This window comes from Pararge aegeria, chromosome 8 (genome assembly GCF_905163445.1).
Source record: "Pararge aegeria chromosome 8, ilParAegt1.1, whole genome shotgun sequence".
NCBI classification, from domain to species: domain Eukaryota; kingdom Metazoa; phylum Arthropoda; class Insecta; order Lepidoptera; family Nymphalidae; genus Pararge; species Pararge aegeria.
Window position 1 is genome coordinate 14873556 of NC_053187.1, and position 60948 is coordinate 14934503.

A 60948-nucleotide genomic window follows, 5' to 3' on the forward strand; every position below is an offset into this window, starting at 1 on the left:
ACGCGACATCGTACCAGAAAACTAAATAGTTTAGCGGCACGTCTGTATTGGCAGGGTGGTAACTCAGATCAGACCAAACCGAAAAAAAAAAACTAAAATTATAAATTCCCAAACTGCCCCTGCTGGGAATCGAACCTGGTACCTTCAACTTAAAACCACAGCGCTTACCACTGCTCTAGTAGTTGAAACGAAACGTAAGTGAAATATCACTTAACTATTGCTTATGAAACATTACTGACTAAATATGCTACGCTTTGTATTCCGTACGGTCGCTTGGACATGTTCAAAGTAGGAAAAGTGAATTAACGGAAAAAGAAACCCCATGTTTTTCCACAAAACGATACATCTGTATCAGAACCAGCTACTAATAATATATTGTGCTATTCGTATGTACCTACTGATAAATTATCTTCATTTGATAAAAGGAAACTTTAGTTGCCTTTTATCAAACTAAGTTGTTGTAACAGTAACGCTAGGTTTTAATGAAACGGTATTTCCTAAAGTTTGTATTCTTAAACATGAATTAAGTGCGAAGGAAACCCATTACATTATTGCATAACCAAAAATAATGTACTTGTATCACTTCAAGCTACCTATTATAATTGCTAAAGTATTGATGTTTTTTAATCACACCAGAATGGCTGAACAGATCTGGGTGGAGGTTACAACAGAGGTAGATTATCGTCTAGAAAAGCACATAGGCTACTTTCCTTCCCAAAAAAATGATCGGTGCCCGTATGATTTGTTTTCGTTTTGCACAGAGCGAGAGATTGCATCGATGTATTTTGTTTCATAGTAATTTCCACGAACGAAGTCGCGGGCAAACACTACTAATTTAATAATTTTGCTATCCAAGTGAACATGTTGTACATCTTGTTTTGTTGTACTTTTCTGTTTTTATGTTGTGCAATACGTTTTGTGGTTTGCAATAAAAGTATATTCATGCATTCATTTATTCATGTTAATAATTAAATTACGTTCACTTGCTGAACTGAAGCCATGGAAACGATTATAATTTGTAATTGTTTTTCTTTGTACTTATACTTTTGGTTTTGCTAGTTCGTTGCCGTGTGCACGAACTGATTGATATGAGTAATTTTAGGCGTAATATTACAGTCCTGACAGGTTGTCAACCGGTTAAAAAAAAAGAACTTATAAAAATAAGAATATTACTCCAAATTCAGAACACATAGCAGTTAAATTTCATTTGTAATTATTTTTTCAAAGAGAGATTGTGACATGTATACGTCTAGCTTATTTAATACTCATCATCATCAATACAAAGAGTTTTATAGAGCACAGACACACCACGCAGCTCCAATGCTGGTGGGATTTATCAAATATTATTTCCGAACTAACCACAGTTATATTATTTCCGGTTAGTTCGGAAATAATATTTGATAATGCCCACCAGATGCGTAGGTATTAAAATTTGGGTTATTTGCAAATTATGATACCAATGCATCCCAATTCAATAAGTTATCTCTCATAGAAATATACGATGAGCAACGATAACTTTAGAATTGTACTTATCTAATGGTAAAAGCAATAACCGTAATATTCCCGCAATCCACATCGGAGTTGCATAGTGTGTCTTAGCTTTCAATTCCTCTCTGCTACCAAGAGAAGGCCTTTGTCCAGCACGGCTAGCATGGGCAGGAGACAAGTATATCCCCGGGTTAAGGATGAAAATTTATCTTCTCCCACAGCTTTATCAAATCTCAGAGCACTTCCGCACAAGTGGAAATAATATCCAACTAATATATATATAATAATAAACGCGGTAAACTTCCCCTATTCCATATTCCCGGAGATTTTGTGTTAGGGAATCGGGGGATATAATTTTTATCTCCTTCCCGTGCTAGCCCTGCAGCAGTGGGAATACAGAAACTAAGGATGATGATGATACAGTTGGAGGAGTTTCATACAATGGCTTTGACAATTTTTACCTAAAAGTTCGACGCATCAATATTTTTCGTTCACGATTCACTCATTTTGTATAAGTTCTGTACAAAATTTATGGCAAATATCCAATCTAATAAAAAAATAAAAATGATTGATGATCTAAAATGAAAACTAATTTGAATAGATATTTTGTAGACACCGAAAAATCTCAGCGCATTACGGCAAACAAAACAAAATAGCTGTTGCCATTACTGACTAAAAGAAATTCTAACTCGGGGGTTAACGAACTCATTAGGTCCGTCTTTGTAAAACTTTGTATAAAAGATAGAACTACTGGAGTCTGTTACGCCGTCGTGTGGATAAAGTTTTTAAAAGAAATGCTAAGCTTCAGAGTTCAGAAAGTAACTAGGTAGGTACCTACCTATTTTGAGAACATTGCATTAATACACTTTAAACCCACGAGATGCATTTGGTCATCTTTATTAACATTACATATGAACACGTTACAGGTCCTCTAATGAGCACGGATCTTTTCCAGATAAGTACGGTTTAGGACGTAGGACACCACGCTGGTCAAATAAGTAAATAATTAAATATAATACGATCTGACGGCAGATTGGCGCAGTGGGCAGCGACTCTGCTTTCTGAGTCCAAGGCCACGGGTTCGATTCCCACAACTGGAAAATGTTTGTGTAATGGACATGAATGTTTTTCAGTGTCTGGGTTTTTATGTCTATTATAAGTATTTAAGGAAATTAATTATAAAAATATTCATGAGTCATCTTAATACCAAGCACAAGCTTACTTACTTTGGGACTGGATGGCGATGTGTGTATTGTCGTATCTTTTTTATTTATTTATTTAATACGACAATACACACATTGCCATCTAGCCCAAAAGTAAGGAGTTTGAACTCAGAAAGCAGGGTCGCTGCCCACTGCGCCAATCGGCCGTCAAAATCATCTATCTTTATTGACATTAGATATAAACCCATTATCGGTCCACTAATGGGCACGGGTCTTCTCTAGAATAAGAAGGGTTTAGGCCGTAGGATACCACTATTATTGGCTAGCCAAATGCGGATTGGTAGACTTATGGTGAACTCTCAGGCATGCAGGCTTCCTCATAATATTTTCCGTCACTCATACAGCAAGTGACATTTTCATTGCTTCAATTAAAAACTGCTAAAGTTAGAGGTGCATGCCGGGGTTCGAACTCGATCTCGAAATGGAAGTCAAAGCCTAACCATTGGGCTATAACAGCTTTTTTCACCGCATTTTATCCCCTTTTTTTTACTTATTGACAAATTTAAACTAAATCGAAAAGGTTAATAATAGGCAAACCGCATTTATAATGTTAGTAGGGATTCTGATTCAAATAAAGTAACGACACAAATAAAACATTGTTTAAATAAAAATATCTTCAAAGCAAACGTAGAGTATCATGCAATTTCATTTTATAGGAAGGTATGTGTATAGCGTCTACAGCTATTTGCGCTGCAAGGCAAATCCGTTGAAACCTGGGATTTGTTTGCAGTAATATATGTTTCGAGTCACGCAGTAAGTTACTGTGGATCCCGACGAGGCTTCCAGGTAAGCCCGAGGCAACTCGCCTTCCACACTCCTCTGACTGCATAATCTCTCAGACCGTTAAAAACGTATTTTTGTCATATGAGGAGCAAAAATCTTACATCCACAATCCGCATGCAAACGAAGTTTTTTAATATCATGATTACTAAGTAATATTATACAATTACTAGCTGTTGCTGGCGACTTCGTTCGCGTTTGTTTCTCTTTTTAGAGCGTTCCGTAGAAACAGTTTATTTTTGAGAAACGTATGGCATTTAATTTACATTTCACACTACTGATTGTTTTAAAATCTGGTGTTGTTATAACAGGATTTTTTTTTTATTAAAAAAAAAATATTTTGCTAAGGTGTATTTTACTATAAATAACCTTGATGATAAAACTATTTATTTGAATAAAAATTAATTAAAGATAAGAATTATTTAACGACGGCCGAGTGGCGCAGTGGACAGCGACCCTGCTTTCTGAGTCTAAGACCGTGGGTTCGATTCCCACAACTGGAAAATGTTTGTGTGATGAACATGAATGTTTTTCAGAGTCTGGGTGTTTATCTGTATATTATAAGTATTTATGTGTATTATATTTATAAAAAAGTATTCATCAGCTATCTCAGTACCCATAACGCAAGCTACGCTTACTTTGGGGCTGGATGGTGATGTGTGTATTGTCGTAGTATATTTATAATTATTATTATTAAATTCTGCAATGTAACCCGCACAGCTTTGGTGATCTAAAGTTTTTTGGCGATCAAGTAAAACTTTAGAATACAAAAGCTGCTAATGCGACTTAACTATGAAAGATTATATATTCCCTCAATGGACTGACTTTTTTCAGTGTTTCGTGTTTGCGATTGCGACTGCTTCATCCATGCCAAAACCTATATACATAATAAAATAATTCTATATACATAATTAAAAAAAATTAAAAATATTCGGCGAAGAAATAAAAATCAGTCGAGTACACTCGGAGCCTATTGTATAAGATCTTTTGCCTGCGACTTCATCCAAGTATAATATAAGTATAAATACATTTTTATTATCTAGCATTTCGTTTCAATAAAAACGGCATACATAACATATATTTTATTTTAAAGATTTTTTTATTGTCTAACTTTGAAAGTCATTGAACTTGGTTAGATTTCCCGAATAAGTGTGTGTTTTGAGTAGTAGTACCTAGTAGAGATTTTTGGGACAGAGCTCGTCCGGGAAAGCATGTTTATTTCAGACCCCAAGCAGCATTTCTGTGTTCCGGTCTGAAGAGCGTGGTGGAAGAGGGTGGATGAGACTCAAGACTTACGCCTCAGATTGATGGACAAAGGGCTTGCACTTTATAGGGCGTGGTCCTTGCGGGCTCTGCTCTCAATTTAAATTATTTAACAAAAATGTAAACGGTGACACTTTGTGTAACCAACGGCAAACTGTATTAGTACATGCATCGCTCTCCTAGATACTAGGTAACTAGACCGATCTAAAATATATCAAGCATACGTCCACGTGGAATATCTGTTTGCCCCGGGCACTAAAACAATTTCTCGGATATGTGATATATTTACAAAGACAAAACCTCATATGCACCAAGTTTCAATTGAATCCGTCCAGACATTTCATCGTGGTTGAATAAACAGCATCAGTAAAATATGCGTTTATTTCAATTATTTGCTCCAACCATATTCCACCCCGACTTCGACCCGTTTGGAATATATGTTTGCCCCGCGGACTGAAACAATTTCCCTGGTATCTGATACATTAACAAGGACATAACCTCTATGCACCAAATTGCAATTGAATCCGTCCAGACGTTTTATTTTGGCTAAATATCCAGCAATAGTAAAATTTTTGTTCATTTAAAATTTTTGCTCCAACCACCAATTTGGTCTGGTGGGAGGCTGTGGCCGTGGCAAGTTACCACCCTACCGACAAAGACGTGCCGCTAAGCTATTTATTGTATTATCATTAAACCGCGGAACTCCTACTAATAAGATCACAGCGTACAGAACGAGACCAGGATTTACATATAATATTGATACAAAGTGAGTTTGGCGTATGCGTTTAAAACATTACTATGAAAGTAGCAATACAGTAATCCGTATTTCCTGATATTATTTAGCCGCCCTAAATTATGATTTACAGCCAACCAGCAGACCACAGTTCCATAAATCTCCAGTTTACACGTAAACAATACAAGCAGGCCCCAGCGGCAGTCAATCAACGAAATAAAAAAATACCGTCACAGCCTCGCGCATATTTCTGTTTTTAACTCGAACAAACACCGGCTGTTAAAACACTGTGACGTTTTACAAAACAATTTTCACAACGCCTTTTTTTGTGCGGAGTCCTTAGTTCAATTTAAATATTAAATACCAATATACACTTTTCGTCGTCTCTCGCGTTATCCAGACACGCATGGCCATGACACCACGGCCTCGGTGGCGTCCGCACTAACCACCGTCTGAAACCCTGTGTCCTAAGCCGAGGTTCGGCCTCACATGTGGCGCTCTTAAAGCCAAAGATTGTTACTTCTTTTAGCCTCAAGAATCAAACTCATTCCAAGCCGAGCCTCATTCCAATGCCGGCCAATCCCAACGCACAACGCTGTTACTAACTCTGTTAACGTTGCTACCCATAAGGTAAATCTATAGACCTATATTCATTCATAAAGAATTTTTGGATATGAATTTGAAACAGTGAGATTTCTACAAAGTTAACGAAAATACACAGCATGCAGCACCGATATACTTTGGTGAGTGTGCTCAGGAACTCCATTAACTTTTTTTTTAGAAATAACAAACAGTTTGACCCTTATAACTATTACAAATACACGATTTCAGGATTCTAATAAGTGTTAGTAGAAATATATATTAGGTGTCAGAATAATTAGTTACTATTAAAGATCGTCAGGTTAATAAATCTATTTTAATATTAAATAATTGCTTAGCCAATTGTTTTGTCATAAAATTATGTTAAAAATTACTGTGGTATGTCATGAAAATAAATTGAAATAAGGCGATTATTTAATATTATATAACATAATCGTAGTATTAGTATACATTTATTATTTCCTATTATCTACTTTTAAAATATACACCCTCACCATACACCCTGTTCCTCCGGCACCATTCTTCCACAGAACAGCGAGACACCGTGAACGGTGTGACATGAGACATCCTTATGTGGTTGAGATAAGGACACGAAGCGCTTTTCATCTATGTTTCTGATACGTACCGCTAAAATTTTAAACGCTCTTCCGGCTTCGGATTCATTTAACTTTAATGCCTTCAAGGTAAGAGTCAATAGACATTTTCTAGCCAAGCGCGCCCTAACTTAGACTGCATCATTGCTTTACATCAGGCATGATAGTTGTCAAGCGCAAGTCTATCTAGTATAAAAAAAAAATCAAATATTTCTTTATTCAAATAGGCATAAAGATAGCAATTTTTTATGCTTGCAATTACGTACAATCATTTCTACTTAATTGGGAGATGATGAGGGTGACTACATTCGTAAACTTAAAACCAAAGCTACAAGGGTTCCAAACGAGTGGTCTAAGAAGTAGCACAAAACAAATTAAAACGGTTGTAATGCTGAAACATTACGTCTATGAAAATAGCTGTATGGCGGCTTTAGGCCAATGTAGAAAATTTTGCTACAAAATCCGTCTAATTAGATTTTCACCTAAATGAACAATTTTACGATATTGTAATTTGAGCATTTCCAAAATTACAGTTGAAACGTAGATGAAACCCCAAATTAGCGGTTATTGGTTTAATCGGTTTCAGTCATGTTACTTATATTGGGAAGCGACATAAAATAATAGCTAATTGCTAGGTCAGAGGTGTTATTATTAAACTAAATACAACTTGATGATGGAACCCCTAATCGGTTTCTACGCGGCACGGTTCCGCGACGCTAACACAGTTTAAAATAATATCATAAGAACGGTTATTAACCGGGTCACGAAGGATAGGTACAAAATTTAATAGGTAAGAAAAAAAATGTGTGGCGACTAGTTTATTTAGTATAATATTGATAAGGTAGCCATTTACGTGTAACGTCTTGATGGACCTATCTCTTAACTGCTGCACCTACGAATGAATGAATGAATGAATTGATACACTTTTATTGTACCAAATAAACATATAGAAAAATTGTTGATAAAAATTTAACGAAAAGTTTACAATATGGCGGTCATATAAAACATAACTATGCTTCATTTGAGCTCAGGAAATAAAGTAGTTAAAAAATATGTAAATTATAAAAATACTCGTGTTTTATATTATGTTTTTGGACCTCTATCACATGTTTTTACTAACTGAATTAATGAACGAATTTACTATTATTGGTACACCACAAAAAGTATATATAACGGAGTTAAAATAATAGAGAGGTAGGTATATAAAACTAAGTGAATATATTAGGTACTTGAAAAAAAATGAATAACACTTTAAAACTGAGAAAAAAAAATCCTTTGGGACACTAGATTCATTCTGTGGAACATTTGGGGGTTTTGATTGGAAAAAATCACTCCCGACCGATTTACTAAACGTTACTTGTGATGCTTTCAGCATATTATTTACGAAAATGGCGCGATGTTGCACTGCATTTAAGCTCACATAAAAATTGTTACCGAAATTGGAATATTTTGAGATGTTTTCAAAGATGAAAGCACTAATATATTTAAGGAAATAACGAGATATTGTTTTACCGACATTTCAGTTTGTAATACTAATTAGTAGCTCTGTTCTGGAAATACCGCGATGGAGCGTGAAGTTATATCGTCTTTACTTGAGTTTAGAAAGTGGGACTTTTCTGTACCTTATATTCGATGGGTTACAGTTTTTACACTATTTATATTAAATTGGGGTTACAAGTGGTTAGTTCGCACTATCAAAAGGACCCTCAAATTAGATTTGAAAGAAAAAAGTTTTTCTTTTGTTTTTGAAAAAATAGCTATTGCTCGCGTTTATTACTGTTTACAAATCCCGTGTTTATGGTTGTTTTTCTCGTATAGAAAATAGCCTATGTTACTCTGTTCTTCCAACTAACTCTAAGCCAAATGAATTAATAGTGAAAAAAAACTAAAAAAACTCGCTTTGTATAAAAATTAAACTAATTTCTACTAAGTTTAGTTAAACTAACTTTAGTTAAACTACTTTATTTATTATAGCAAAACTAATCGGTTAACCATTCATCATCAAATTTGTTAATATCAGAGAAATCAGCTAAATATAATGGTAGGAAATTAAAATTAACATCATTCCTGCATTAACGACTATAGATTAAAAATAAGTATATTAATTAACAAAAATCTTATTTTGCAAATGGAAAATTGAATGATTTTATCAAATTAGTGTATCGTCATCGGTTCTCAATATATCTACAAAGTTTGAACGAAATCAGACTGTTTGAAGAGGGCCAAATCAAGTCCAAAGGAGTCCGTTACAAACATACATACAATGTGAAGCTAATATCAAGCGTGTAAAATCAATTTAATTAGTTGCTTAGATAGGGCGTGAAGGAAGTACAAACCTACAAAGTTACATACAAATCACTTTCGCATTTATAATATTAGTATGGATTACAAGTATAGATAAATGTATTCTAAACAAAATAGAATAGTTACACGTGTTATTTATTTGCAAGTCTTTGTCAAGAACAAAACTGCGTCTATTCGGATGCGTGTCTAAAGCTCCACAATACCTGGGAGCGCTGTTGTGAATCTAATGGCTTTTTTAGACAAAGCTGAGCTTCTTAAGAAGGCTTACTGCTATACTGTTTCTTACAATGGAACCTAAAGAGTTTTGTATTGTCTAGCCGAAGTAGGTACGTATTTTTATTCTGACAATGGCCGAGTAAAAAAGCGCGACGTGAATTTTTTGCAGGTTACTTACTCTACATTTTAAATTCTTTTTATTCATTTATTGCCCCAATACATTCATACGAAATGAAAGTATTGGGAAATGGGATAGCGTAATCTGCAACTGAAATATCCGCTTTTTATGCTTACCTATATTCCATGCGGACAGCCGTCTAGAAAAAAATATCGAAAGTTTTAGAGATTAATTTATATTTATATTTAAATAAATGAATATGAATATATATGTGGGAATGACACGACCGGTATATAGGCGCCGGACCCACAGCTTAAAATAAAAGCAGACCAAAAGCAAAAAAAAAATATTTAACAGGAAATACACAATACCTTATAATTATTGCCTTGACTGGGATTCGAACAGAGCTGAGCATGCTCACAACTAGACCAACGATGCAGTTGTCTCTCTCTCTCTCTCTCTATCTCTTTCTCTTATGCTACAATGTAAAGAATGTAGAATCCAATATACGCGCCACAATACAATTACAAGTTGTATTGTTTTGCGATCAGTAATAACAAATAACGATTCGCTTTGTATTTCATTACAAATGCGTATTCGAACTGACAATAGGAACAAACAATGTTGGAGCTTTGTTCCAGATTCGAGACTATAAAGGCTGGCAACAACTGGCAGTGCAACTCGGAGTCACGTAAAAAGCTGTTTTGCAATGTCGTAAGGAGTAAATCGTATACATGTCCTGTATACGATTATACATTGATTTTCAAAATTAGTAAATACACAACTAAAATTTAATTCAAAATTCATTCAAATTCAAATTAATTTATTTGCTTAAAACATGACAAAATATAATACATATTTAATCGCAGTCTTCGACATGCCAATCTTAATTTACTATACACCACCACTCAATTGAAAATATTTATATCAAGTAGGTAGGTAGTATAAGCACTTTTAAAACGTCAAGTCTGTCTGTGTGTAGTGACTCTACCACAGGTCCGGAAGGCAGATTCTACCGAGAAGAAGCCGTTAAGAAACTCAGCAGTTGCTCTTTTCAAACATCAACTATTTAGATTTTACATTAAAAAATTGAGCCTTGTGAGACACCCACAGAATGTAAGTATTCAATTTATTGTCTACTATCATTATCAACCCATTGCACGCCCACCACAAGACCCGGGTCTCAGGATTTTTTTTAATTCCACTGAAAGAAAGAAAGAAAGAAACATTTATTTTTTAGTTTTTTAGGTTTTGCAGGTTAGCCCTTGTCTGCAATCTCATCGTGGTAAGTTATTGGCAGTCGTAGTCGTTAGTTGTAAGATTTGGTAACGGGCTAACCTGTTAGTAGAAAAAATCACTCCCGACCGATTTACTTAACGTTACTTGTGATCCTTCCAGCATATAATTTACGAAAATGGCGCGATGTTGCACTGCATTTAAGCTCACATAATAATTGCTATCGACATTGGAATTTTTTGAGATGTTTTCAAAGATGAAAGCAACAAAAAGTATATATAACGGAGTTAAAATAATAGAGAGGTAGGTATATAAAACTAAGTGAATATATTAGGTACTTGAAAAAAAATGAATAACACTTTAAAACTGAGAAAAAAAAATCCTTTGGGACACTAGATTCATTCTGTGGAACATTTGGGGGTTTTTAATGGAAAAAATCACTCCCGACCGATTTACTTAACGTTACTTGTGATGCTTTCAGCATATTATTTACGAAAATGGCGCGATGTTGCACTGCATTTAAGCTCACATAAAAATTGTTACCGAAATTGGAATATTTTGAGATGTTTTCAAAGATGAAAGCACTAATATATTTAAGGAAATAACGAGATATTGTATTACCAACATTTCAGTTTGTTATACTAATTAGTAGCTCTGTTCTGGAAATACCGGGATGGACCGTGAAGTTATATCGTCTATCGTGCTGTTAGGGCTATGACGGTTATGTTAAACCGATACTTCTACCCGGTTTCTACGCGGTAATGTGAAGGAACGCTAAGTCTCTTGGCGGCACGTGTTTGTCGGTAACCAGCCACGGCTAGAGAAAATTGAGATTTCCCAAATTCCCCTCTGCCAGGATCCACTCGCTCCCCGCTGCGCCAAGTTGGTCGTTAAATATGTAGGTCAAATAGGGATAGGCTGTAGTCCACCACATTGGTGGTACATTCATAGAATTTGCTCTCCTTTGAGAACATTATGGAGAACTCTCAGGCGTGCAGGTTTCCTCTCATGTTTTCGTTCATCGTTAAAGCAAGTGCATATTATTTAAAAAAAGCAAAATATGGTGAAGCCAGACGTAACTCTTGGATGGTAAGCACTGACAGACCACCGCTTAATAGACTAATAAGGGGGGTGTGTCTTACATATATCAAGAGACTGGCAGATTTTGTGGTTAGCTTTGTGGTTTGAGCTCTTAGAAATTTAATATAGTTCAGTTTTTTTTTTTTTTATTTGAACACACAAGGTCTCCGGGAAATCCAGCACCGCAGATCGCTGTGGTTTCGTGCTGAGGCGGGAATTTATTTTTCCAAATGCAAATCTGCCTTTGTATGTACATTTGGTTAAAGATAAAAAGGTATCTTCGTTCAGACTGGTCAAAATTATGCATACCTGTGGTCGATATAAGTTGGAGTAGAAATTCAAAATGACAGTAACCCATATATAAAAGGAAGGTCATATAAAATGGCGGGAAAAAAAGAGGTACAGACAGAAGTGTCAATGGGGGATTGAAGAAGTTATCTCTTTCAAGCAGTGGGATAACAATTCAGGTAGATTTATGTTTGAGTTTCTAATGTGCCATGTTGTAATTAGAGATACCTTCTTTTGAAACAAAGATTGTTAAATTGTGAAACTATGTTGGAAAAGAGCAACTGCTTCCTATATTTAAAAGTCGTCTAATGGACTACTACCTCTCTTTGGGTGATGCAATTTGAAGTAGATTCTTTGTATTCTTTTGTTTAAATTGTTTGTTAAAATCTACTTATATATATTATGTTTGTTATATATTTATATATATTATGAATATTTTATATTTATATATTACGTATATTTATTTAAATTATATATGTATTTGTATCTTTACTTTTTGGTATTTATGTATCAACACTCTTGGCACTATCCCGTTCTCTGTAAGTCCTATCTACAAAGGTTGCCTGTAAGAGATTGCTTGCAGCAATAAGGCCGCCTTTCCATGTCCACATTGTGTACTGTATACTCCTTACTGTTTCTTTTCCTGTCTGTTATAGTGCAATAAAGTGTTTCTTCTTCTTCTTCTTCTTAAACGCTGTAAGATATGAGTATGGGGTTTCTTTTATATGCAAACAGTAAAGGATGCTTGTTGGTCAGTCTAGGGCCCATTTGGTGTCGTGTATACTTCTGGATAAGATTTATGGTATGCAAATATAGACCATACATTGTCTACGTCACAAATGCACAGTGCGTAAATCCGATTCCGATATCCTAGTTAATTAACCTTCAAAGTCAAAGTCAAATACTTCTTAATTGAAATAGATTCATAGAGGGGAATATTTATGCATTCATTACGAACAAAATTTTTACATAGTAGTGAGATGATGGGAATACTTGTATTCATAAATTTAAAACTAAAGCTACGAGGGTTTCAAACGCGCCTTGGTCTAAGAAGAAGCCCACAACAAACTTAGCCGTGTATTATTATAAGCATATTTGAGTAGGCAAAACTATAATATCTGGTGTCTGAATAGAAACCAGGACCTCGTAATCTGTAATCAAACCCGCTACGCACGACGAGGCAGTTAGGCAACCTTACAATCTCTAATTAGCAAGTTCTCCCCAAAAAAGGTTCACATAAGATGCTCTTAAAAGCCTTGTTCCTCTTAACTTAAAGTTCACATACATAAAAGTTTACGAAACATTCGCGAGTTGCTAAAGTTCCATTATTTTGAAGGAGATAGTCAATATTTACGGCTTGTTAAAAGAGGGTACATGTAATGGCATGCTTCTTATAAGGTGACCAAGTATTCTAGAATACGAGACTGAAAATGTGATTCTGAGGCGGTACACAATTTCAACGCAGATTTTTACAGAAGTTTACAATGTAAAGTTTGTGTTTTTTTGTTTTTTTTTTTTTTTAAATAATAAATAAATATACTACACATCACACATATACTACACATCGCCACCTAGCCCCAAAGTAAGCATAGCTTGTGTTATGGGTACTAAGATGACTGATGAAATATTTTTATGAATTATATATACATAAATACTTAGAAAATACATATAAACACCCAGACACTGAAAAACACTTATTGCTCATCACACAAACATTTTCCAGTTGTGGGAATCGAACCCACGGCCTTGGACTCAGAAAACAGGGTCGCTGCCCACTGCGCCAGTCGGCCGTCAAAAAAAGTAACTCAGTCTTTGTAAGAACCATGCATCTAATTACATTAATCAACCAAGTCACTGTACGTTATAGTTGTAGCACAGTTGCGTTTATACAGGGTATGCATAAAGCGGGCAGATAATATAAAATGAAAAAATTCTCCATTGCATTTATAAAATACTTGAGGGTAGGGTTTTTATAACTCGTACGGGAGTTTCTTTTTCCATTTTATATCATCTGCCCCCTTTATGCATATCCTATAAGCACGCCACTGCGTGTAGCGCTAGTAAATCATATAAAAGTACAGTCCTTTACTAATTTGTTTATTTTAATCTTAAGGAATCTTTTTCGGAAAATCCATTGGTTAATCATATTAAAATCTTGCTGTGAAAGCTATAAACTTACAAATTTCTGAATCAGACACTGGACATGCCCTGAGGATCCTTATAGTTTTTTGTGACAGTGCCTATCTCTGCCGCTAATCAGCATTGCTGTGTTCTGCTCTGAACTGCGTGGTTGCCGTAGTATTTACCAGGACATGAGACTTAACATAGCACGTGTTCTTTGCATGCTTTGCAAAGTGTTGGTCTGTTTACAGTAGATGGTTTTCCATTAATAGACGGGGGGCAAGTTTTGGTCCGTTAACTATAAAAAAACCCTTGTGCAAATACATCGTCTTACATGTGTCCCGCATTCCACAGTATCCTTGCTTGGTCACCCTTACTTAAGGCACTCTCTGTAGTCGAACACAGGTGGACGGTGTTCACGCTTGAATATTTGATGTATCTTAACGCCCCCCACTTATAATGCGACTCCGGTAAAACAAAGGGTCTTTGTTTGCATTATATTACATTAAACGAACCTACTTGTATGATACTCCCTTTTTAATAATGGTTCCTGAGAAAATATTACGCGAGCTTTTCGTGTGCATGTGTTTTTTTTCATAATCATTATCATCATCATAATAAATAAATAAATAAAAATAAAAAAGCCTTTTATTTCTTCATACATTTACATATTTTCATATTTATCCTTAATTTTAAGTATATAAAGTGAAAAAAATAATAATAATAATAGTTATAATAATTAAATTAAAAAAACTCCGTTATGAAGAACCCTTTTTCAAGGTCAAGGCCTCCTCCAGAGACAGCCAGAGCTGCCTGTTTTTTGCTTTCAGCATCCAGTTTGGTCCAGCCACGTTTTTGATGTCGTCCTCCCACCGATAGTGCGGTCTACCTCTAGCACGGTTACCTGTTGGGCCTGGCCATTTCTTATTGTCGGTAAGTCTATCATCATCATATCAATCGATATATATGCCCGGCCCATTGCCACTTCAGCTTCGCGACTCGTTGAGCTATGTCGGTAACTCTGGTTGTTCTACGAATCTCCACATTTCTGATTGGATCGCGTAGAAATACTCCGAGCATAGCTCTCTACATCGCCCGCTGAGTGACTCTGAGCCTTCTTATGAGGTCCATAGTTAACGACCATGTTTCAGAACCATAGGTCATCACTGTCAAGGTCAAAACAGACTACGCTTATTAATGTTTATGTAAAGCGGTGATAGCAGTTTTTTTATAGTTATAATTGACGGACTAAGCCGATGGCCCACCTGATGGTAAGTGGAAAACCATCGCCTATAAACAGATCATTAGTTCACAGGGCATGCAAGGAGCACGTCCTGCAACATGCCGCCCTGTGTCCATCAATTTGGAGCGGCAGAAATAAGCATAGCGATAGTAGGTACATTTCTTCATACATATATTTTACCCTTATTGTGAGGTTACGGTGATACAAACATTCGTTAACTTAAAACTAAAGCTACAACGGTTCCAAACATGCCCAGGTCTAAGAAAAGTCATTATTATTATGAAAATTAAGCTTAATTTGCTATACTCCGCGAAAAGCAGGAGAATCTGTATGGTGTATGGTGGTGTGTTTGTTGTTGTCTGCAATTAACAATTATTCATTGTAAAGTCAACAGCTCCTAAGGATGCTCCGGTTTCGGAGTGAAACGTGCGTAGAGGGTACTTTGCCGAAGATCTGTTTGGTGTGGAGTATGGGGATTGAACAAATTATAAATTACACCATGTATATTCTCCTTTTTTTCGCGGAGCAAATTAAGCTTAATTCTCATAACATATAATGGATTTCCGCAAAGTAACGCCTGCTTCTATACAATATCTAAGAAAAGTCCACAATCAACTTAGCCGGTTTTTTTTGTTATCACCATCTCACAGTTACATTAATATTTAGCTATGAAGTTATGTGGCTGATGTTGATCACTTTAATTCCTAAATTTGTATCATTACAAAACAGTAGTTAGGCCTGCAATTTCGTTATGGAATTTGGCATCCAAAATAACTTCGCCTATCAGACTCTTGATTTTAGAACTAAATCTCGTAAAAGTTAGCCAGTCAGAAAATTGGATTTGTTATTTAATAAAACCTTTCGTACTGTACTGTCATTGACCTGCAAACTTTAAGGTATTCACAGATTAGGAGATTGGCCATCAGCCTAATAGAGAACTAGGGTCACCAACAGGAGTGGATTTACGATTTTATTATAGTATAAATAAAATAAATAAATATTACTACTCCGACAATACACACATCGCCATCTAGCCCCAAAGTAAGCCTAGCTTGTGATATGGGTACTAAGATGCCTGATGAATATTTTTATGAATTATATACATAAATATTTTCATTCCACTTACACTTAAACCTTGACTGCAATCTTTGTCGGCCGTCTGGCGCAGTTTGCAGCGACCCTGCTTTCTGAGCCCAAGGCCGTGGGTTCGATTCCCAGTACTGGAAAATGTTTGTGTGATTAGCATGAATGTTATTCAGTGTCTGGGTGTTTATATGTTTATATTCTAATTATTTATATATATTATTTATATATATTATTCATAAAACATATTCATCAGTCATCTAAGTTATTGTCGTAGTATATTTATTTATTTATTTATTATTTATTAATGGTGGTAAGTGTGATGCAGTCTAAGATAATAGCTGGCTAACCTGTATAAGAGTCTTCCGCTTGGGGTGCCTTTCCGACTAGCGAAGTTTGGCAGTCAGTTTTTTTATGCTCCTGTAAATTTTTGCGAGGCAAAATAGTTCAGTCACTCACGATTCCAGTCCACACTCGGATGTTACATAAGCAAGACTTTTTTGCAACCAACGTCTCTTTTTCCAGCAATTTTGCTCACTATGATAAGTTCATATCCCCCGTGTCTACCCAAATAAATAATAATAATAAATAATAATAGTTTTCTAAAGTTAATGGTGAGCAAAAATCGCGTTTTTAGTTACCGCGTCTCTCTCAACATTGGAGACTATATTCTTCTTCGTCGTGACCTCATGGCTGAGGACCGTGACCATCTATACCAGCTTTACTTATTAAGTTTCGCCAGGCGGTACGATCTTGAGCCTTTTTAATCAGCCTTGGATATAATAGCGGGTGCATTAACAAATGCTGTCTCATTAAACCTTGCCACGTGGCCAAAAATTCAGCGCTGTTTTAGAACACATAGGCTAGAGAGACGGGCTTGGATATTCAGCTCGTCCTGGATAGACACGTTTGTGAGATGCTCATGCGTCTCAATAATGCTTTTTCGCTTGGCGACACGTTTTTGTCTGTCAGGTGGTAGTTAACCACGACAGAAGCCTCCCAACAGATACCAGGAAAAACGAAAATAGCAAACCTATTTCTTGGGTAAGCGGAGATGACAACCCTAAATCAGTCAGACGCAACTTCTAATTAATTCTAAAATCCAAACATTACTTAGTTCTAAATTATCATTGTCAATTCCATAGTTTACGGACCTATGCCTGTTTTCACTAAACATAGGAAATGCTTAGATCGGATGCCTAATGATTTGGGCGATGCGTAGAGAAAAAACGTTTCACAAACTCTTAGATAATAACTAACGACGACAGCGCCATCTTAAGTTACGAACCCGAATCTGCGGTGCGTAATATATACGGAACTCGATACCTGACTGACTAACATCATTTTTTAATAACCTTAAACCACTGACATAATATTTATCCTTAAACCCATACAAAAAATATGATAATACAAACACATAAGCACCTAACAGATGAATAAAATTTGGTTTTTTTAATATAGCTTTATATCCATACGAAGTCCATACGAAAAATTAAAAATATGATAATACAAACACAAAATACCACACCTTGTGGCAAGAATCATAGACAAGTTAGGTTATATAAGTTGCCTAGTGAAAATCGATTGGAGAAAGGTAAAGCTGTCCAGGAAATTTCTTTGATTAGGCGTAACTTACTTAGTTGCCTTTTTAGTGGAAACGGGCATTGATGTCGGAAAATTCAATATAATAATAGGTATAATGGCTTAGCGTTACAGAAATAAGTTTCCGAACATAAAAGGCATCCTGATAAAGCCGTTAAATCCGATTTGGGCAAAATATCAGCACGAGAGCGTTAAGTTATGAAAGGGGTTTACTATGAATGTATAAAGTTCGACAGGGTCGCGATGGGGATTACTAATGAGAGGTCGAGGAGCTTCGAAGGTAGCTCGAGGGACGCTAGTTATAAATCCTACAACAATCCTGACTAAAAGAAATGAGTTTAAGGAGTGAGTTTTGTGATGCCAAAGTATTTAGAGGTTATAAAATACACATTTCATAAATAATTAACCCTTGTTTTAAGTAGCCGACGAAAAAACAACGGGGTGTTATAGGTATCACGTGTCCTTGAGTGTGTGCCTGTGTGTGTGTGTGTGTGTGTGTGTATACATGTGCGTGCATGTGTCGTGTGCGCGTACGCGTGCATGTGTGTTTGTTTGTTTGTGTTTGTCTATGGAATAGTTATTAGTCGGGAGTATTCTTTCATGTGTTTTAAACGAAATAGCTTGACAAGTAAACTAATGAAAGCATGCATAACAAACGAAATAGAAGGTCTTAAAGAATAGAAGGGAAAGTTAGTCCTCGACTGCAATCTTACTTGCTGTTCTTACCTGTTGGGGATATGGTAGTCATATTAAACCCATATAAAATCGGTTTCTACGCGTCATCGTACCGGAACGCTAAATCGCTTACCGGCACATCTTTCTCGGTAGGGTAATTAAGAAATAATAAATTCCCAAATCGGTACCGAACCGTGACCTCACACCTAAATTCACAGCGCTTACCACTGCGCCACTGTCATTTCTTACATAACTGATCGACGCAATCGGAACTTAAAAAAAAGTTCAAAAGGGAAACCAAAACAACAAAGGCATAACACGAATAAAAACACGAACGCAAAATAAAATGCTACGAATTGAAATAAAAAAATAATAGAAGACCCAAATTAAGCTTGCCAAAGCGAGCATCGGCGAAAGAATAGGATAAACAGAGTACGCTTTTATATAAACACTGAACATCACACACATCAAACCAAAGTATCCGTCCAATTTCAAGCCCGACACGCGTAGGCTTTATTGAAAAGCGTAAAATTTAATAAACACCCGACAATGTATGCAAGATTTGGGAAAGTGATTACGGGGTTTCACAAACACGTGTGATTTTCGAGCTGGAATCCACCCATTTATATACGAGGCAGAAAATGACACTGGGTAGTGTCATTTTCTGCCTCGTAGATCTAGTGGTAAGTATGTTTGAAAGCAGATCACGAGGTTTTTCGAGGGTTCCATCCTTGGGCGGGCCAATGAATAATTAAATAAAAGAACCACAATACACACATCGCCATATAGCCCCAAAGTAAGCGTAGCTTGTGTTATGGGTACTAAGATGACTGATGAAATTTTTTATGAATAATATAAATAAAAACTTATAACATACATATAAATACCGAGTCGTTGAAAAACATTCATGTTCACCGCACAAAGATTTTCCAGTTGTGGGAATCGAAACCAAGGCCTTGGACTCAGGAAGCAGGGTCGCTGCCAACTGCGCCAATCAGCTGTCAAATAGTTTGGGCTTTTCTGTCAAGAAATTCTTAGTACCACACCGCATAGCCCGTACGTGCTGTCCGACGCACAGGGGCTAACACCGCCTATTTCCTACTTTAGGGTTGGTACTGGCAATCCTTTTAACAGAAAAAACACAATACCTTACAATTTTTGGCTCGAAGCGGGATTCGAACCTAGGACCTCGTCATCAGTATATTTAAACATGTTAACCACTACGCCAACGAGGCAGTCATTACCAAGTTTATTAGCTAATAAATTACAGTTACATAGATATCATAACTATAATAGTGCGTGAAAGCTTATATTAGTATATCTACTTACCTAATAGACTAATGGGTTAGCAAATTCTGAACTTTGTGTAATTTAATGTATTAAATTCCATTGAGAATAGGCACAGCAAACACAGATGAGTACAAATAAATCGTTATTTTTAGTAGGCCTGCTTTATCGACTCTTTTTAATGTCAAATTAGCTGACCCGTGCAACTTCGTCTGCACCAAATCGGTTATTACCGGAAAACACGAATAAAATGACATTTTCTAAAAATCCCTGTATACTAAATTTCATAAGAATCGATGGAGCCGATTCCGAGATTCCAATTATATATATACAATAATTGCTCGTTTAAAGATATAAGATAAGATATGTCTGTTAACACAAACCATCAAGGAACTTAACATCCGATTATTTATTCATTAATTAATTGAAACAAGTTATAACATATTATATAGATTCTTGGCACCTCTTACATAAAAGACTAGCTTCTTCTTTCTCCCGACTTCGTCTGCGTGAATTTCAGAATTGGGTCTAAAGATTAGCTCACAGTTAACAATTTTTAATCTTACCACGGGAGCTATTTGAGAGATCCGTATATCCTTTTCAATAGCACAGGTGACATGCATACCAAATTTCAATGCCGTCTGTCCGCGGCTTAGTTCGTAAACACTTTTCAATGGTCCCTCGTAAACTACATAAGCGGATTTATTCGGGATAAAAGGTAGCCTATGTTCTTTTTCATGTCAAAGGCTACATGCGTGCCAAATTTCATCCAAATCCGTTCAGCCGTTTTTCCGGGATTGAGTAACAAAAATCCAAACTTTCACATTTATAATACTAAGTAGGATTAGTAGGATTAGTTGCTTAAAAATACTATAATAAAAATAAAACGAAACACAGTCATCATGCTCGCAATGTAGGTATGCGAGAAAATGTATCGTACTATATAAAAGTTAAAGACTTTCAATATCTTCACTGTGCAGAACTGGGCAATGGTTTTAAACTTAGTCTTACAAGCTAAATGCAATTACCATACAAAAGGTTTTTTAGATTTTCAGCTGTTTATATGGATTGTTCCTAATTTTCTTGTTATGGGTACTAAAATATCTAAAATATATATTTTAGTCATGAATGTAAAAACTGCGCAAATCGAATTTTACTGCAACATTCTAATACTATGTATCTAAAAACTACCTACGAAGTTTATAACATTATACTAGTGGACCCGGCAACATCGTTCTGCTGGATTAAAAAGCGCCACCTACCGGGTCCAATTGTCAAACAACAGACTATCCAGGAACCCATCTAAATGTACACACAAAATTATATCTAAATCGGTCCAGCCATTAAGGAGGAGCCTGAGGAAATAGGTGGCAAACACACGTACAGAAGAAATATATGCATATTATATATATATAATGTATATATAAATAATATTGAGGAGATACTTACAAAATCTTACCAATCCATCAAGAATTTCATCTTGTCTCACAATAATCCAACGTCATGGGCAACATAATAAGCAAGAAAAGAATTATTCACCGCAATATTATGGGGCAAGGAGGTATGATAGAGTGGCATAATATAAAGTGCGCCACTCTGATATATTACTCCAGTGAGATATGACCTTTACAATATTATTACGTATGATAAAGGTTCTTACCTTCCTAAACATTAAAAAACCAGTTTACCCATTAAATTACTGCATGATTTGACAATTTTAAGCACCTTGCACTAAGTTATTATATAAAAGCCTATAACTTAGAGCATCACAAAAATTAAAAAAAAAATAGCAAGGCTTACTTATGCATAGCAATTTTGAAAATAAATTGTTTGCATCCAGGATACATTTTATCCAGGACAAATAAAGCGTTCCTATAGGAATTTAAAATACCCAATATAAAATTCAGGCAGGCAAAAGAAAATACTTTATAACCAAATTTAAATGTATGTAGATATCCAAATTATAGTAATTCGTGGACAAATCAACACCTCTTCCGATTTCATGTTAACATTTAAAGAACCTACTTATCTCTTTTGGCAGAAAACTTTATGCAAATATTATGCGTTGAATATTTTACGATATTTGCTTGCTCACAATACAAAGTTGGCACGCTTAACCGATATTATGAAAGCCCGTTCATTTTTAAGTGGCTTTTACTAGGATATTTAAAATGCATAAAATAGATTAAACTTTTTCTTATTTCTTGGACTAAGTATTCCAGTTTCATAGTTTGTTTTTATTTACTTATTTAACTTAGCTTATCTAACAGACAGTTGCTGGACAGAAGTATTTTCTTCTATACCTGGGCTTGTTTCCGGACGGTTCTACGAGCTGTGTTCCCCACCCATTGCCACTTTAGCTTCGCAATTCGATTATCTAAAATAATAAAAGGATTTTGAAAAAATCTAATAACAAACCTTAACCTGCACGCCTCATAAGCGAAGCGTTGAGGTGGGTATTAGCGTCAGTTTACGCACACCGAGTGATTATCCAAATTAAAATGTCCATCACTCAAATAACAGTTTCATTTGCGAAAAAACTCACGCGTCATTTTAAAATGGGCAAACAGCTCTTTTTCAACCGCAACAGCGAGTAGGTACTAAGATATTACTTATCCCGCATGAGTAATAAAAATAAATATATCATACAAAAACTGACTCCTATTACCTAAACGTTGGTCCTAGTGTGGTGTCCTGTGCCCTACGCCTTGGCACCTTTGGTAGTTGTGGTTTAAGATCTTTATTTCTCAAAAGAATTAAAAAAAATCGCATAGTTGAGAAAACATTAAACTCAAAAATAAAACATGTTGTGAGCGTACACTATAGAAGGTACATATAAATCTATAAAGCATATCTTAATGCAGCTAAAAGAAAATGTTTCACAAATATTACCGAGCAAAAACATACGACTAAAACAAAGATCATCGTTTACTGAAAACGACTTATACTGACATTATTTATCAAGTAGAATTTTAATTTTTTCTTAAAAATAAACGTTCTATATTAGCACTATAACTTATTACTGTCCTTCTAACTAACATAGGCATCTCATGGCAAAACGGGATATAGATATGACTCGCCACGCTGCTCCAATTCGGGTTTGCGGACACTTTTTTTATTCCACTACAAGTTAGCCCTTGACTGAAATCTCCTGGTAGTAAGTGATGATACAGTCTAAGATGGAAGCAGGCCAACCTGTTAGGGAGTTTGGTAGTCATAACCCTCGGTTTATACGCGACATCGCACCGGGACACTAAATCGCGGCACGTTTTTGACGGTAGGGTGGTAACTAGCCACGGCCAAAGCCTCCCACCCTCAGACCAGACCAGAGAAAATTCTGAAATTATAAAATCCCAAATTGCCTCTGCACGGAACCCGGGACCTCCTACTTAAATTCATAGCGCTCACCGTTGCGCCAGGGAGGTCAAGAAACTTTAAAGATAACTATCACAATATAATACTAATAATCCAGCCTGTCCGTAAATTTTTAGTAATAGTGCATTTTTAGCAATAATAAAACCTTTTTGTGACAGACCTCGTCCGGGGAATTAATATCGGGAATTAATATTGAAATAAACATTATTTCAATGATGTGTTCCGGTCTGAAGTGAGCCACATGATCCTTAACACATATGTCTCAAATGGATGGACACAAGACGCGTGTTTCTTTAAAAAGTTTTTTTTTTTTTATAATAAATAAATATACTACGACCATACACAAATCGCCACCTAGCCCCAAAGTAAGCTAACTTGTGTTATGGGTACTAGGGTAGCTGATGATTTTTTTTTTTATGAATATAATGCACATAAATACTTATAATATAAACACCCGACACACCACTGACACACCAGACACTGAAAGGCATTCATGTTCATCACACAAACATTTGCCAGTTGTGGGAATCACACTATGTTTTTCCAGCTGTGGGTCGCTGCCCACTGCGCCACTCGGCCGTCGTGTGTTGAAAGACGTGTTCCTTGCATGCTCTATGAATTATTGCTCTGTTTATAGACGATGGTTCTCGATTTAACATCATCAAAATCGAATGGAAATTGAAGCAAAGGTTGCGGAACAAAGCAGTAATCTCGCTTTTGTATCCATTTTAGCTATTGAATATCTATCAAACATCAAATGTACTATAACGTTTCATATAACTAACCTTTAACCAAAGTGGTTTTAAAATCGCGAACTCTCCATTAACTCTCCATTACGGTTATAAAATCTTAATCTACTTTACGCATCGACCGTTCATTGCATAATGTCGATTTTAATCTACGTTGGGAGCTGGGACGTTATAGGCTTACCTACATCTAAGAACAGGGATTGGGTAGTGCAAGTTTCCTAACTTCCGGCTGTACTGAGAATTTATTGACATAAAAATCCTAGCACCAAACATTTAATATATTTCGACGGCCAACTGGCGCAGTGGGCAGCGACCCTGCTTTCTGAGTACAAGGCCGTGGGTTCCATTCCCACAACTGGAAAATGTTTGTGTGATGATCATAAGTGTTTTTCATTGTCTGGGTGTTTATTAAGTATTTATGTAAATATAATTCATAAAAATATTCATCAGTCATCTTAGTACCCATAACACAAGCTACGCTTACTTTGGGGCTAGGTGGCGATGTGTGTATTGTCGTAGTTTATTTATTATTAAACAATGATGACCGTAGCCCAACGAAGCAGTTGGGCTGTTGAGGCTGTCCAACTGGTTCTTTATTTGCGTCAAAGCGCAAAAGTCTCAAACCTTTAGGGCAACATTTAGCCCTTTCACCGTTCAGTTGCTAAAGCTCTTCCCATGCCTGTATTATTTACGTTTATTTGATATTTACGTAAAAAGTTTTCCACCAAATTTACGTAAGAGGGCGGTATATAATGCTAGTAGCCATATAAATAACACACAGCCTTTGAATTCTCGCAAATATAAAGAGGGTATAGCTCTTTATGGTTCGTAAACTCAGTTGATCCGGCAAATTGACCTTTGCTCTTTCACGAAATAAGCGGTTCCGCGTGAAATAAGCGGTAAATTACATGTTTTGTAAATGTTTCCCGTGAACCGGCTAGTTATTGGGTGATTTTTAGATTCACTATGTTCAACAACAATCTACTCGTATTTATATAAAAACTATGCCCAGTATCACTAAACCGCGCAAACTCTTAAATCGGATGCCTAATAATTTGTGTGATGTGTAGAGAAAATAAACGTTTCCCCAACCAACTCTTAGATGATGACTAACGGCGTTAGGTGCCATCTAAATTTACGACGCCGGCGGTGCGTAATGTTTAAGGAACTTGTAACTTGACAGTAAAAATGAATTAGTTTTTTTTTAATAAAGCATTATATCAATACGGAAAATTAAAAATACGATAATACAACCGCAAAACACCACACCTTGTGGCGAGAATCATAGACAAATTAAGTTATATGAGTTGCCTACTGTAACACGATTCGGTCGGTCAAAGGTAAGTATGAATGTTACTTACGTTATTGAAAACGGGTATTAATTACGATAATCTCTTTATAAAAATAAATGATGTCTCTTAAAAAGTTCAAAGTTTGTATTAAACGTAAGCTTCCTAAAGTCCTATTATAGTATAAAGGACTACTACTCACTGTGTAATTCTTATGTACGCATCAAAAGTGCCACCTATGGGCCTACTTGAATAAAGATATTTTTGACTTTGACTTTGACTTTGATATACATTTTGCAAATCTATTCATAAAACTTAAGTAGTGTGCTAAAGTGAATATATTTTTCAGAAGAGTTTTCACTACTGTAAGTTATCTCGACAGTTTTTCTGCCCGTTCCGGACACAATGACGATTTACAGAGATTTTGCAAATACGCTGAATATATTATAGTGCATAAGTATGTACGCAAATACAGATGCACTTTATATTCCCTCACTCTCATAGGCCTATGGAACGGCAACTCTAACACGATTAGAAAGAGATCAGGTGTAGAACCGTCCGCTTAACGTGCTCTCCGAGGCACGGGGTTTTAAAACCAATTTCCTAATTCCGTAGAATCCAATACCTAAAACTCTTGGGCCGATGATGGGGATCCGGGATGCGAACCCAGACAGTACCGTGCACGGGGTTTCTTACCAGGGTATGCATACAGCAGGAAAATTGCAAAGATCCTCCTCCTACAAGAGTTAAAATGTATTTTAGGGTAAGCAGTGCTTTTGTGCAAGTATGAAATGCACGCAACTGAACCCAGGACCTTAATGCGTAGTTAAACATGCTAAACACTAGACCAATCAGAAGGATACAATTTCCGTTTCAAATATGTGCATTACAAATAATTTACTTATTAAACAATTCTCGCGTTTGAATCCGTTTTAGCTACTAGATATATATTTCAAACTTCAAATGTACTATAACGTTTCATATAACTAACATTTTACCACTACAGCACCAAAGTTGGTTGTGGTGGTTTTAAAATCGCGAACTCCTCTTTTTTAAATATCGGTTAAAACCTTAATCTACTTTACGCATCGACCGCTCATTACATAATGTCGATTTTAATCTACGTTGGGAGCTGGGACGTGATTGGCTTACCTACACTTTATTTATTCCAAAGGGTTTACTGTAAAATCCAGGTTTATTACGTAAGTCGCAGATTTATATTAATTGGCAGGGTTAATTTAAATCTGCGATTAATGCAACAAAACATTTAATTACAATTTATGTGTGTCTCCGTGATATAGATTTAGAATCAAAATAATGTAAAGATAACTTTGTCATTATTTTCTAACGAGAAAACGCCAATTTCCTATGTCGAGGCTGTTACTTGTTAAAAAACCCCAAAGCTCAAAAGTTTTAGTCCCACCTAGAGATCACACCTGGAAAAACATATCCGTGACCTACGAAGAAAATAAACGATTTATAGAGCTGATAATTCATAATTTTAAAGACTGTGTCATGTCCATTGATCTTGCATTTGATTCTTAGGTCAGCCAAAGAATTGTCAGGTATGTATTTCGTTAAAGCCCGAGTAAGTAAAAGCTGGAGCTAGTTAGGACATCGATGGTTTGTAACTCCATGTCTCACGAGAGCACGTTAAGCCATATATAAGCCCACCAGCCCAAATTAGAGCAGCGTGGGGGGGGTTGGTCCTATGGTAGAAGAGGCTTGTGCCCAGCCAACCTAAACAGAATGATAGTGATGATGAATGATCATCAGCAGTCCATTACAGAACTTTACTCATTAATAAAGAAACAAGTGTGGAAAATAGAATCTTACCACACTTGTTTCAACTGCGAGCCAAGCTGAAATACAGCCTATATTAATTGCTCATTTAATATATGGTGAAAAGGGTCGATTGAAACGCGAGTGCATTGATCATTACGATCCCATTTATCACACTTGTATCATAATGTACTGACTACGAACTACTCGCAATTGTTGTTAATGACCGTACCTCACGCCGTAGAAATAAATTCCTCCCTCATCATCTGGATGCCTGGTATTCTTCTGCTATTCGAAATACTATATAATTTCTACCGCGCACTTGCAAATTGTATTATATATAATTGGAACAATCTTCCATCCGATGTGTTTTCTCAAAAAAACAATCTAGGGTTATTCAACAAATTCCTTAAAAGCCGGCAACTCATCGGTGGCTCCTCTGGTGTTGCAGATGTTTATGGGCGGCGGTGACCCACTTGCCCGCTATGAATAGAAAGGTGAAAGATGAAAACAAAAAGAATTATAGGCCATCGGATTAGCAAAACTCTAAAATTCCTTAACATTAGGAGCCCTACATTTTTCTTAATATAAAACATTAAACAGAACGAATTGCTGAGGTCAATGTAAGAAAAGCTCTAAATTTCAGTCACATCCTGCGCCGTAAAATTCTTTTGTACGCTGACAGTTTATTACGGGAACAAAGGATGTCGCTCTGCGAACAAATCCTTTCAGACTTAATGACTTTTGTAGGCGCTGTTTCTTTAATTACTTAGATATATACCTGAGTATTCTCCACGTGTTCTCCATGACATTGGGATTGTAACTATGCACAGAATATATTCATTATTAATTATTCTGTTCAATCCATCTGTTCTAAAATATTTCTTTGTTTTAATTACGTACGTATATTCCCGAGCGTTTATTTTCTATGACACAGATCGTAATTACGAATAAGCACGAAATGTATTTGTGGTTGTTTCCTTAATTACATAGATATTCTACATTTCTCTACTAAAATTATATAGAGGAAAGATAAGTTTGTTTGTTTATTTATAATAGATAGACTTTGAAACTACTAAAGTGGTTTCAATAGTGCTTTTACTATTAGGAAGTTATTATAGCCGAAGTTATTATATATTATAGTAATATATCAGTAATATATGTGTATTTACACTTTTTCGAAAACAAATACATATGACGTCATACATGTGTCTTAAAAAAACGACGAAGAATCGACTCGGCAAATCGTACGAATATAACAATGTGGTCAAATTCCAAGAATCCTTACAATGATTGATGTCTTTATCCGGATAATATGAGGTATTGTATACAAATAATGAAGGATCTTAGTAGAAGAAAGTTACGAAAAGGTTAATACAAAAATAATAAGGTAAGGACATGCTTGAAGATACAGTAAGCAAAATAATACCAGTTCACATTTTCCCGGCGAGTCAGTCGTGACATTTGCTACGGCAATACGACCACTATAGCAACCCTGTCAGTAATCATGACATCGACCACGACAGTGACCGTGTCAGTGACTGCAACAGTGACCGCCTGTGGGTAATAGAACACAAGAGGGTTTAAAAATATCATCCGCGTCTGCTGTGGCTGTCGCTATTTCACTGTGATGAAATACTGACAATTAATGTGCCACTACTGATTGGTTACGACCTTTCATTTCTGCAAAAAAATTACAAAATTACTGGCTTATTGACAGTAATAACTGACAATACAGTATGAAGCGGTGATAGCGCATTGGATAGGACTTCAACTTCACACTCGGGGGCCAAGTTCGAATCCCAGCACGCACTGGAATAATGTGTATTGGGCAAACCTTTTGCAATTATTTGGGCATTACTCAAGTAATTAATTACTTTTGTATTTATACACACGGACGAAACGATATTACTAATCTAATACTAATCCAGTAAAGGCAATTTTTTGAAGCTAAATAATGTTTTATGTATGTAAAAAAGTTTTTTTTTATATGTATATCAATGTTTTGCTATGGGAGCTTGGAAATTTTAAAGAGAGCATAACCTAACTATGTACTTCTCTTATCATATGATAGGCCTTTATTTGCACATCCTTGAATAGGTCTCTTTCTGGGAGCTCCCGGCGCGCTATTTTTCATGGGTCGCTATACTTATCTTCTCGTAGGTATAAGGTACTATAAGTTATCTTAGGGCCATAAACCTATTACCAGCTTACTACAGGGCACGGGTTTCCTCTCAGAATCAAAAGGTTTTAGGCCATTAGACTGTTACTTTCGGTGACAGTCTAATGCGTAAGGCATCGGCCTCTATTAATTTTATTTGTTTAAACTCTTAATTTGTACAACACTTAACAGTGAGGTTAGGTTAAAGGACGAATAGAAGAAACACAAAGACTGAAGTAGAAAACAAAAGGCGACCTTATCGCTTAGAAGCGATGTTCGATCCTTAACTTTTCAGAGCTATGTGCTTTTGAACTTAATTGCTTTAACGGTGAAGGAAAACATCGTGAGGAAACCTGTGAGTTCTCCATAATATCCTCAAGAGCGTGTGAAGCCTACAAATCCGCACTTGGCCATAGTGGTGGACTACGGCCTAAAGCTTATTTATTCTGGAGGAGATCCGTGAACTGTAATGGGCTGGTAATGGCTTCAGAGGCCTTAGATAACTAATAGTACCTCATACCGAGTACTTATACCCAATACGTAGTACGAGTAGGTATGCCTATATCGACACGTGAAATAGAAAAATATCGCACCGAAAGCTCCTAGAGAACAAAAACCTATTTTAGGATGTGCAAATAAAGACCGTATGATACGATACGATGACATAGTTAGAAAACTTCATAGCCCCGTTTCGGACGCATGAAAAAATTTATATTTCTTAATGCTTTTCTCATTTTTAATTATCTCGAAGGAGCGATTATTTATTTCTTATAGGCCCCTTAAAATATCTTTTATCGAGATAAGTGTTTCCATGTTTAACAGTATATATTCTTGTTTTAATATATCTACTGCCTAGATATGATTTCTTAATTATATCTTTATATGGTGAATTTCTTAATGACAAGTTTGCCTGAAACGAGCCGCTCCGCTTTCATCTCACACAAGATAGAACAAAGATTGTTTAATTGTAAAACGATGTTGGAAAAGAGCAACTGCTGAGTTTCTTGCCGGCTTCTTTCCGGTAGAATCTGCCTTCCGAACCGGTGGTAGAGTCACTACAAACAGACATAGTTGACGTTTCAAAATTGCTTATACTTGAAATAAATGAATTACGAATTTAGAATTTTATAGATATTTATATATCCATACTATATATGCATAAATCTGAGGTTCATGTATAATACTAAATTCATACAAAAAGTCATTAGGGCTTGAACCCCCATATGTCAGAGCCAGGCTAAGCTCCTGCAAAAAGCCTTTCATAAATGCACGGGAAAGATTCTTTCATATATCAAAATTACTATTGCCCTTTTCAGAGCTAACACAATGGCCACGTATGGCTGGATTTTCAGTATCAGCAAAATGATTAATATAGCTATCTTTATGTTAAATGTAAAATGTAATAGATAAGGGTTAAAAGCTGAGGTGATTGTGAGAAGGGGTAAAAGTCGAGTGTTGTAGACAATGCTAAGCAGTGTTCGGATATTATGTAGGTATTATTAGTCCGATCCGATTACCATAGCGGCGTTAGTTAGATGGTTAGAGGTTTTGCCTCACTTTCAGAGGGACCGAGATCGATACCCGGCACGAGTCTACCTATTCTGATTTAGGTGCATTTTTTTTTTTATTTATGCAATGAGATGATGATGAAAATTTTATTTATTTTTTCTTTATTACTGCAAAGTTTCATAATATTAGCATCTATAAGACTGAATAAAATACTGGTCTTCTGAAGAATTCACTTATTGCACGGCATTCACGCTTTTATGGTAAAATCCCAGAGTAAAAATCATAGGTAGAGAGTAGAGCAGCGTATTGCCAGACCATTGTATGCGCTACGGGCTTAGACTTTTAGTTTACCACTTGCACACACACCCAGGAAGAATTTTTCACAAGTTATCTTTGTACTTTAAGTTATTTTTGTTTATAATAAAAAATAATTTACTTAAGCGGTGATAGCGCATTGGGTCGGAGCTCGACTTTACTTTCGGTGGTCCGAGTTCAAACCCCAGCCTCTAACTTTCGAATGCATGTATATACTGCCCTAACCGTTACAGACAGTTCTCAGTTGGTTATTTGTTTTAAAAGGCACATGAACACCATTCCTTTCATTTTCCTAGTTTTAGCGGAGTATAGCAAATTTATAATAATGTCTTAATTCGTTTTTGTTACATAGACGCAAGCCAGATGAAAATGCAAGCGAGTGTCTGATAAAAGACCGCTTTAGCAGCCCCTGCATCTGAGAAGCGAGTAAAATGGGCCAGTGAAAAAGAAGGAGATATATCTCCACTTTTTCTCTACTTTTAGCTTTAATCGCCGACACGTAGCACCGACATTATGTCAGCGAGGGCGACATGTCGTGCCCTCAATAAATCAGAAGCGTTTTGTTCAGGCCCGTTACACAGTTTACAGCTCCCGCCCTCGTTAAACGGCATCGCTCTAAAGGGCAGACCCATCACAATGTTGGAAGCTTCTGTCTTGCTTTAGTTGTAAAAGCTTTAAGAGTTATGTCGCCTTAGTACTTATGAATAAATTTTAGAAATATCTTGTTTTTTAAGTCTATATTAGTATCTAAGAATAACAAAATAATAGCGTTACTATACAATGGAACATTTTTTTATTTGTTTTTTTTATTCGGACTGCCAACAAAACGACCTGTATTTTAGTTATGGATAAAACTAGCCTTAGGTTACTAATGACACATAATTTCACTTATAAGTAGTCACAGCATGCACTGGTTACAATGTACGATAACTTAATGCACTTACAAGAATTTAAATGAAAGAAAGATTTTTCTAATTTATAGACTAACGCTTGACCGCAATCACACTCGATTATAAGTGATGATGAGGCCGAGACGGAGGCCGAAAGGGCATAAAATGGAAGGGATCCTTAGTATAATATCATTATTTATAATTATGTTGCTTAGGTAGACTTCGATTGCTTAGATGCCTTTTCACTTTTAAAGATACCCTTTCGCGATTAGCCTTTCTACGAGTTAGTATTACGCACGTATTAGAAACGAGCAAAGAACATTGTAATGGTACACGGCTGGTAGTACTTATAATTCACTGGTTCACTACTACACAGTCACAAGTGCAAGCGCACCTCCAATCCGTACCTTGTCTGTCACTATACTACTCGATTGACAGCTACCCCTCTTGCTTATCTACGTGAGACAATGTATGTGTATCTATTTAACACATACAAACACTACACACATGGTACGTATTATGTTCAGGGGACATCATCTACTTACATACCGTTCGATTATACAGCTGAACTGAAGCTTGTTGATCTGGACTGACCCAAAATTGGCTCTAGGAAACGTTCGTGCATGTTCTACGAAGCCATATACAATATCACCAAGAGCTGCGCTTGGAATGATAACAACCGGGGCCGACGGCTAAACGTGCTCTGCGAAGCAAGGGGGTAATATATATTCAATTTCAAAAACTTTGGGCTGGTACTGAAGATTTCATAAGAGGAATCAATAGCTACCAGGAATCGAAACAAAGACATCACGACTATTATACGCGCAAACTCCTGCTACAACGAGGCAGTTATTATTTCATTATAAACGACGGCTATTTCGCAGTGTACAATTTAAAATGTTGTGGTTAATTTGCTACATTCTCGAGTACATCAACTAAATAGTTTGTTCAAGAATTTATATTGGAAACTGCATGCCGCTAATAAACCAACCAGAAATGTCAGCTCTAACTAACCCAAGATATTATTTTACTCGTATTACACTTAATTAAAATGCTTTCTTCGTTCTCAAATGTCGTCGAGATTTAACCAGAGTTCGCTTATTATTCTCAACCGATTTAACAATGAGCAGACCATAATATTCGGATAGATAGCTTTATTAAATATAACTTTACTTTTTTTATATCTTTATCTGAAAATCAAATCAATTCTTCTTTTTATGAGGTAATAATTACATTAATTTAACTATACTTACAAACACAGAAGTAACGGCTCAGAAATGATAGCTCAGATTTTGGATAGAATTTTGGGTTTAAAAAGAAACGTGAACATTTATCTGTAGGCTACGTATAGTGCTTTGCTCAATGTACATCAAATAAAACAATGGGAGGTCCTTAGAAGGAACCAAAGTCCGACATATAGCTATAAAATAATGGCATAAAAAAGATCCCATTGACTTTTATTTACTCTCGAGGCCCGCTAAAAATAATTCTACGATGTTCAAGTAACATTTTTCACTAATTGTGCGATGACCATATAAGCTCGCTTGCTCGCTCGTTTCACTTTTTTATAAATTAGTTCGCTAAAATTCCCTCAAAGGTTAATTTTGTAGACTTGGTAAATAAATTTAATAGAGACTTACTTGTCGGTTGAAAAGACGAAAGCCTACTTTTTTCTTCATTATAAGTAAGCCCTTGACAGCAATCTCACCTGGTGGTACGTGATTGTGCAATTTAAGATAGCAGCGGGTAGCCCGCTGTAAGCTATTGCCTACTATCCCTACTTGGTTCAATGTTTATACGGTATGTATAAACATTGAACCTGTGGTCATCCACTGGATGGACGTCGGCCTTTCCTTAACAACGGACAGCTTAATCAGCTCTTATTTTAATAAACTTTCACAAAAAAATACAAAAGTGGTGACACCGGCCACTTTATTTTGTAACGAGTTTCAGAAAACGAGTTTTCATAACAATGGAGAAATATTTATTTTCCGCGACAAAAGAGGGACACAAATCTCTCTTCGCAGTGCATCTAGGATGCAACCTGAAAATGTATTTTTAATATAAAATGCCACTCTTTGTTCTAAACTTGGACTAGCAACTCAAAGCAGACAAATCTTCGGGAAATATATTTTTTTAATAAATATAAGCGCACAGTCGCACACCTCATATTGTTTTATTCCAGAGTTCTCTTAGTGTTTTGTGTATGCTAGGTGTAAAGCTATAGTGGACAAAAACTACTTGTTTCTCTGCACAAAAAATAATTATAATAATGTGTGTGCAGTACACAGTACACTGTACTATTTCAAAAAGCTTAAAATAATTCTCGAGCATTGTATCCTCGACTTAGATATCTACCACCGCCTTCCGCTTGAGAGATAAACGACTCAGTTAAAATCTGCCTTATTGTAGCAACCAAAAACACGTCAACCCATTTTGAAGCAGTGTGGTGGGTTTAAGCTCTCAATCCTTCTCTCTTTTGAAGAAGGAAGCCTGTATCCAGCAGTAGAATACTAATATGCTGATGATGCTGTAGTATTCATTACAATAAGCGCGCCCAGAAAAGATTCAGTTTGAATAATGTATTTCAAATAAATTATACAATTACTTTGATAGCCTAGTGGGTATGAGACTTCGGCTTCCTTTTCGATGGGACTTTTAGGATTTTTGTTTTATTTATTATTAGCAATTAAATATTGGAGAATCAATACGAAGCGGTGATAGCGCATTGATAGGAGCTCGACTTTACTTTTGGGGGGCCGAGTTCGAATTCCAGCACGCACATCTAACATTTCGAAGTTATTTGCGTTTTAAGTAATTAAATATCACTTGCTTCAACGGGGAAGGAAAATCGTGAGGAAACCTGCATGCCTAAAATTCTACATAATATTCTCAAAGGTGTGTGGAGTCCACCAATACGCACTGGGCCAATGAGGTGGACTACGGCCTTAACCCTCTTCTCATAGTGAGACCCGTGCCCTGTAGTGGGCCGGTAATGAGTTTATATGACGATGATGATGATGAAATATTGAAGGAATCGTATTGTAGGTGAAGTAATCGTAAAGAAACCTGTATGACTTAGAACTCTCCATTAAGTTCTCAAAAGGCGTGTGAAGTCTAATCCACACTAGGCCAGCGTGGTGGACTTTAACCCTTCTTTTTCTGAGAGTAGACTCGTGCCCTGCGGTGGGCAAGTAATAGGTCAATAATGACCTATTACTTGCCCACCGAATGTTTATTAAAGTCCCACTCCTAGGCAAAACCCTCGCCTCTAATAAGAGAGACGGTTTTAGAGCGCAAATGTACCACGCTGCTCCAATACGAGTTGGTGGGCTTGAACGACTATTAACCACAAGGAAGTGATAATAATCGGGACTACGTCTTAACGTGCTCCCCGAGGCACGGAATCGTGATGATGATGATATATTGCTTTACAGTAGGAGTCGCGTTAAAACAGCACTGATAGAACCAGTAATTGACCTGCGCTCAAAGCAATTTACATATATTACTCCGTACAAGCGATAATAAACACAGGCTCTGCTCCGTTCGGTTCACAATGAAATTCCTAGCTTGAGCTTCATATGGCTCAGTAAACTGCCTACTTTATGGAATTGATAAAATAAACATAAACAATGCAGACGCGCAGATATCCGATAACGTTCCGGTTCCAGAGAGTAGAGACGCTAAAATACAGCCAGTCCCAGCCGGGACGCCTCCTCGATGCACTTTACAACGCTCCAAATAACATTTCCGACTGACTGAGTCGTAAAGATTTCCAAGACTGAGTCCGTGAACTGGAGATGCACGTTTAATACGGTTCGTATTGTTTCAGTGAGGTGGATTAATTTGTTTTGTTAAACTCGCGAAGTCCATGTCTGTGCTCAAAAGTGATGTACAGACTCAGTGTTCAAAAGTACCGTCTACAACGAACTTTTTATATTAGAAATCACAAAATACAACACACACAAATGCGTTTGTCGTGGCTTTTTTCCACTAAGGGAATTTCCTAGCTTTAGCTTTACGTAAGGAGATGTTCAAAGTATCTAGACTGGAGACCAACGTGGACACCAACACCAACATATTAAGTAACGAGCGAAAATCAAGGTTACCTAAAGAATTAACATTTTAACACCTTAAAGTTTAAAAAATAAAACAATGTAATCTATGGAGTATCTTCAATGAAGTTTTGGTATTGGAAATAAAATGAGAAGATTATACCCAGATACATGTGCTGCGGAATTCTTTTCGAATCAGGAAGGGTTTGAAACTTTCTTAGCTGTAGATTTAAGTGTGATTTTGTAGTTAACAATATCACAAGAAAAGAAAAAAACACATTCCATATAAGAAGAGAATAATTGAATAAATATTTTTTTACTTTGGTATGAGCGATATTTGTCATCTATGTTTTATATAACCGTTACAATGATCTTAACGAAAATTATTGCTATCTATAATCTATCATGCATCTCGGAAAAATTAAAATTACCTATCATAATATCAACCCATTACGGGGCACGGATCTCCTCCCACGATGAGATGCCGTCGTCACACAAGCAGTGCGGAATGGTGGATTTCAAACACCTTTGAGAACATTTTGGAGAACTCTCTTGTATGCAGGTTTCCTCACGATATTTTCCTTCACCGTTGAAAGTAATTGATATTTTAATTGCAAAAGTAAAGTCGAAGTCCTACCCACTGGGCTATCACAGCTTCCTGAAAAAGTATCATTTCAACATACATATAATGTATAACAAATCAATGTATTCTATTTTTGTAAACGTCTCATGCGAGTTGAAGAAAAAAAATAAGCGTCCTTTATATACGTAAGTTGAAAATATACTTTTATCTGAGCTTTTCAATTCTTGCGAAAATACGACTCTTAAACAAAGAAAAATTTCCGCAAGCCCACTCACCTCTCACGTTTACTGCCAGCCATTTTTCCAATTCCAGGAAAGTTAGTTTTGCCGTGGTGGAATATATTTGCGTCTACGTTAGGGCCATTACGTTAACGAGCGTGCGAATTGTTCCGAAAGGACTAGTAAATAACCATGAAATGCCAAGAATTTATAATTTGAGGCGCTGGAATTTTCTATTTTTCTTTGGTACATTATTGGAAACTAAAGGTGTGCAAAAATTTTATGATATGAAATATGTGGTTAGATGGATAGATAGATAAAGTCTTTATTAGAGAAAAGAAGAGATTAAATAAATATCTTAACAAGAACGAACCAAAAAAATGCGCTTTGGCGGTCTTATCGCTTTATTTAATTTAAGGATCAAGTTAAGGAAAACGAGTTCTAGGTTAGTGCTTTAATGTTCAACTTATTTGGAAATGCTATTTTTATATTAACTTATGCAGTATAATTGGAACGTAATTATGAAAGATTATATGGAGATCAACTTTGATCAACTCAATTGGAGACGCTAAAAAAAAATCTATACTCCTTATTGTATTACTTCTGCCTGTATTTCGAATAATACGATTAGATTAGATATGTGCCGTCCAACAAACCAAGTGTTTATGCACGAGTGCGGAATAGTGCGGAAAATAGTCCTGATATGAATAAGATGATGCAGGTGTGTCGTTCCCTGGAAAGACGGACATACCTAGAAGTTAGCGCTGCCATTTTAGAATATTTCTTATTTATTTATTATTTTACATGCCAAGAGAGACATTCAGCATCATCATATCAACCCATTACCGGCCCAACACAGGGTACAGGTCTTCTCCCACAGTGAGAAGGGATTCGGCCGTGGTCCATAACGCTGGCCCAGTGCGGATTGGTGGAGGCATTGCTATATGTAAACCTAATTGTTATGAACGCCCATTCTCACAATTCCACCAATAGAAGCTGCTGAAGCTGCTGGAGATTGCTGCTATAAAGGTCCGAAATCCGCTGCTCTGCCAACACAGTTAAAGGTAGATTATACATATTTATATTTTTAATAGTGAAATTATACAACAGTTTAGTGTAATAGTTTTATTACACTAAACTGTTACTCTGTTTGTACTATGAGCTTTTTAGCTCAAAGTCACTGAATGGGCGATGGATAGAGCTATGCTCGGAGTATCTCATCGTGAACCAATGAGAAATGAGCAGATAGAAGAACCTGCAGAGTTATCGACATAGCTTAACGAGCCACGAGGCTAATTGCGATCGGCGAGCAACGTAGCTCGTAGAACTGATTATCGATGGGGTCCTAAGGGGGGGTGATAGAGTGGCGGTCAAACACCGGTTGCAGCAGCATTCATAGACTCCGACTAGGTGTAACCCCCTATAAAATCTGAAACAATAGAGAAAGATGTCCAGCAATAATATGAAGAAAATAATGATAATAAACCCACATCCGTCACTTAAACTATACCCTGGTATAAAATACCAAAGTTACATTGAAATATATTTTAACTCGTACATTTTACCGCTGTATAGGTAAAATCTAATCTGTTCCAGTGGGAAGGTAATAAAACGTGAAACGGTCGTGAACCAAATGCTCCCTGTCTACCCCTAATTTGTAGAGGACGGGCCACAGAACTTGAGCGACATAAAAACTAAACGGTTAATCAATTGATTTGGTTTTCAGTCCTTTTGAGAATAACTCGATTTTATTATAAAAATTATTATAAAGTAGTTATTTGCATGTATGTATTTTAATATTTGTACCACCAGCAGTCTATTCTCCTCTTTTTTTTTCTAATTCTAAGGTTGCCTGGCAGAGATCGCTATTAAGCGATAAGGCCGCCTTTTGTATTACTACTTCTTTCGATGTTTCTGTTTTTGTTATATTTTAAATGTTGTGGTATACAAATAAAGAGTTTAAATAAATAAAAAGGACTGGAACTCTTAAAAATGTAACAACAATCAGAAGCTAAAAAATATCTAGTCCTATTGAATAGGTACTAATATTATAATACGATAATCACATTGATTTATAAAAAAACGTAATATTTAAAGAGCGCGAAACCGGACGAAGGACGTGGGCATCAGCTAGAAAATTTAATAAAGACAAAAATGAAAATTAATATTACAAGAACTGGATCTAGAACAGATAATCTTTTTTTTACATCGTAGAAATATAAAACCCTCATGGAGGTAGGTGGATCTACCATTAGATGTATAAGCCACGGAAACGCTTTGCTTTCGATGCTGACTGCGTATTCCAATCCCTAACGATTCAGATAAAAAGTAACAAAATGCATTTTTTTTCGGAAACAAACATTGGCAGGAGCAGGTGTAACTTTGCCGAATTCCAACCTACCTAGTCCGCGAAATACAGGAAGGATCTCTCATCTCCTGAGGATGATCTTGTGTCAAAACGTGCGTAGAAGAAGAAGAAGAAACACTTTATTGCACTTAAACACACAGGAAAAGACACATTAAGGAGTATACAGTAAAAAATGTAGACATACAAAGGTGGCCTTATTGCTGTAAGCAATCTCTTACAGGCGTAGTGCGTATGCCTACATTCGCCATGGATCTGTTTGGTATATTCATCATCATCATCGTATAAACGCATTACTGGCCCTGTGCAGGGCACGGGTCTCTCCCACACATGAAAAGGGTTTAGGCTGTAGTCCACCACGCTGGCCCAGTGCGGATTGGTGGACAGATTTATAAAGTAGTAGTAAGATTGAAGAAATTATAAATTACACCGTACAGATTCTCGGGTATTCCGTGAGATATAGCAATTTTTTATATAAATATACGACAATACACACACTGCCATCTAGCCCCAAAGTAAGCGTAGCTTGTGTTATGGGTACTAAGATGACTGATGAATATTATTTTGAATAATATACATAAATAGTTATAATATACAGATAAACACCCAGACACTGAAAAACATTTATGTTCATCACACAAACATTTTCCTGTTGTGGAAATCGAACCCACGGACTTGGATTCAGAAAGCAGGGTCGCTGCCCACTGCGCCAGTGGCCGTCATATAACTGATTATTGATTAAGCTTGATTTGCGAAATAAACTGCAATGTTGCAGCACCAGTCTCCTGATTGACTTTCAGGAAACATTAGGGGTCGTAATGTATAAAATTTGTAACATAAATCTTTCTAATTTCAAAGTTTAAAGTTTGTGATAAAACTGAAATGAGGGCATTAAAAGCTCGTCAGTTCTGTGGAAGAGCGACTCAGTAATGTAATATCAAACCTAAACCGCCTGAAGCTTCGCCTGACGCTCTCAAAATAGATTATTGGGTATAGAGTATATGGTAAAATACTGATAGTCTAATTCATACCGGTAGGTACATTGCATTTTTGTTAATTTCATATTTTTTATCCCCGACCCGAAAACGACGGGGTGTTATAAATTGTGTGTTTATGTCTGTTTGTATGCGGAATCGTATTTCCCGAACATATGAAACGATTTTGATTTTATTTTGATGTGAAATATCTATAGGCGAGGGTAAATCTGATATTATTGGCGTGGCGACATAGGCCGTGGCGACGCATCGCCAAGCTGTATGATAGAATAAATGTACTATACGTTGATGAAAATACTTGAGTTGTCACCTTTTTAATAAAATTTTTGAATTAAAACCTTTTGTATATGAAGAAAATAAATGTATATTAAATAAACAGTCATCATTTTCTGGAGAAAATTCGTAATATTGTATTTATTTATCATGTCTTATTAAGTTCCTGTCATAATCTGTATTTTTGTGCCTATTACTTGCACAAAATAATTTCGAGGTTTCACATCTGCCAGGCGTCCCGTGACGGCTCACAATTTTTTTGATGTGAAACATCTGTAGGCGGAGGGTAAACCTGATCTTTGGCGTGGCGACACAGGCCGTGGCGACGTATCGCCACACTATATGATTGAATTTTTGTATTTTGTATGTAACAATAAAAATTAATATTAATTTTGTAATAAAACAGTCATTATTAACCGACTTACAAAAGAGGCGTTTATCCATTTGGTTTTTATCAATTTTTTTTTATTTGTGGAACAAATTTGTAATGCTTTATCTTTTCATTATGCAATAACTGCAATAACTTACAGCAAACAATTTCGATGTTTCACATCTGCCAGGCGTCCCGTGACGGCTCACACGTTTTATTTTTCATTAGAAAGATATTTTAGTGTCCTTAGCTATGTTTGATGAAAATCGTTCCAAGATGGCCGCCAGCGCAAAATGGTGGAAGACATATTTTTCCACAAGTCCCTCAATATTGGTATCAAATAAAAGGGTTTCATTTGAAGAATAATTATACTTATAAGTATATATATATATATATTTATATATTATTGATGGCAGTTTTTGCCATTAATTTTATATTTTAACAAAATTTCTTACCCAATACCTTGCCCTCAACTAGTATTATTTTAATATTGTTGAGGTATTTTTTCAGAATTATAATGCTTATTTAATTTACTCCTATTGGTAAGTGAGGGGGGTAAGGGGTATGGTAGTTATAACCACTAATCAGTTTTACACGGAATCGTACAGGAACGCAAAATCGCTTGGCAGCACGCACTGTCTGTAAGGCGTTAGCTAGCCATGTCCGGAGCGTCCCACCTGACCAAACCAGAAAAAAGCAAAAAATAAATTCTTAGGAATTTATATTTTTTGCTTTTTTTATTGCCCCTTCCGGCGTTCAAACTCGGGATCTACCGCTGCCCACTGCGCCAGAGAAGTTTGTCATTTAAATAATACCGCTCAACCCATGTCTCCTCTCAGAAAGCACCACCCACTGAGCTATCACCGCTGATTAGAACTTTATTATTTGGGTATGTGTTTTTTCGTCGAACGCGCAAATCTCTTAAACTAACTGTCAAATTTGTAAAGTCAATGCGATTCAAACACAATCGAAACGACGCGTATTTTTGTGGTTAGCAACCATGTATAATTAGAAGTTTAAATAATGATCCAGATTCCAATACATTACGAAGCAATTCTGCTCGTTATGCAATTATAAAAAGGTTTTACTAAATCGCGGCGTATTGTTTGAATTTTGTCATTTTGCGAACATTTTCATTTCCATTTTTATCGTTTTGCAGAAGGGACGACTATATTGCCTACCGGTATGACGTAGTGACACCATCTTTTATTTTTATTCCACTACAAATTAGCCCTTGACTGCTATCCACAGATCGTATTAAATATTTAATCCATAGACCCACAGTTTTCTACGTGGCATCGTACCGGAACTTGGAATCGCTTGGCGGTCTTTGCCATATCTTTCTCTTTATAATGTCTGTCATATTATTGTCATCACATTTTTTTACAGTAGCCCCAATGGTAAATTTGTCGATTATTATCACAAATAAGGTATGATATCCGGGACCTACTTAACGTGCTCTCCGAGGCATCTTAACTCCAGGCTTGTACTGAAAATTCTTTAAGCGAAAAAACACAAAGCCTTACAATCTTTTTTGCTTGAAAAACTGATTTTATTCTCCTTTTATTTCCCTAACTACGTAGTGGTACACAAATAAGAGATAAAATAAATTATGAAAAAATCTATATGGTGTGATTTAGCAACGGAGCATCCTCAGGTGATGTTGACTTTACTTAACAATTATTCATAGTAAAGTCAGGCAACATCTTAAGAGGCTCCGGTTTCATGGCGGAACGATGAGTATAAAGATTGAAGATATAAGATGTTGGAAATGAGAAATCTGCTGGGTTTCTTGCCGGCTCTTCTCGGTGGAATCTGCCTTCCGAACCGGTGGTAGAGTCACAAACAGACTGACTTGACGTTTCTAAAGTGCTTATTAACTAGGCCTACGTAAAGTAAATTAATTTTTATTTTTTATTTTGTAGTAATTATAAATTACACCATAAGATTCTCCTGCTTTTCGTTTCGAGGAGTATAGCAAATTAAACATAAATGTACCACAGTTTAATCAACTCTCAGAGCACTGGCGCACAGTTATATCCCCAGTCAGGGGATCCTTTCCCTGGGGAGATAATTGTGTTCAGCAGGGCTAGCACGGGCGGGAGATAAAAATTATATCCCCTGAGAAGGTATATAATTAACGTGCCCACCTGCTAAATCACTGGAACATGGAATAGGAGAAGTTTACCCCCGTTTATTAATACACATATATTATTTGGATATTATTTCCACTTGTGCGCCAGTGCTCTGAGAGTTGATAAAGCTATGTGAGAAGATAAATTTATAACCTTTCCCCGGGGATATAATAGTCTCTTGCCCATCCTAGCCGTGCTGCAGGTGCTAACCGTGCGGGGGATATAACTTCTGTCTCCTACTTATGCTAACTGTGCAGAATGAGAACGGTTTTGGCTTTAGTCCACCAGTCCAGCACGCTGGTTAAGAGCGTATAATTGTTACCTAGACCTAATAAAAAGAAATCACATAAATGCGGACGCCTGGTAACCCTACTCTGAAATATCCTTTACTTTTACAACGGGCATAACGGTCACATCAAATATTAGGGATCCGGGCCCAAACGGATTCATATTGCTATCAGTTTACGTCACCTGTCCCTTGAACTTTACCTCGCCATTAGCTGCGTCGACACACGTGCGCTTTCACTATCAACTTGCGTTATTCTAATATCTAGGCTACAGAATTAAGAACATACAGAAGCCGTTAACAATACTAATTTTAAAGCATCACAAACAACCACTTTATTAGTGTTTCTCGAACAGGCGGTTAGTCCTTTCATTCCATTTAGTAGTCGATAGTAATTGTTTTACCTCTTATGTGCTTAACGTTTACCATAGTATTCGATTTGGTTAAACCATCTCCTTTCTACCATCGAACTGCGAGGTACCGAAAGAATCTGCACCGTTAAGTTGTTGAAATACCATCAACACGTACGAAGCGTTTTGCTTCATCCTTTCTGATCCGCACAGCAAAGGCCTGGAATGCCCTCCCATCTTCCGTCATCCCCGATACCTATAATTTGGGTACCTTTAAATCAAGAGTGAATAGGAATCTTCTAGGCAAGCGTGCTTTATCTTAGGCTGCATCATCACTTACTATCAGATGTGATTGCAGTCAAGCACTTGTCTATAAACTTTAAAATATATATATATATATATAAAATGGGGAAAATGGGAAAATGGGAAAAGCTAGCAACATTCCGCGGGTGTGAAGTGAGACGTGCGCGGGGCGTTTTCACTGTTTTGGCCACAATGCACTGCATGCAGTAATGGCTGATTGAGGGTTCTGTATGTTCTTAATTCTGTGATAGGCATTCTTTTATAATGTAACTAGTGGTCGCCTAATGGACGAAATTCAACCATTATTCATTTAAATTATAAGTTCAAATAATATGAAGGTTCTGTTGTCAGAGATAACTTCTATAATCACAGATTTCGCCAAGGCTACATTGTTAGTTTGTCTTATGTCACTACTGAAAAAGAGTATATAGACATGTGTATAATGTTTTATTATTAATTTAATGTATTTTTATTCATAAATTAAAAAATATAGCAATCTGAACTTCTCTATTTAAACTTTAGGTGTGGGATATTTCATACTCCTCCCAAATTTCATAAAAAGGGGTACAAAGTTATTGCTTCGCGTATTAATATTATCCTACTAATATTATAATAAATATGAAAGTGTGGATGTTTGTCACTCAATCACGCCAAAACGGCTGAACGGATTTGATGAAATTTGCCATGCATGTAGCCTTTGACATAAAAAAGAACATAGGCTACCTTTCATCCCGATTCCTCAAGTATTACCCGAGTGAAAATTGAAAATTGTTTACCAGCTAAGCCGCGGGCAGACTGATGATTGATATTTGGTATGAATGTCACCTATGCTACGGAAAAGCACATGTACTTTCTATGCTGATCTCTCAAATAGTTCCCATGGTAGGATTAAAAATTGTTAAGCGAAGCGGAAGCTTTAGACCAAATTCTGAAGTCTACGCAGACGAAGTCGCAGGTAGAAGCTAGTAGTATATATAATATAATCGACGGATCGGCCGGTGAAAGCCTAGTCGGTAAGCTTCTCTTCTGGGGGGACCGAGTTCGATCTCACCTCTAACTTTTCAGAGTTATATGCAACTATTGCAACATTCAACGGTGAAGGAAAACATCAGCAGGAAACCTGCATGCCTGAGAGTTCTTAGTAAAGTTCTCAAGGGCGTGTGAAGTCTACCAATCCGGACGCCAGCGCGGCGGACTAGGTCCTAATTTCATCTCATTCTGAAACAAGAACAGTGCCCTGTAGTGGCCACAACAGGGAAAGGGCTTAATTAAGGGCTAAGAATTATTCATTCAGGATAAAAAATTCTATTATAGTAATTATTGACGGACCACGTAGATAGTCCACCTGATTGTTAATGTAGATAGTTCTGTGTCCATCAACCTGTGACGTAGTTGTTAAACCTTATTTGTTTTTATTTTATCTTTAGAACATTACAAAATAAAATCGTCTACCGCCATCTAGTGACCATTGCATATATTACTACCATTTTAGGTGGAGCTTTCATTTACTCTCAATGTAAGATGGAGTTTAATCACAGAGCGACAGATCGCGCTATAGTCGAGCCATTTTTTATTTTCCTCGGTAAAATGCTCTTCAATGCTAGCGCATTTTTACAAACTTTACAATTTAGTTCATCTTTAGTTTGTTTCTATATAGTCCCACCGGAATGCTGAGCACTCAACTCTTACCTCATTTAAAAGGGAATTAGAGCCTAAACCTACTGCACCGCTCTAAGATGGGACGGCGGGCTTTTAAGGATTATATTTTTATATGACATGATATTAATAACAACTGGGACCGAGGATGTTTCAGACGTAGTTCCTAACTCAGAACTGATGGTACAGAGAAATTTGTTGACGGAAAATATCTACCTACGTACTTAAAAAAAACTGTCTAAACCGAGAATTGAACTCAGGACGTCCATGTTAACCAAAAAGACAGATGAGTTAAAATATACCTATTCATATTTGAAGACATATATTGCAGTTTCATTATTATCAATAGGTTAACCTATTGATAAAAATTGTACCTTTTTTTTTGGCGTGGTGGAAAAGCTTTATTGCTACCTCCGACCCTTGGGCAGGACGGAGGTTATGTGGGACTTCCCCCTCTAAAGGGGGTATACCCAAACTCAAAACTACCTCAGTCAGCATATCCCTCTTGTTGGCTTGGCTGTCAGACACCCGGCGAACCCGTTGTAAATTAGTAACTGAATAGTACCTAGGGCCTAGGTACGTATAATACAACTATCGAGGTTATAATAAAATCTGACGAGGTATTTCCCCGTTATTGAAAACATAGTTAATTAAAATATGATGCCATAGCTATCTTGTTCCTATTACCCCTTCCACAGTGTATATAAGTATCTTAAATACTACGTATAAATACAAGTCAAAATGAAATAAACATAAGAACCCGTTTGGTTGTATACACTTACGCTACACACAGCAGTCATCATGCGAAACGTTGTATTATCTGTATCGTTTTTGGTTTTCCTGCTTGCGAGTCAATCGTTTGGAAGTGAGTTATTCATTTAATTACGTAGATAGTATCATTACATCAATTTGCGATTAAAGACGATTATATAACTGGGACTTTGTTGAATATATATTTGTAAAACGTTATAACTGTCCCGCTGAGCCTGAACTCTTCATGTATTCATCCGTACTCTGCAGAGTGCGTTTAGGTACGACATCTGCATCAGTGATGGTCATTTGGTATTCCCCTGTTTTCTCATCCAAAACTTAGTCTCATTCAATTGTTTTTTGGGTGATAATTATAAGAAACATTGCCTAAGTTTGTTTACTTTCTTATATTTCTTACATATTTGTCTTAAGAGTTGTTTCATACAACACAGAGGTAAAAGAGTTTAAAAATTGGTCATTTTAGATTTTCTATAGAAATAAATTTTAGATAGAGGTTTTGAGATTCCTTCTATACTATCCTCTTAATATTAGATCAAGATACTCCGCTATAAAAAAGTTCTAGGTTCTACCTAATTGGATTTATTTAACTTTAATTGCATGGCAACTAATAAAATTAAAAAAAGGAAAATAAAAATATTTGTACTTAGACTGCTATCTAAGAAACATCTATTGTTATCTAAGGCTTAGTAAAACTTAATTTATTAGTGAAGATTAAACAACAAAACATTTGAAATACATAATTTATTGAAATATGTAAATAAATTTGATTATCTATGTTTCAGTACTTTTTATGTGATAATACTTTTGGTCATCGCTGCTTATTTTATTTGGTGCTCCAGATAAGGGATCCTTGCCATCATGACTTTTGGGAAATGCTATCACATCTCTTATGGACTCTGCAGTACATAAAACTGCCATCAATCTATCAATACCTAGTGCAATTCCAGCATGAGGAGGGCACCCGCTTTTTAGTGCGTTCATAAAATGAGACAATTTACTTGAATCAATATTCAACATCTTCAAAATTCTTTCTTGAAGTTCTGCATTATGTATTCGGACAGACCCACCACCTATTTCATGGCCATTTAGAACAATATCATAAGCAAGTGATCTGACTTTTAAAGGATCTGTATTCAATAAATGCAAGTCATCTGGATGGGGTGCTGTAAATGGATGATGGCAAGGCTGTAAGCCATCTTCTCCCATCTCAAATAGTGGAAAATCTACAATCCAAAATGGTTCTAGATCATCATTTATTTTTATTAAACTTTTAAGTTCTAAAACTGCAGTCAAAACATTTCTTATTTCACCCAAACATAAACATACATTTTTTTTATCACCTACACTTAAAATTATATCATTTTCTTCACCAATAATACTTTTAATCTCCTCGTTGATTTCATGACCAATCTCTTTAGATATATTCTCATTTAAAACAACTCTAACATTATACTTTTTTCTTATCTCATTAATCTTTTCTTTGTACTTAGCAGTAAGTTTAACCAATTTACTTGTATATGGCAACACAAATGCACCAAAATTTGTATCTGTGGAAGACTGACTGAATAAAGAACTTACATTTTTTAACTTCAGGTCATATCTTAAGTTTGGTTTATCAGTACCATAACTTTCTAATGCTTCCATATAGGTAATTCTCTTAAAAGGTAACTTTGGGAGTTTGCCATCAAATGTTTTTATTAGTAGTAACTCAATAAGATTAATAATACCATTTAAACTTGTAAAGGATAATTCAATATCAAGTTGAGTAAACTCAGGTTGTCTATCTGGCCTTGTTGCTTCATCTCTATAACATCTAGCTATCTGAAAGTATCTATCTATACCACCAGCCATAAGCATTTGCTTAAATTGTTGTGGACTTTGAACTAAAGAGTAAAATAATCCAGAGTGATGAGTTGGCACAACAAACTCTCTAGCCCCACCTGGTGTTCTGCAAAATAACGTTGGAGTTTCAACTTCAACAAAGCTATGTTCCTCAACTAAAAACTTTCTCATATTATGTACCATTTTTGACCGCTGTCTCAGAACGTTTTGCATCTCTGGGAACCTCAAATCAATATACCTATGTTGGAGGCGCAGCTGCTCTTTAGGCTTTTGATATTTTCTCAAATTGAACGGCAATTTACTTACCTCATTGAGTATCTCCAATTTATTAATGATAATTTCTATTTCACCTGTGGCCATTTCATGGTTATACATATCTTTCGGACGTGACGCCACTGTTCCAACAACTTTAACTATGGTTTCCAAAGGCAAATCATTGATATTAATATATGTATTGTTGACAATACATTGTGTTAGTCCATATGAGTCCCTTATAAGTAAAAATTTTGATAACCGTGCATATTGGACCCAGCCGCATAATACTACGTTCTGACCGACATGTTCTGACCTTAAATCTCCGCATGTATGGGTCCTATATGTAAATGTACTACAATCGAGTTGTTTTTTGTCATGGCATAGTTTTTGGTTACTTTCCTCGATGGTAATATCTAACCGCTGCGTATTAAACGACCGCTGTTTTATTATTCGATTTCCATTTATTAAAGTTTGTATTGTCCTTTGCACTTTCACATCATAATATTTTGTGTGAAAATTGTTTAATAATTTTGTACACAGATTGCTTCGTCCCCACATTATTCTAAGCATAAAAAGTTCTTTAAACTTAGTTCATATAATGCAAACTGATGCTTACTTCATAGCTGGAAGTATATTCACAGAATTTTTTAAATTTTAATTGAAAAATTATAATTGCGAAACCCGTGTTTCTTTAGACGAAAGGGAAACTTTTGACATTATTCATGACTTTTTGACAGGTGACACTAGGTTAACACATTGAGATTAAAGTGACATTTGACGTCTAAGAGGTCCAGTAGTAGAGTTGCCTCTACAAAAAAGTTGAATAAATCTATTTTCCCTTATTTATGTGAAAAAGTGTTATAAATAAATAAATAATTTATCTACTACGCTTACATCGCTATCTAGTAAGCGTAGCTTGTGTTATGGGTACTGAGATGACAGATGAATATTTTTATGAATAATATACATATTTACTTATAATATACATATATGTTCAATGATATATTATGTTATTGTAACTGACTGAGATTAATTATTAATAAATACTGCTTTATGTTTAAGCCTTGCAGTGTTCACGTCTAAATGAAATTCGAGAATGCGTCAGAGAATGTCCTCCGGAAAAATCCTGTAAAAACAAAGATATAAAGTTCAGTTGCTTACATGATGATAAAAAATCATGCCAATTAAAATGTGTATGTAAAGAAGGCTTCTACAGAAACTATGATGGAGACTGCGTTTCTAATCAAGCATGCGGTAAGACATAATTATTATAAAATTAATTGTTTTTATTTCATCCAAGATATTTTGACGACGTCTCTGGCGCAGCGATGAGCTCTGTGGCTATAAGGAAGAAGTCCCGGGTTCAATTCCCAACAGTTAATTTATAGTTTTGAAATTATAAATTACAAATTGCCCATTGCACTACACACACTTGCACATTTGCACATTCCGTGATGACCGCTTTGGCATCTGTTACGTTTTTGCTTGGTGATGAGTCAACGTTTTATGGGTAGATCTTCATTAAGTTCGATATTTGTTGTTTAATAACATGGTGACAGGCTTATCAAAATCCTTGATTGGACAGTAAGAAAGAGCCATTATACCTAGGTTCCACAAAAGTTCTATACAATAATTCTACTTTTGTTGCAGATCGATGTCCTGCGTTGAACGAAGTTTTCAATTGTGGAAGTGCTTGCGATACGACATGTGCAACACTTAACCAGCGTTGTCCCATTCTTAATATAAAATGTAATGAGAAATGTTATTGTAGGAGAGGGTATGCTAGGAATGACAAAGATATTTGCATTCCTATAAGTGAATGTAGTAAGTATTGCATTCATTTGTGCATTATATAAATGTGACCGTAAAATGTATAGTTTAAAACTTTTCTTTTCAGACCATGTCAATAGCCACGGGAATGCAGTTAGATCAGGTATTATTATTTACCGCAATTCATATAAGCCAGAGGATCCCAACCTAGGGACCGTAGGAAAAGTACAGAGGTACGCCGCGAGGCGCTCCTTTCGTTCCTCAATGATATTTTTTGTGCTAAACTTTAAACATATGTCTGTAGATCACCAAGCTTAGCTATCGCATTGTTGGAATCATTTTATTTTCTTAATACTTTGTTGAACGGTTGGTTTAAATTTATTGTTTAGCATGCTATATTTCATAATGATGATGTTTTATTTTCTGCGCTTATCTGCCTAACTAACACCTTCCTAACTTGTAGGTGCGCCGCTGGCTTGGTTGGTCGGGTTAGTTAGGTGGCTAAGGTTGGGAACCACTGAACTAAGCCATGAAATGTAGAAATTTCATAATAATTTTCATATTATTTTTTAAATTTCAGCTAGGTCGGCCAATGAACATGAATATGATTCAAATTATAGTATATGCGGTCCAAACGAAGAATACCAAAAATGTAAGACGGCCTGTCCACCGGACACTTGCATTTCGCTAGTTGCAAAATACAAATGTGTTAGTAATCCCCCGTGCGTTCCTGGATGTGTTTGCAAGTCGAGCTTTTTAAGAGCCAAGCCTAATTCACCCTGTATACCAATGAGGCAGTGTCAAGAATTAGCTAACTAGGAAATAACTTCTAATATAAACTCGATGTGTTAACAATAATCAACAGATTTTTTATTACTTTTATATAATAAAATAATTATTCGATTCAATAAGTTGAGGGTCAACTTATTGCTTTTATTTTCTGTTTAAATATGAATTAATAAGCGAAGGGCGTACCTAGGCAATACGTAAGTACTACACCGATGGAGCATTCTTTGTATGTAAATTTTTTTTTCGGATGGACATTTGCCGATAACCACCTGAGGGGTTGCTACGGCGTCACTGGGGGAGTGGGGCGAGCGCGACAGCTCGTCATGAGAAGAGCCCGAGGGCTCGACGACATATCGGGGGGAGAGTGGGAGACGTCGACCCGAGGGTGCCTCCTGCGAGGACTCGGACCTCGGCTCGACGTTAATCTGACTGCAAACTGAAGTGTATCGAAAAAGGAGTCGTATTTATATCAAAATACCCACAAACTCAATGTCATGGACATTGGTTTCTAATCAAATTTATAAAAATCCTAATCAATTTAATAAAATATCTGGCAAATTTGAATTCATAGTTATCTAAAGTTTAAGTAACTAGGAACCCCATCGTCCATCGTCAGAGGAATGTGCCCAATATAATTTTTTTATAAAGTTTTTTTATCATGCCTAAACTTTAACAGTTATTAATATTTGGTCGCAATGGTGCTTATAACATCTTCTAGCAACAAGGCTTAATGCAAATGTGTTAATACTCATCTCCAATCTCGTTTGCAACTTGTGGTTTGTAAGAAAGTACGTTTCAACGACTCCCGTCAATAAAACTGGTTGTTCGTTTTACTTTCCTATTAGACAATTACTTCTCTAGAGTACAGAATCACCTTTTAACCTTCTACAGACTGTACTTATAAGTTCACTTTCAGAGTTTTTCCCACCATTACCGGTTAATTCCCGTTTTTTCCCACTGGCATTGACATTCCTCCTACCAAGACCTAGTCTTCGTTCAGGAAGAATCGGGAATACTCAACAACTGGATCGATATTATTTCCTTGATCATAACTGATTATTAGTTCTGTTTATTACAATTTGTTTGTTTGGATACTTTATTATTATTTTTATTCCAAATGTTAGACCATATTATATTAATATGCTGGAATCATTCCCTTTTAAATAGTACTACTAGTCCACTGAATCCGGCTGATAAGGAGTCAGCATGACCAGGTTGAGTTGATTTCCACTTTTGTTTTTTGCAGATTATCAGTTACAAGTAAGTTTAAAGATTATAGGTTAGACTTAGAGGAAACCCATGTGTAAAACTCGTTCGATGCGGAATATGCTTAGTAGGATATAAGGGTACCTAATAAGTTAAGAATTATTCAAACTAGAGAATTTCACATCGGTTTTTTGTTTTACTTTTCAGTGTTATTTATAATGAAACTAAAATCGTGAAAAGCAAACTTGGCGACATATTTTCAGGTAATACAATCACACGAGTATGTACCTACCTACTACAGCGTGCCGCTATAACCCTACTTATGCTATACCCGACAATTTCTGGTATACCATTATCCTATAACCGCCACAGGACCCATGATTGATGACCCACCCGCCCAAGATTATTTACACAAACTTGTCGATCCAGCATCTAACAAGTATTACTGGGGTTTACTGCGATCGCATATAGCAGTAGTACTACTTAGATACTATTGAATCCCTTTGTTCAGAATTATTATAATCCTCATTTTAAGACCAAATGGTACGTCGGTAAAACTATAATTGTAGTTTTAAGATTGTTGCCATCCTCTTTGTACGGTAGGTACCCCAAAAAACATAAGGTGTCAATTTTGTCAACCACTAGAAACAAACTTTTTAGTCTTTACTCTAAGGCACTTGTCTCACCGGCAACTATGGCCGGCAACGATTAACGAGTAACGAGTAGAACTAGAAACGAGTTAGCGAGTGCGTAGTTCCTATATTTGTGTAGCTCTGCTATAAGCGAGTGTGCAAGTGAGGCGGGCGATTACTCGCATCACTCGCTCATAGTATATATATACTCTCAAATCCTATCATAGAATTCATCATCATCGTCGTCTGAACTAGATAACAATGATAATTGAAATGATTTTTCGATATTCATATTAAATAAAAAAAAACGTGTACTTTCAGATACGCACTGTAGAGAAATGACTACTGGTTGCTCTCTCGGCGTGAGCTCTAGTTACCTTTCATGGTTCTTGTCGCTCAGCGACAAACTAGTGAAGAGAGTGGTCGCCGGCAGTGTGAACAGTCAGCGATCAACTGTTTGTATATGCATCTCTTTTGTTCACACGAAAAGTATATCTATTGTACGTTTCTTGAGCGAGAAAATAGCCGATAGTTTTCGTTTCGTTTTCGTCGTTTTCTCGTCGTTGGTGGGACAACTGCCTAAGGTTGCACCAGTTCAATACACTTCTGGATTTATCCACCGGAATTGAATGAGTTTAAGAGGAGAGCTTACGTACGTAAAAATAGTTGACTGGGATAAGAATATATAAATAGGTACCTACCACAAGTTAAACCGCGCTACAGTGTTTATTTAATTGGAACACAAGAAAAATAAGATAAGAAAAAAACAAATAATTTAACATTTTTATTATAGGATCTAGAAAATATAAACTTGTCACAACCAAATTATAAAGTAAAATCAGTACATTCTCTCTGAATATACTAAAATATCCACAAGGAAGCACCAAACTGTGCTTTTAACTCTGTAGACTTTCAGAGCAAAGTCACAGAAACAAATAAAAATTTTTACCTAGAGAATCAACAAGATCGAATGGAGTTTTAATCAAAACCTACAAATTAAAAATCAATAGAATTTAATATTATTTAAAACGGTAAAGTATGTTATTATTAATTTTAAAAAAATATTTTAGTCTTAAAATAGATCAGTCTATCCAACTATAATATTTCAGGTTAAAGTCAAAATTATTCGAGTTTAAGCATATTGTCAAAGATACATAGTCAAGAAAAAAAGGATAGTCAAGTTTAAACAAATTAAAAAAAAAATAACTCAAAGGTACAATAACATGTACAATCAAAATATTGTATCAAGCTATTGTATGATTTGACAAGAAATTTCGAAATTAAAGTATAAAGTAAATGCTAATGCAAAAGAAAATCCCACCTTTTTTTCCAAAAACAAGGACAGAATTTTCATTGCACTAAGTGAGATTTTTACCTGTAGTCAACAGTCTTACAAATAAATGTTTGTAATTATGATAGTCATCAATAGATGGTTCTATATAGGTATTATTACTGTGAGTAATTAATATCTCACTGAAGCTACAACAAAAACCTTACAAAATCTAGTCATATTGTTCAACAATAAAGAATAGATTTCTATTTAAATCTAAACTAAAGTTATGTATAAAAGTATATCAAGGGAGTAAGTAAGTCCTATAATTAGTATTAAATCTAAAATGTCCGCCAGCCTGTGGGAATAGTTAGTGGGAGAACCTGTTGCATTTGTGGGTACATTTGTGGGTAGTCATATGGCAATCTCACACAGTTCTGGACAGCAGGCATGGGAGAATACACGGGCGGAGCTGGTGCAGACTGTTGAATCAAGTCCACTCTCAGCATCTGTAATAAAGTATAAAACAGATTAATTAAATGAGAAAAAATATAACTTTTTTATTAGTGTTTTTACCTACACCTGATGAATTATCAATTATATAAATTTAAATTCCGGTTCCGAAAATTTTTATATGAATTTTATTTTTATAAAATTGATAATTCCTCCAGGTGTAGGTAAAAACACTAATAAAAAATTATAAAAATATCAAAAAAGGAATGTGTCATCTCTTATTTCAAACGTGTCTCATTGTAATATGGACCTTTGAAAAAGTAGATCGAAACTGCAACGTTTCCTACTAGATGACGCTACAGTCGCTATAAGACTGATGTGAAAGGCATATACAAATTTTCGGCAGCGACGGTAGAAGAGCCGTAGCTTAATTGGTGAAAGCGCTCAGGCCGCGATTGCCCGAGAGTCGCAGGTTCAAATCCTGTCGGTTCCAAATTTCTTTTTATGAAAATATAACTCTTTAAACAGTGAAGGAAAACATTGCGAGGAAACCTGCATGCTTGCCTATTCTGCATAACATTCTCAGGGCATATGAAGTCTACCAATCCTCACATGGCCAGTGGTAGACCACATCCTAAACCCTTCTCATTCTGAGTGGATACTCAGGCCCTGTAATGGGCTGCTAATCTGTTGATCATGATGATGTTTTTTCCTATAGCATGGCATGGACAACATATGAACACCTTTGATGCCTCCAAGATAATGAGGCAACTGAAAAAAAAAAAAATTCATCTTGATGTTCAAACTCATGCAAACTAATTAACTTAAGTTTTAAAACTCAACGTGGGATCAAAATAAGGTTAATCTCATTTAAAAAAAAAACATAGGTACCTTTAGGGTCTGCAGAGCAATATCAGCTGCCTCAACGTTAGCCTGCAGGATGGAGTAACAAGCTCTACCAATCAGAGGTCCAACACGCTGTGGTATAGTTAACAGCGGCAGCCCAACTTGTGGTAGTTCAACAGAACACACCCAAAGTTCTACTCCTGCAGGATCCACATATTTTTGGTAATTGTATACTGGTGGGCTCCATAAATATCTGTAATTATAATAATAAACAATTAAGTCCAATAAGTTTTAAGTTATTAATGCCAAACCCTGCCTGGAGAGGCCTTTAGGCCAGCAGTGGATGTAAGAGTTGGCGACCGGCAGGGATAACACGGGCAGGAGACTAAATATATCCCCCGATTATGTCCCCTGACAAGGGATATAGTGAACATGTCCATCTGCTAAAGCATGGGAACATGGAATAGGAGAGGCTAGCCCCCGTTTATTATTACACATATTATTTGGACATTATTTTCATGAGCCAGTGCTCAGAGTGTTGATAAAGCTCTGGGAGAAGATACATTTTTATCCTTTCCCTTGGGGATATAATTTTCTCCTGCCCATGCAGGGCGGCCTGCTAAGCTTCTGGAGTGAGCTCAGCTGGCTGGAATAACCCAGCAGGGAGCCATATCAGTGGCACTATCTGCAACAGATAGTTCAGCAGACTAAGTACAGAGACAGCCCAGGAGGAACGAAGGCTTGGGATAATTATTTATGTCCAAATAAAAAGCAGTTGGGTGAAAATAATTAAGTTATAATATGGTTCTCAGTTTCAGTCTATCCTATGATCTATCTGCAAGTTTGTTAAAGAAATTATATTAATAAAAAATAAAATTGTCTTACCTTTTACACATAGACTCCAGTTTAGCTGGAGCTAATGCATAATTTGACTGTGGTGCTGCAGTATAGGGATATGCCGGTTTCAAATCCATTGGAGAAATGCACGGGCTGTCTCCTGCATACGCTGACCCAATGCCTTCATCCTTTGGGCTGCCATTGGCGTATTCTTTTTTGTCTAGGTGCTGTTTATAAAGCATAAGTGTTTGAGTCAAATCACAGCTTTTGTTAAATTTTGCATTGCCTCTATTTAATTTTTGTATGCGGTAAAGATCACGATCAACAGGCTTAGCCCAACGTATTTCTACATTACTACCATCAATGTCACCATTTTGTAATTTCGCCATAGCCAATTCAGCATGCTCCCTTTCATAGAAATGTATGAAAGCATAGTCATAAATTTTTTTCACACGCTCTATTTTATTATTTATTGCATCTTCAAATACTTTTTGTATTAAGTCTGGAGTTGTCCAAATTGCAAAATTTCTAACATATAGTACTTTCACCTGTAATACACGATAAAAAGAACCATTTCACAAAAATATTTCATAGTAGGTAGGTATGAGAAGACTATTTTAAATCTTGCTTTATAATAAAAATTCAATAATTTGGAGGCCATAAAGCAGTTGTAATAGAGCTTTTAATGCTTTGTTTTATTCTAGGGTCTATCCCAAAAATTATTAATTTATTCCATTTACTATGAAAATATAACGACTATTCATCAAAGTTATTAATTATTGATAGTATTCGCCATGGCTAAGGTCATACTAGGCAAAGCATAAAAATAAACAATTTCGCGCGCGCACGATTCTGGCCGTATCGCCAAAATTTTAGAGTAGGTAGGTACGTAAAATTTTTACATTTTTAATTTTCGTAATGCTATTTGGTGAAACGGCCCTTACCCATTTGCGCAAGCGTGCTACATAGGAAACTAAATTCGCTTTCAAAATAAAATAAGTAGGTACCACCAGCAAAAAAAAAAAAAACATACCTTTTTCATTTGCTCGTCATCAATATCCGGCTCCGGTTCTGCCCAGTCCACCAGAACCTCCTGGTCCCACAGTTTAATGCAACCCGGCACCAACTCCCGTCGCGCCATAGCCGCGGCTTTGTGAGACGTGAACTCCACAAATGCAAACCCACGATTCAAATTACGATCGAAGCTGTTTTTGTATAGAATCACATCTACCAGCCCGGTTACGTGTTTGGACAGCTCTTGAAGCAGTTCTCCTTGAGTCTTAGTCTTCGGTATGTTACCGATGAAAAGCCGGCAGTTGTCCACGGATTTGACAACGCCGATGTGCCTTCGTGGCTGTATCTCGTAACCATTGAGCTGCTTCACCGCCGCGGCAGCTTGGGTTCGCGTCGCGTATGTGACAAAAGCGTAACCACGGTTGGAGCCCGAAAAGTCCATCATAAGGCGCATTTCGTAGATTTTACCAACGCTTGAGAAGAGAGGCATGAGCTCATCTTCGAAGACATCTCGAGGCAGCTTCCCGATAAAAACTTCGCAGCCTTTGAGAGGCGGCGCGCCCGTCCATTCTGGTGGTGGACCAGTTTTCCTCTGACCGTTATGCTGCACGATAGGGTAGCCAGTTTTCTGCATCAGCTCCAATAATTTCAACGTTATACGATTGTTCTGATCACCCATTTTGTTTAAAAGCCGATCGTTGCAATCAACTAATCAACACTGGCAAACGATACTAATACAAAACTATAAACACGCGCCGAAAATCAAAACAGAACTGGCGCGGCGTCTCAAAGCAACCTTTGTCTTTATACATGCCGACACCGGCGGTTGTGACGTAAATTAAATATATTTGGTCATTTGATGCATTCTTCATTTTTATAAATCGTTTATATTTCATTTAAATGTACGAATATATTTAGATAATATTTAAAAGATTTGATATATTTTTATGTACGACTAAAATATATTATTTTTTATTGGTTTTTAATAATTCGGAAGAAAAAGTGTTGAAATATTCGTCACTTCCGTAGGTATAAAATAATTCTGCAACAAATGTCCAACTTTTAATGAATATACAAGTAAATGTACATAAATAAATCGATTTAATAATATAATATAACAATTATATTATTTAGTTTAGTTTAACCCGTAAAAAGTGCCGTGCAGTGTATTTAAAGAATTTAAAGTTATTCTATTGACTATCATGTTGAAAAGTAGACCTTTCTCATCTTTGGAATATTTCCAAATATATACAATTATTCCAGAATAAATTTTACTTTATTTCGTAATATATTATACTATGTTTATACAATTATATTCATATTAAATGAACTTGTAAATAATAACATTGATTTATTACGACAAGGTTGCAACTAGCATTGCACATTACTCAAATAGATGGCGCCACAGTTTTGCATGATTTTAAGATCGTTGCAACTTGGCAGCCAGCAAGTAGCTGTTTGCTAGTGGTATTGGGTGCGATATCTTTAAATATTACGTTAAATTATTTTTTCGGCTTTTAAGCGTGTCTTATAATAATATTCCTAAGATAAGCTGTAAGCTTAGCTGTAGTAGCGCAGTACAGTCGGTATTGGTGTCAATTCTGTTGTTCACAAATCTCTTAACTAGATACAGATCTTAGAGTTGATCTTTTAACAATTGTTACTGTAGAGTTTAGAGATTTAAGTATGGTAGAATTTACACAATATCTGCGGGCACCATGGCATTGTAAGTAGATCTAATGTCCGTTTTCATTGAACCTAGGTATCGCATAAATTCAAATCGCTCTGTAATTATAGGTGAACTGTTGATGTACTATGCCTAGGGATCCTATTAGATTATAATAAGCTTTATTAAATCTATGGAGGGTAGAGGTAAGGAGAGTCATCTGTGTATATGAAAAAGTGTCGTCAAAATGTATTAAATTAGGATGGCGCCACATTTGCATCAGGGTAACTCTTAAAAGAAGCGCCAAATATAAATATTGTTAGAGTAGGCTTGAAAAATAAACAAGGAAGTATTGAGATACAAGGAAGTAAGGTTATATTTACCACAATATTTTGTACAACGTAAGTTGTTGAAATTCTCAATAATTAACTACTTTAGTCGATAATGACATTAAATATTTTAATTCGGCATACTTCAATTCATCTACGATTGCTACATTCATACCATACAATGTGCATCCACCAGCGCCATTGTGGAGGATTTTTGAACTGTTATTTAGCGCAACAACTGGACACTTTTTCAACTTTTCTCCCATATAAGATGACTCTCCTTACCTCTACCCTCCATAATTAAATCCATACAAAAAGATTACAGATAATTAAATCTAACAATAATGATAATCTATAAAATAATTATGATTAGAGATAAAATAAAAATTAATAATAAAATAATTTATTCACAAGAATGTAGGTACGTAGAGTTTTTATAATGTAAAGTAATTATTATAATAATTATATAAACAAACCTCACAAATTATATTGGTGTGTATGTAATAAATGTATGTAATGGTGCCATTTAAACTCTACTGTCCCTGATTTAGGTAGAAACCTGTATTACTGTACAATTTAAGTGCTCTCCTTAAATCTCTCGATGAGTGTATGATTGTGCGTGTGTAAGTTTGCGTCGCGTAGGTACTTGCACTCGCGTATATGTTTGCTTATACAAGATAATTATTATATTAAATTAAATTAAAATTGTTAGACATGTTATAATGTTAAATTGTTAATTTTGTATGGACCCCCTTTGGGTAAAAGCCTCTTCCAAGGTGTTCCACTGGTCTTTATTCGTAGCTGTGGCTATCCATTTCCGACCCGCTATCGCTACTATTTCATCTACCCATCTCCCACATGACCGGTCTCTCGCTCTCGTACCTTTTGGTCCTTTTACTTTCTTATACGTCCTTGGTTACTTATTTAGGCATCGCTTTGTTCGCCGTTAGTGAAAACGAGCGTAGGTCGCTTATTTTAATGGTTGGCGTAGGTACGACTGAATTTTCTATGACCTTCATATCTTGGAGAGTACCTTAAATCCCGGCCATTATTTCTAACCCGTGATAATAAACGTTTACTTAAGAGGTTCAGTACCTACGAACCTTTTCTATTCTTGGAGAAACCACCACGCCACAGAGAGATATGATGGTTTTGTCGGATTTTTACCCACGGTGTTCCAATTCATCACCAGGTGTCCGAGACACGAGGACGATCTTGCACGTATGACATACGCTAAAGAGGTCCTAAGACTTTCATCATCAAGTTCGCAAACGATGGGCGTGACCCCACCAACCCGCATTGGAGCAGCGTGGCGGGTCAGAGCTCTTAATCCCTCTCCCGCAAATGATAGAGCCTGTACCCAGCAGTAGGACCAATTACTTTTTTTGGCTTTGTGAAATTCCATCCATCAATTCAATGGTTGGAGTATACTTGGTTTCTGTTACGGCCAATGCTCATTGGGTACTTATTTTATGTTATCTTGTGGCCTCTGCACTGGAAGGTTTATTTTTGCCTTTGAAGTTAAAAATATTGTGTCCCGTTGCCTCTTAAAATAGGTACTAGGAGTTCATAAAATAAAACATGTAACTTTTATACACATTTATTCATCACAGTAATGACTTACAAAATATACATAAAACAGCGCTTATAGTCTACTTTTCCTTAACTAGATAAAA

General features: G+C 36.1%; 3 protein-coding genes across 4 annotated transcripts; 1 reads left to right on the top strand and 2 right to left on the bottom strand.

The window, feature by feature from the left end:
• The first annotated feature begins 46339 nt into the window (after positions 1-46339).
• LOC120625782 (inducible metalloproteinase inhibitor protein-like) lies at positions 46340-51076 on the top strand. 2 transcript variants are annotated; one of them, XM_039892985.1, is made up of 5 exons: positions 46340-46457; positions 49523-49714; positions 50111-50284; positions 50358-50393; positions 50811-51076. In XM_039892985.1, the coding sequence occupies exons 1-5, from the start codon at positions 46394-46396 to the stop codon at positions 51047-51049; spliced, it is 705 nt and encodes a 234-aa protein (XP_039748919.1). In that variant the 5' UTR covers positions 46340-46393; the 3' UTR covers positions 51050-51076. The 2 variants fall into 2 exon arrangements, with proteins under 2 accessions (XP_039748919.1, XP_039748920.1); XM_039892986.1 differs by lacking the exon at positions 50358-50393.
• LOC120625779 (aspartate--tRNA ligase, mitochondrial) lies at positions 47088-49109 on the bottom strand. Its single transcript, XM_039892983.1, has one exon. The coding sequence runs from the start codon at positions 49028-49030 to the stop codon at positions 47135-47137; it is 1896 nt and encodes a 631-aa protein (XP_039748917.1). The 5' UTR covers positions 49031-49109; the 3' UTR covers positions 47088-47134.
• A 2876-nt stretch (positions 51077-53952) lies between the features above and the next one.
• On the bottom strand, positions 53953-58038 carry LOC120625780 (probable RNA-binding protein 46). Its single transcript, XM_039892984.1, has 4 exons — positions 57297-58038; positions 56312-56811; positions 55472-55679; positions 53953-54636 (listed from the first exon to the last, which is right to left on the bottom strand). Exons 1-4 carry the CDS (start codon positions 57954-57956, stop codon positions 54469-54471), a joined length of 1536 nt encoding a protein of 511 aa, XP_039748918.1. The 5' UTR covers positions 57957-58038; the 3' UTR covers positions 53953-54468.
• Between the last annotated feature and the right edge of the window lie 2910 nt (positions 58039-60948).

What these genes read in the sequence shown, in the direction of transcription:
- LOC120625782 (XM_039892985.1), top strand. Translation starts at nt 46,394, where the DNA reads ATGCGAAACGTTGTATTATCTGTATCGTTTTTGGTTTTCCTGCTTGCG. An exon ending in TGCGAGTCAATCGTTTGGAA is followed by an intron (nt 46,458 to 49,522) that starts GTGAGTTATTCA and finishes TTTATGTTTAAG; the next exon opens with CCTTGCAGTGTTCACGTCTA. An exon ending in CATTCCTATAAGTGAATGTA is followed by an intron (nt 50,285 to 50,357) that starts GTAAGTATTGCA and finishes TTTTCTTTTCAG; the next exon opens with ACCATGTCAATAGCCACGGG.
- LOC120625779 (XM_039892983.1), bottom strand. Translation starts at nt 49,030, where the DNA reads ATGCTTAGAATAATGTGGGGACGAAGCAATCTGTGTACAAAATTATTA.
- LOC120625780 (XM_039892984.1), bottom strand. Translation starts at nt 57,956, where the DNA reads ATGGGTGATCAGAACAATCGTATAACGTTGAAATTATTGGAGCTGATG. An exon ending in ATGACGAGCAAATGAAAAAG is followed by an intron (nt 56,812 to 57,296) that starts GTATGTTTTTTT and finishes CGTGTATTACAG; the next exon opens with GTGAAAGTACTATATGTTAG. An exon ending in CTGGAGTCTATGTGTAAAAG is followed by an intron (nt 55,680 to 56,311) that starts GTAAGACAATTT and finishes TTATAATTACAG; the next exon opens with ATATTTATGGAGCCCACCAG.